Below are 72,089 nucleotides of genomic sequence, written 5' to 3'. Positions count from 1 at the left end.
AAAATGGACTGTGGAGCAGTGGGAGTGGAATGTAACTTTATGCTGGAGAAAAGTTGGTCATTAGGTTAGGGAACAGCTGCAAAAGGCCAACAAAGATCAAATTAATTGGTAAAGCGGGGCAATAAAACCCTGCAGTATTGGAGGCAGAGGGCTAGACACTTAATAGTGCTCATCGGCTTGTTGCCTTGTTAGTTCTACACCTCCTTGCTAGAGGTTGAATAAGACGCAAGTGACCCTTTGCAGCTCAAATTGATGCATTAATGGTTTGGGCTTTGTTTCCTGTTGGTCATTCTGCTCATCCTAGCTGTAATAATACACAACCTGGGACTGTAATGCATCTGTGCCGATCAGTATTTTAATAATCTTGTATTAAATCACCATGGCCCTTTAGTGGCACAGTCTCTCATCATGTTTTACTGATCAAACTTTCATTCTAAACTAATGCACTTGTCTTAGTAACAGTTGTGCAAATGGTATGGTGTTTGATAGTTCAGCGGGGTCAGTGTGGATATTAAAGCTTTCATTCTTGTGGGGGCTTAATATTTTAGCCAAGCCTCTCTGAGCTTGTTGCACTTTTTCTGCACAGCTCCATAGCACACCGTGATCATACTCAGTGATCATTTATGACATTTGAAGTTCCTTTCTCAAAGCTTTGTTGGGGCCATTCTCTACAGTGATCTGTCCAAAGCTTGCCTCTTTGTGTGGTACTTTTATGTTCGTTGAACTCTCACCAGCTGGCCCGCACCCTGGCCAACATCAGCAAACTCAGCACAGACCAGGGGTGGAACCTGGAGCCTTCCTGTTCTCTGTAGCTCAACTCACTGGATGAAGTTGCTGAGCCATTAGAGGAGCTGCAGTAATTAACTTTTTTTAAAAAAACTAATTTCCACCCCCCCACCCCCCACCCTCCCCCAACCCTTCCTGGGTCTTTTTGCCATTATATGACTAATGGGGTAGGCAGCACAACACCAGATTTCAGCTTGTGCCAATGTACCTCTTGCGACTGGTATTTTTGTCCCTGCCTCCCTGTGTGGGGGGGGGGGGAAAACGCATAGCTACATGTTACTGCAGTACAGGGGGGCCATTTTTATATTGCTACTGTGAAGCTTGAGCAAGAACTCGCAACCCCCTGACTGCCACGCTCCCCTTTTTCCATTTGCCAGCCAAGTCCAACGGGGAGGAAGGCACGCATTTTCTGCTGCATCTGATGAGCGTTCTTGAGGCCCAGGAATAGTCGGGTCCAGGCTCTGTTGGTGTTGCAGAGATTATTGAGTAGTAGTAGTTGATGCACTGGGCTCCTCCTGACACTAACATACCATCACCCTAATAGTGCCTTTAAATGCCTAGGTAATGAGCCCGTGTGTAAAAGTATTTATAGCCTCAGAGAAATGGGTGTATCCTTGCTCACTCTCTGGGACCGCCCATGGGATGTAGTGATTTATTTGTTGAGTGTTATGAATGTAGTTGCTTTCACACATGAGCCACATTAAATCCTCAAGTTTTTGAAGTGTGGTAGCAATCTAGGTGTCTTCTCTTAGACTGTCTGCAGCTGCACCGCTGGTAGCTCAGTTAAGTGCGCTGCTCAGTTGATACCGAGCTAGATAGGAAGGTTCCAAGTTCCGTCCATGGTCCCTCAGACAGGGTTACTGTACCTGATTGTTATCCACTGGAAAGTATTAGGATGTGGATGAGAACAGGATCGGGCTTGATTGTGATGCCTCTTCAGTCGATTAACCTGCTGAGAGACACTCATAAAGAACGGTCACTTGACTGCCTGTGGAACCCATTCCCCATCGATGCTTTCAGGGGGTGGATAGGAGAATAACATTTTCAAGCAACAGTGGCCTTGATCAATGAGAAATAGGGGCAGAGGAAACTTGGACACAATCATTCCCACTAGTTTAAATACTGGGATCCTTTGCAAACCCACATGTCAATCAGATTGCTCAGTCCCGATTAAGCAGACTTACTGGGGCACCAACACCTTGAATATCTGCAATTAACTCAGGAAGCAGTGACAACCTGCAGGGTACTCTCCTAATCTGCAGATTTAATTAGCAACTAAATCATCAGCATTCATCTTGTATTTGACCCTGAAATCGATTATTTTATAACCGTGCACGATTGAAATTCGAATAGACATTAACATTTTAAAATTGTCCATTATTTATAACAAGTTTCAAATAAAACTAATTTTTAAAATATATAATTAGATTAATGAGATTATGAAAAACACAGTATCCCATTGTTTGCAAACTTTAAAAGTTTGAAGTTGTAGAATGACCCCAGATAATTCTAAAGGATTTTGGGATCTCTTTTTTTCCATGCTTAAAACTACTTGCAGACTGCAGGTTCCAAATCTCTGCTCTGAAGTGGTTTCTTTTGGATCTGAGGTTGAAGCATAAATTTATCTGCTTGCTGAAATGAAGTGAGTGAGTCACGTGGGTTGCAGGCTGTGGGAGGTGGGTATGGAGAGGAGTGTGTTGGATTTGATCTATACGGTAGAATTTGAGGTGTTATTAGCATTCCAGTGTCACTCGCCCCCCCCTCCCCGATTGACGGGCCCGAGGCCTTCAGTACGTCGTGCTATTAACCAGATTTGAATTTATTTTTTTTTCCTGGGCTCTGCATCAGTTTGACACAATTTTAGTGTAGTTGGTCCACCAGTAATTTCATATCTTGCTTACATCCCTGAACACACTCAGAACTGCTGTGGTATAAACAGGGCAAGCTGCTTTTAAATAGGGGGGGAGTTAACTGATAAACTGGGAACTCTTTGCTTTCATATTTTGCTATATTTGTTTTTTAATTTATTGCAAATTTCAGCAAAATTATTTGAGTGAGATAGTGCTGGTGCCTTGGGTTCTTTCCTGTAATATTTCTTGATTTCACAGTAACCAGTGTTTTAACCTCATTGGGGAAAGGAGAAGCTGATAGCTCCCTCCCCCCAAATCAGTGCTCCGACATTTGTTGTGCGGACCCAAATGGAATTGAACTATTTGTAAATCTATCGTTTTGTATAAAACAATTATCCCAAACGGAATCTATGCAGACACAGTTTGTGTGTCCAGTTCAGAGAAGCAAACCTTTCCCATCTGGTACAAAGGGGCATGCGTTTGTTATGTGACCCAGTTCCTGCACTCGTGACATTTGAAGCATCGTGATATGAGTCGCAGAAATTACAGCACAACAGGAGGCCATTCGGCCCAGAGTGCTCGTACCAGTGCCATGCTGGCTCTTCAGCTGGAGCTATCCACCTTAGTCCCATTTCCTTGCTTTTGACCCTCTCTTTTTATTCTCCCCTTTCAACTTTTCAGATACTTAAAACAATTCCATTTTAAATGATAATCTCTGCCTCACTAGCCACCTGTGGTAAAACAATCGCTGGTGTAAACCCTTGGGGTGGGGAGGGGAATAATTTCCCCTTTTTTGTTTCCGCTCAAGATTAGTTTAAGAACAATTTATCACGGGTGACCTTAAAGCCTTAGAGTTTAGAAAACTCCTTCGATCCTCCCTCTCCCATAACCCCTTCAGTTTTAAAAAAGAGAGCCCATTTTTTTAAGCCTTTTTTCATAACAATGACCTTTCATTTCTGGTATCCTAATGGATCTTCACTGTATCCTGTCTAGGGCTTTAATATCATTCCTTTAATGGTGTACCCAGAATTGCACTCTGTGGCCTAGCCAATGTGTCGCACAAATTCAACATCATTTCTCTCGTCAATGACCTTGTGTATAAAGCTCAGAATCCTAGTTGCCATTTTACCTGCATTCCCATAGTAACAGGAGGAGGCCATTCAGCCCCTAGAGCCTATTCCACCATTCAGTTAGATCATGGCTGATCTGTACCTCAGCTCCATTTACCCACCTTTGCTCCATACCCCTTGAATACCCTTACCCAACAAAAGTCTATCGATCTCAATCTTGAAAATTTCAATCACCCAGCATCCACATCCTACCACTTTTAAAGATTTATATATCTGCCCCTCTAGATCGCTCTGTGCCTCCATTTTATTACTATTTGCTTTCAGTTTTCCCTTCACATTTTTCTACATTAAACCGTGTCTGCTACCTGTCTGCCCATTCCGCTAACCTGTCCGTACCCTCTTTCTCAGTTTATCGTGGCCCTAATTTGGTATTAAAAAAACCTTTAGTTAGTGCCAGTCTAATATTCAACAATTATGTGAATTATGGGATGCAAAAGCCTTGCCTTGTTCTGTCTGATGGCCCGTCACTGCAGGATAGTAAACATACAATGACCAAGATGTTGAGCAAGCAGCCGCTTGCTCCAGATGAATGTTTATTTCTTGGTAACTTTTCTCAGCCACTATATGTGATTTGCACAGTTAATAAAACTAAATGCTTTTTATTTTTGGAAGACATTTTTTTTGTAGACACCAATTGTTATTTTCTAGCTGTGAAATGTTTTTTTAAAAATTATTTTTGAACTCAGCCGTTCCTGGTGTTTTTAACCGTAGGCAGAACCGGACACCCTCCCTTCCTACAGCAGTTGCAGTTTCTGCAGCGTACACTGTGTCCGATGCTCGGGCGGGGAGTAGGGGGCGTTGCTGCTGCTGAAATGAAGACGTGCCACATGCAAATCGCCCTACCCCAATTTTTGCCTGCGTTGCGCAGTAGTCCTACTGGGGCCAATAGGAATTCAGGTCCACATCCCGGGCTGCCTCGACCGCAGTATTCAGGATTCCGACCAGTTGGCATCGGAGGTGCAAAGTTCACCTCTCCCACACCATCGGGCAGTGAGAGACTGTGCGGGTGTAACAGGCAGTAAAACTGCTGGTATTCAGTCAGTCCCTTTTCTATCCAGTTTTAAAACACTACAATTGTCTGACCCATTTGGGGTATTGATGTCTGGCCGCAGTGTTCATGTGCTTTTTTTTTAATGCCGGATATTTCAAAACACTTGTGTTAATTATTGAGCGCCAGTAATGGTTGCTGCACAGGCCTGACCTACCCGGGTCTGTGTAACTTGAGCAAGGACAGAATCGGAACACTTGTGCTGCAAGATGGAAATGTAAAAGCATAATGAGAGAGAGAGACAGAGCGCGTGCAAGGCAGGGGTGATACCATAAGTAAACACTTGAGAGACCAGTGCAACTGTTAGCTCCTGCAGTGTGCAATCTCCTTCCCCCTCCCATCTCTCCATCCCATTTATCGTTAAGATTTACTAGGATTTTTTTTTCTCAATGCTGGAATTACACAGCAGGTCTAATGGCTTCTGAGAGGGAAAGATGGGTTAACGCTTTGGGTGAGACATTCATCCGTACCCAGTTAATTGGAGGGGTGAGGTCTCTGCTTACATTGCCAGGTGTTCTTGGCCATGCGATGCCGCATTGGAGAAATACCCTTGTGATATTGTCGGTTTTCCCCTCCAGTGTATGCTGTAACAACACTTCTCCTGGTGTCTGCACTGAAAATCTGACTTGGTGATCACACTTTGATAACTGAAGCTTCCCAGTGGTGGTCACTTGCACAGAGGCCCATGTTGCAAAACACAGTCCTCCTCCCACCCCCCCCCCCCTCACCCTGCTAGTGAATACTCAATTTGAAAGCAGTTGGCTACTACACAAAGAAGTTACAACACAGAAACAGGCGATTCGGCCCACCCAGTCCGTGCCGGCATTTGCCACTCCGACCGATTGGACTAATGTGCCCTGGTAGGACCATTTCCTTTACTGGGAAATAGGGGTACGACTGCCAGCATGAAAGGGCCCCCGCCCCCTTCCCTCCCTGCAGATTAAGAAATAAACTGGGGGTTTCACCTGATGGCTCAGTGGGTGAATGCATCATCTGTTGAGCCCCACAGACCAGACAGAAGGGCTCCAGGTGCTGATCCTGGTCTGTGTTGAACTGTCTAATCTGTGGGGTGGATGTGTAGAAGCAGCGATCGGACTGGGGAGAAATTGGAAGCGGGGGCGGATGCAGAAATCAGCCAAATTTCTTGCTCCTTCCTGATCGCAGTCCAGTGATCATTTCTAGGAAGTGTGTAGATATTGAGTGAGGATAGGATGAGCCCCCCTCCCCACTCACTTCCCAAATGGTCAAGCAGCCTGCTGGCACACACTGCCTGGGCTCCCACGTGAAGATTGGCCTCACTCGGGTGCAGGATTGAGTGGTGGCCGGGGTCCTGTGTAGCTAATACCCTGCTGAGGGTTCCTGTGCTTTCAGGAGAGGAGGGAAATAGATCGAATTCTGCTTCATCAGTGAGTGGCTGAATTTCTCTGCATTGCAGCAACATGTGGCTTCAGGTCACTTGGCAAAGATGTGGGTGAGGAATGTTTCAGAATTTTATACAAGAGTAAGATCCTGCTGTTAATGTACAAAGAATTGCTGAGGCTGTCTAGCCTGTAAACGGTTTGATTTGATGAGGTTTTGAGCCTGGTGGCTGGAACAAAATTGGATTCTTCACGCTCACTAACTCATTTATATAATGTTCCAGCAGAAGCTCCTGCATCATGAACAGGAGTGTCTCTGGGCACTCGATATAACAGTAAATCAGTTCATCTTGTTGGAGCGCTTCCCAGTGACGTAGAACTGTTCCCGCACACTGTGAAATCTTTTAATTTTCCTGGGGGGGCGGGGGGGGGGGGGAGAGAGTTTGGCCTCTGTGTATAAGTCTCTCACCAGTTTTTAATGATATGTAAATGCAGCGTTACTAATCTGAGATCTTGTCCAGGCAGAAAGGCTCCAAATAAGATGGAGCTGAGGTGTTCTGTTTGAAGCCTGTCTGCATGGAAGTGACCCATCGGTTTATGACAACTTGGTGGGGGGGGTGCAGATGCACTGCTCTGTTGCAGTACTGATCTGCACAGACTAGGGGGGCCCCAGATTCCTGCAACCCCCCCCGCCTCCCCAACCTCTGGTCTGTGTGCTTCATTAACTGATTTCAGCCAGGACAGGATCAGACTTTGCCGTGATGCCCACCCCCCCCCCCCCCCCCCCATGTTTAAATAGCTAGCCGAAGCTTGTTTGGGCCAAGTACCGAGTATGTGCAACCGTACCTCACCCAGCAGTGGAACCAGGGCGGAGCGGGCAAAGAGAGGAGACAGGTGGTGACTTATACTCTGAGTACTTTGTTACAGTATTTTGTGGTGGGCTGGAAAACATGGAAAGGAATAATCCAACCTGTGGATTGGGATGGGTCAGGCGGCACCACACCCGCTCGAGACCTTCTGGTAACTTTACGATTGTGTCTGCCTGGCCCGTCTCCCTGCTGTGGACTGATTTTAAGGGAACAGTCCAAGCATAAAAAGGAGACATTAACTCTCTCATTTCGGTTCTATTCAGAACTAGCCCTGTATTTGGGGGTTTGTTTGGGAAACCATCCCGCATCATCAATCCAAGCATGACTCCAGGATGTTGGAGCAAATTTTAAAAAAAAAACTCATTTCCATCTTGCAATCCACGTGTTTCCGTTCAGGCCCACCGATTGAAAGTGAGGGATTCTGCATATTTGCTGTGGGGGGGGGTGGGAGAGGGAGGAGGGTTGATTTCAGATTGGTTTTGCCCTGTTTTTCTATATATAATGGGAAGGCTGAATCCATACAGACTGTTTAACACTGCTCTCCCTCAGTAAATGTCAGTCAATGTTTAAGATGCTGTTATTTTTGTAATTGTACTGTAGCCTTGTTGACCTGTTGGGAGGGGCAATTCTGGGTTATTACTGTGGAGATCTTAATGCATTGTGTTAATATGAAGAGATGTGCCATCTACAACATTATATCTTCCATGACAATTAAAATCCACCTTTATTTTCTGTAGCATGTACTGTAATGTATGTTTATTATACCTAGCAAATAAAATCACTTGAGAAACGACTGCTGTTTATTGTCTGCCTGCTCCTTTAAAGAGGTCCCAGGGTGAGATAATTCACTTTATGAAGCACTGTGCTTTGTGAGGGAATGCTGCCTTGTCTGAGGTACTGACCTTAAACACAGATCCACGCCTGGCGTTCCAGCTGGGTGTTGTGAAGATCCTATTCGAAGAGGAGCGGGGAGTTCTCGTATCCAGGCCAACTGTCCTTCCTCAACCAACACCCAGAACATAGAAACAGGAGTCGGCCATTCAGCCCCTCCAGATTGTTCCATCATTCACTTAAATCATGGCTGATCTGTACCTGAACTCCATTTACCTGCTTTTGATTCATACCCCTTGATAAAAATCTATCTATCTCAAGTCTCGAAATTTCAGTTGACCCCCGGCATCCACAGCCTTTTTGGGGGAGAGAGTTCCAGATTTCTGCTACTCTTTGTGTGGGAAAAGTGCTTCTTGATGTCACTCCTGAACGGCCTAACTCTAATTTTAAGATTATGCCCTCTTGTTCTGGACTCCCACCAGAGGAAATAGTTTCTCTGTATCTATCTTATCGAATCCCTTTATCATTTTAAATGCCTCCTTCAGATCACCCCTCAACCTTCTAAACTCAGGAACACAAACCAAGTTTATGCAACCAGTCCTCATAATTTAACCCTGTCACTGGTTGTCCACCCATTCGCTGTTTGTGAGATGTTGCTGGAGTGGAGAGCTGCCACATTTGCCTTTGTGTGTCTGCAATTCAAAAAGTAATTCACTGTCAGGCGCTCCGAGATGTTTGGGTGGTGTGATGCGATGCTGTATAACTATTGGATTCCAATTCCCATCACTACATTGTAATTACAAACATGAGTGGGAATGGACTGGACGCTTCTGTTTTCCCAGAGAGTAATGAGACTCTGGAATGAGTTGCCGGCTGGCGTGGTGGGTGCCGACTCTCTGTAACCTTCAAGAGGGAGCTGGACCAGTTCCTGACTGGGACAGAGATCGCATCATATAGAAGGTAAGCGTCTTTATAGGTAACACTTAGTCCATGTGATGATCCAGACTGGTTTCGATCACCTGAGGGGGTCGGAGAGGAATATTGCAGAGTGTTTTTTTCCCCTTATATTAGCTCTGGGATTTTTCTGTTTTTTGCCTCTCTGGAGATTGCATAGATGGTGAGGGGGAGGGGGAGGGAAGGGAAGAAGTGTTTAATCGCGATGCTTCGACCATCAAGGTGTGGGGCAGACTTGATGGACCAGCTGGTTCTTTCCTGCCCATCAATTTTGTATGTTCGTATAAAATGGGTCGGTATAGTTTGGGAGAGGGGTTTAAATCTGAACAATTTTCATTGGTCCGTTTTGGTGCCTGGTTCAGCATGATGTCATGCATAGCGGCAGGGAAGGGGTTGGGGTCAGACCTGATTTAGGTGATCACGCTTACCAATAGTGTCTTTACAATTAACCCCAGCACCCGTGGGCTAGGGAGGGTGGAGGAGAATCAGCCCGAGGTGGCGTTCTGATCACTATCTAGAGAGCCGTATTGGGTGGGGCAGGGTGATGCTCAGCAGTGGGACCCTTGCTGTACGGGCCAACGTGGTGATGAATGGCCGTTCAAGTGAGGTCCCCCATGGCTGGAATTGTACGTCTACACAAGTTAGCAGCTTCTGCGGGTGGGGAGAGTCTTTCCACCAAGATAGAACTTGTGCATTGCTGGACAGAGATTTAAGGTGCAGTCGGAGCTTGATGAGTTCCCGATTTGGAGTTCCTGATGAAGCTCGAGGAATAGCGCCTCGTTTTTCGATGAGGCACTTTACAACCTTCTGGACTCGACATTGATTTCAATAACTCCAGATCATAACCACTGCTCCCATTTTTTTAAGACAGCAGGTGCTGGTAATGGGTTCTGATGTTGCCATTTACAGCTCCTCTAGACCCATCTTTTGTTTATTGTCCCATTCCCACCCTCCTGCGCAATCATTCCTTTTGTCATAGAAAGCTTTCAGCACAGAAGGAGGCCATTCAAGCCTGTCGAGTCCGTGCTGGCTTTCTGCAAGAGCAATCCAGCTAGTCCCACTCCCCTGCCCTTTCCCTGTAGCCCTGCAAATGTTTTTCTTTCAAGTATTAATCCAGTTCCCTTTTGAAAGCCATGATTGAATCTGCCTCCACCACCCTTTCAGGCAGTGCATTCCCGATCATAACCACTCGCTGTGTTTTTTTTAAAAAAGTTTTTCCTCATGTTGCCTTTGGTTCTTTTGCCAATCACCTTAAATCTGTGTCCTCTGGTCTCTGTCTGGTGTCATTTAATCACTCCCGCCCTCCACCCTATCACAGACCTTCCCTTTTGTTCTTTCTACATAAATACTACAAAATTCTGCGGTACAGAGGGATCTGGGTGTCCTCGTACATGAAACACAAAAAGTCAACGTACAGGTGCAGCAGGTAATCAGGGAGGAAAACTGAATATTGGCCTTTATTTCTAGGGGGATGGAGTATAAAAGCAGGGAAGTCATGCTACAATTGTACAGGGTGTTGGTGAGACCACACCTGGAGTCCTGCGTACAGTTCTGGTGCCCTTATTTAAGGAAGGACATACTTGCATTGGAGGCAGTTCAGAGAAGGTTCACTAGGTTGATTCCGGTATTGGAAGGGTTGTCTTACGGGGAAAGATTGAACAGGTTGGGTCTATACTCATTGGAATTTGAAGAATGAGAGGAAATCTTATTGAAACATACAAGATTCTGAGGGGACTCGATAGGGTAGATGCTGAGAGGATGTTACCCCTCATGGGGGAATCTAAAACTAGGGGGCATAGTCTCAGAATAAGGGGTCGCCCGTTTAAGATGGAAAGGAGGAGGAATTTCTTCTCCTAGAGGGTCGTGAATCTTTGGAATTCTTTACCCCAAAAAGCTGTGGAGGCTGAATCATTGAATACATTCAAGGCTGAGTTCGACAAATTTTTGATCAACAAGGGAGTCAAAGGATATGGGGAAAGGGTGGGAAAGTGGAGTTGAGGTAAAAATCAGATCAGCCATGATCTCATTAAATGGCGGAGCAGGTTTGAGGGGCCGAATGGCCTGCTCCTGCTCATATCTCTTATGGTCTTTCCTCCCCTTTCCCTGGCTCTGTACTTGGTTAAAAACTGTTAAATCTTTAACTTCTTCCAGTTCTGACGTTTCAGGTCGATGACCTTTCGTTAACTCTGTTTCTTTCTCTGCAGATGCTGCCTGACTTGCTGAGTATTTCCAGCATTTTCTGTTCTTATTCCTGATTTGGATTGGGTTGGTTTGGGGCTGAGTTGAGGCCATGCGCTTCCTCGTGGAGATAGGTGGTAAATATACATGTCGACTTGCCCTGGATCTGCCCCCACTTCATAGTGACTTTTTAAAATTGTTCCTGGGATGTGAGCATCACTGGCATTTATTGCTCATCCCTCGTTACCTTAAGAAGGTGGTGGTCGGCTGCCTGTAGTGATTTGATACAACTGAGTGACTCGCTAGGCCACTTCAGAGGGCATTTAAAAGTCAACCGCAATGGTGTTGGACTGGAGTCACATATCGGCCCAGACCGGGTAAGGACGGCAGGTTTCCTTCCCTAAAGGGTGGTTAGAATGTGGAACTTGCTACCACAAGGAGTAGTTGAGACGAATAAAATAGATGCATTTAAGGGGAAGCTAGATAAGCACATGAGGGAGAAAGGAATAGAAGGAGGTGCTGATAGGGTGAGATGAAGAAGGGAGGGAGGAGGCTCGTGTGGAGCATAAACACGTTGGGCCAAATGGCCTGTTTCTCTGCTGCACATTCTATGTAAGGACATTAGTGAACCAGTGAAGTATTTACAACGACTTGCGTTTATGGAACGTCTTTAATGTAGTAAAATGTCCTAAAGGTGCTTCACGGGAGTGTAAATCAGACACTGAGCCAAAGAAGGAGACATTAGGACAGGTGACTAAAAGCTCCGTCAAAGAGGGTCTTACAGGAGGAAAGTGAGGTTTAGGGAGGGAATTCCAGAACATAGGGCCTAGGCAGCTGCGGGCTCGGCTGCCAATGGTGGGGCGATGCACAAGACGACAATCCAACAGCTTCATGGTCACTTTCACCGAGACCAGCTTCTTATTTCCGTATTTTTTTAAACAATTCAAATTTTCAAACAGCCCACGGTGGGATTTGAATTCGTGTCCTCTAGATTACTAGTCCAGTAACATTCCCAATACATCGCCGTCCCCTATTTCACGAACTGGCAGCTTCTCGGGGAAATTGTGTGGGCCTCTTAATGAAAAGGTTTCCAAAACATAAAAAGTGCATTTCTTCCTTTTCTCCCTCCTATTGGAAATGCTGACTCAAAGTGGAAAAACCTCCCCAAAGTGGCCATTCATGTGAGATCCTGGACAGTTGAGGGGTCGGCCGTGACTCAGTGGGTCGCACTCTCACCTCCTGAGTCAGAAATTCGTGGATTCAATGAGATTTGAGCCCATAATCCAGGCTGACACTCCCAGTGCAGTACTGAGGGAGTGCTACACTGTCAGAGGTTAAACCGAGGCCCAGTCTGCCCTCCCATGTGGATGTAAAAGATTCCACGGCCACTATTTCAAAGAAGAGCAGGGGAGTTCCCCCCCGCCCCGGTGTTCTGGCCACTATTTATTCCTCAACCAACATCACTAAAGCAGATTACCTGGTCGTAAATCTCATTGCTGTTTCTGGGATCTTGCTGTGTGCAAATTGGCTGCCACGTTTCCTACATTACCAGTGACTGCACTTTGAAAATACTTGATTGGCTGTGAAGTGCTTTGGGACATCCTGAGGGCTTGAAAGGCGCTGTATAAAATGCATTTGAAGGGATGCAGGGTCACTGAGGGTTTCCTGTCCTCACCTGGCGTTCGCAGGCGAGCTGTTCAGCGTGCGTCACCAGGCAGCACTGGGGAGCAGGGACACTGGCTCAGTTCCTCCTCCTCCTCCCTCCCCAACGAGGCTGAGGGCGATCGTCCGACCCCTTCCGCTATCCCAGCCAAAACTAGTGAACACAGCGCAGGTCAGGGTTTGAACCTGTTACCTTGTGGTCTGTATTTCTTAGCACACACACACAGCGCGATGTTTCCCCACTGTGTTCTCAGCAGAGCTGGATTCTTGATGAATCATGTTAGTGGAGCTGTTTCTCCCGTGTCTGGAGACATTCTTGTCGCTGGTGCTTGTTTCAATGTTGTTTGGATTGCTGAAACAGTCCCTGTGCTGCAGCGTTCGTGGACTGCAGTGACCTCTGGTGGCACGAGATTCAGAATTTTGTACTTTAAAAAGCTCATTTTTCTTAAACAAACTCGAGCCTTTTTTTTAAACACTGTGAGCACAGCTGACCTCAGGGTGGCCTGAGCTGTGTTAGGTGTGAAAGGCTCCATGCTGAATACTGATTTGTCTCTTTTATCCTCAACCAGAAGGAATAAGTGTTGTTGTCTCAGCTAAACATGGGGGAATATCAAACCCCACAGACTCCGTACCCTCCCCACTTACTCCATCACCTCCTCGGCCACTGTCTCAGGCTAAACTAGACTGTTTGCAACCTGCCGTCCTTACCCGGTCTGGGCCTATATGTGACTCTAGTCCTCACACCACTGTGGTTGACTCTTGACTGCCCTTTTTTGTATGTTTTGTTCAGTGGTTTGAGAATTATTACATAGAATGTACAGCATGGAAACAGGCCACTTGGCCCAACAGGTCTGTGCTGGTGTTTATGCTCCACACGAGCCTCCTCCCTCCCTACCTCAGAAGGCCCAGCACCACCATCTCAGGGCAGCGAGAGGATGGGCAAGAAATGCCGGCCTTGCCAGCGATGCCCATATCCGCAGAATGGAAAATAAACACTCCGCTGGGTTCCTGGCATTGTGCTGTGGCTTGTGGAGGGGGGAGAAAGAGACTCTGCCCACCCCCAGACAAGACCACTGATGAGGGGGTGGGGACCTCCTGCCTGTGTAGTTCCCGAGTCCTTGGCCTTGCAGGGACCTAGAGTGAGCCTGGAGGCCAGTACGCCAGGTGAGCAGGGTGGAAGTGGGCCCCACCCGGGGGGGGTGGGTTCGAGGGCTGGGACCCCTGAAGGATGATATAAAGGGGGCATTTTGTAAACTCTTTCAGAGCAGCCTATTTGGCACTGGGGGCATTTCTGGAGGAGGGGGCCCCCCCTCACAGCCCCAGCTGCCCCCGCCCTTCCCCAGGGACAGATGTGAGTCAGCCCGCCCCAGGCTAACAGGGTGATCTCCCACTGACCTGGGTCAGAGGTCAGCGGTGAGTACAATCCCGAATTAAATGCCAGTTTGCAGCCCCGAGTGCTCGCTCACTCCGTCTCTGACCGGTTCCAACAGTTTCCTATTAACGTTGGACTCGCTGGTCTGGGTGGCTCTTGCTTCCCTTTTTTGACTTTGGAAGATTAAAACCAGAACTTCCTCCCCTCTTAATTTTCACGCCTCTGGCTGTGGAGATAAAGGCATCAATTACATTATTTTATCCGTTGCCTTATTTGCTGTTCTGATAATGCCTGCGAGTTCCTGCCACTGATCTCTGCTAACGTGTTTCACTGTGAAGCCTGAAGGAAAGTCTTCATTTGACATTTATTTTAATGTCTGTCTCAAAACTGAAGGAGGGGCCCGTGGGTGGGATGATTAGTCCCTGAGCAGGGTGTCCAGATGGAGTGGGGGGGTTGAAGGTCAGAAGAAGAGGGCAAGGGGGGGGTCAGACAGGAGTTCTCATCACCCCAACTCTTTATCTCGATGGCAACATCGTCTGCAGGCAGAGGCAGCTTTCGTATCTGTGCGCTGAGGATACCCTTTGCATCGACCTCTCCTCCACTTCTCTCGGCCCCGCCTCTGTGCTTGACGGACCTCCGGTGTTGGGTGAATCACAAGTTCCTCCAGCTCATCAGCGGCCCTAACCAAAGTCACAACCGACATTCTCTGTGACTGTGACCGTGGTGAATATCCCTCCTCGAACAGTCTGTATTCTCTGACACGGTCGACCACACCATTCACCTCCAACGCCTCGCCTTCATTGTGCAGCTCAGTGGGACTGCCCTCGCCTGGTTCCACTCTTACCTGCCTGATTGTAGCCCACCTCAGGACTCCCCCAAATATTCACCTTTGACCCTCCTCCTCCTCCTCTCCACCCCTCCTCCTCCTCCTCCTCTCCACCCCTCCTCCTCCTCCTCCTCTCCACCCCTCCTCCTCCTCCTCCTCCTCTCCACCCCTCCTCCTCCTCCTCTCCACTCCTCCTCCTCCTCCTCTCCACCCCTCCTCCTCCGCCTCCTCTCCACCCCTCCTCCTCCTCCTCCTCTCCACCCCTCCTCCTCCTCCTCCTCTCCACTCCTCCTCCTCCTCCTCCTCCACTCCTCCTCCTCCTCCTCTCCACCCCTCCTCCTCCTCCTCCTCTCCACCCCTCCTCCTCCTCCTCCTCTCCACCCCTCCTCCTCCTCCTCCTCTCCACTCCTCCTCCTCCTCCTCCTCTCCACTCCTCCTCCTCCTCCTCCTCCTCCTCCTCCTCTCCACCCCTCCTCCTCCTCCTCCCCTCCACCCCTCCTCCTCCTCCTCCCCTCCACCCCTCCTCCTCCTCCTCCCCTCCACTCCTCCTCCCCTCCACCCCTCCTCCTCCTCTCCACTCCTCCTCCTCCTCTCCACCCCTCCTCCTCCTCCTCCTCCTCCTCCTCCTCTCCACCCCTCCTCCTCCTCTCCACCCCTCCTCCTCCTCCTCCTCCTCCTCTCCACCCCTCCTCCTCCTCCTCCTCCTCCTCTCCACCCCTCCTCCTCCTTCTCCTCCTCTCCACCCCTCCTCCTCCTTCTCTTCCTCTCCACCCCTCCTCCTCCTCCTCCTCCTCCTCTCCACCCCTCCTCCTCCTCCTCCTCCTCCTCTCCACCCCTCCTCCTCCTTCTCTTCCTCTCCACCCCTCCTCCTCCTTCTCTTCCTCTCCACCCCTCCTCCTCCTCCTCCTCCTCTCCACCCCTCCTCCTCCTCTCCACCCCTCCTCCTCCTCCTCCTCCTCCTCTCCACCCCTCCTCCTCCTTCTCTTCCTCTCCACCCCTCCTCCTCCTCCTCCTCCTCTCCACCCCTCCTCCTCCTCCTCCTCTCCACCCCTCCTCCTCCTCCTCCTCCTCTCCACCCCTCCTCCTCCTCCTCCTCTCCACCCCTCCTCCTCCTCCTTCTCTTCCTCTCCACCCCTCCTCCTCCTTCTCTTCCTCTCCACCCCTCCTCCTCCTCCTCCTCCTCTCCACCCCTCCTCCTCCTCCTCCTCTCCACCCCTCCTCCTCCTCCTCCTCCTCTCCACCCCTCCTCCTCCTCCTCCTCTCCACCCCTCCTCCTCCTCCTCCTCTCCACCCCTCCTCCTCCTCCTCCTCTCCACCCCTCCTCCTCCTCCTCCTCTCCACCCCTCCTCCTCCTCCTCCTCTCCACCCCTCCTCCTCCTCCTCCTCTCCACCCCTCCTCCTCCTCCTCCTCTCCACCCCTCCTCCTCCTCCTCCTCTCCACCCCTCCTCCTCCTCCTCCTCCTCTCCACCCCTCCTCCTCCTCCTCCTCCTCTCCACCCCTCCAGCATCCAGTCTTGGATGTTGGACAAACGATTTCCTCCAGCTAAGCGCTAGGAAGGCCAAAGCCATCGTTTTCGGCCCCTGCCCTTGTCATTGACTCCATTCCCCTCCCCAGCCACTGTCTCAGGCTGAACCAGACTGTTCACAGCCTCGGTGTCCTATTCAACCCTGAGCTGAGCTTCCAACCCCATATCTGCTCTATCGCAAAGACCAATGATTTCCACCTCTGTAACCTCACCCGTCTCCACCCCTGCCTCAGCTCATCTGGAATCAGTGGCGAGGGAACGGAATTTGTGGCAGGGGCCGAAGATAATGGCTTTGGTCTTCCCAATGATTAATCGGAGGAAATTTCAGTAGAGCTGGGTGTCGTCAGCGTACATGTAGAATCTGACGCGTGTTTTGGGATGATGTCGCCGTGGGGCAGCATGTAGATGAGAAATAGGAGGGGGCCAAGCACAGAGCCTTGGGGGACTCCAGAGGTAATGGTGCGGGAGCGGGAAGAGAAGCCAGTGCAGGTGATTCTCTGGCTACGACTGGATCGATAGGAGTGGAACCAGGCGAGGACAGTCCCACCCAGCTGGACGATGGAGGAGAGGCGGTGGAGGAGGATGGTGTGGTCAACCGTGTCAAAGACTGCAGAGAGGTCGAGAGGGATGAGGAGGGATAGTTTACCGTCGTCACAGTCATATAGGATGTCAGTTGTGACCTTGACGGGCCATTTTAGTACTGGGGCAGGGGCGGAAACCTGATTGGAAGGATTCAAACAGGGAGTTGCGAGAAAGATGGGCACGGATTTGGGAGTGACAACACATTCAGGGACTTCGCAGAGGAAAGGGAGGTTGGAGATGAGGCGATAGTTTGCAAGGACAGAGGGGTTAAGGGTGGGTTTTTTGAGGAGGGGGGTGATGATGGCAGCTTTGAAGGGGAGGGACCTGAGTATCTGAGGAGAGGGAACCGTTAACAATATCAGCTGACGTGGGGGCCAGGAAGGGAAGTTGGGTGGTCAGCAGGGTGGTGGGAATAGGGTTGAGGGAGCAAGAGGTGGGTCTCATGGTCAAGGTGAGCTCGGAGAGGGCATTAGGGGCGATAGGAGAGAAACTAGAGAAAGATGTGAGTTCAGGGCTAGGGCAGGGTGGAACCATGGGGGAAGTTTGGCCCTGTGGGCTAGGGGAAGGGAAGGACGGGGCAGAGGCAGCTGAACGATTGTCTCAACCTTAGTGACAAAGTCCATGGGCTCCTCGCACTTGTTGGAGGTGAGGGGGCAGGGGAAAGAGGTTCAGTCAGACGGTTTGTCATGGAGAAGAGAAGCTGGGGGATATCTTTGAATCCCAGGATGTTTCTGGAATAGTGAGCAGTTTTGGCAGAGGAGGGCAGGTCCCGATATAAAGTGCTTTATGTGGTCCAGCCAAATCTAGTGATGAACATCTAAACCCAGTTGTTCACCATAAATGTTCAATTCTGCATCCCTCGGACTTAAAGGAGCGGAGTTGGAGGAAGGACCAGGATGGGAGAGAGTAAAGGTTTTGCTCGGGGCAAAGTCATCGAAGGCGGAGCTAAAGTCCCTCTGAATCTGGCCTCTTGAGCATCCTTCATCTCACCATTGGTGGCCAAGGGCTTATGCTCTAGAATTCCCACCCTAAATTCAAGTGCCTTCTAGTCACCAACACACACCAGGGACAGGTATACACTAATGAACCATTCACCAACACACCCCCAGGGGGTAGAGTACACACTAGTGTACCATTCACCAACACACCCCCAGGGTCAGTGTACACCCTAATGAACTATTCATCAACACACCCCCAGGGGGGTAGGATACACACGAATGTACCATTCATCAACACATCTAGGGGGCAGAGTACACACGAATGTACCATTTACCAATGTAAGGATTTAGCTGCCAACACAGCAAGTGCTCTGTAATTTACACTCTGGTGATCATTTTAACCCTACAGCTCTGTACCAAACTGAATCTGGCTGTTCAGCGTTGAACAGATCAGAATGCCTGGGTGAACAGCAGTTATCACAAACCTGATTAAAACCTGTAAAACAGATGTGAATATTGGGGCTGACACAGACCATCAGAGAGAAGAACAAAGAATCTGCAGCAAATGTTGGGATAAACGCTGGGAGGGTTTGAAAAGTTAGCATCAGATGTTTCTCCCTGTCCTTGCCTTACCCGACCCAGAGCCAATATTATCCACATGGAACGCATGTGAAACACACTTACTTTTATCTCCCACCAGTTCTGTCAAAACATCGCAAAGGTCTTCACAAACAATAACTTACTTTGAAGTACGGGGTCTGTTCCCCAGGTGAATGCAGCAATTCTGCATCCAGCAGAATCCCACAAACAGGACTGAGTCAAACCGCCAGTTAATCTGTGTGTTTTTGTGGTGTCGTCAATGGTTGAGTCCAAAGATTACATTTCACTGTGAAAATCAGCAACAACAACAACAAGAAGAACGTGCATTTTTACAGCGCCCTTAAGGTAGAAAAACGTCCCAAGGCACTTCACTGACGCATAATCAAAAAAAAGGAACAGACGCAGGGTCAAATCAGGAGATATTAGGAGGTGACCAAAAGCTTGGCCAAGAGGTGGGTTTTTTTGAGGAGGGTCTTAAAGTAGGAGAGGGAGGTGGAGAGATGGAGGGGTTTTGGGAGCATAGAGCTGCCAATGGTGGGGTGAAGAGAAGGAGGGAAGCACAAGAGGCCAGAGTCGAAAGAAAGGAGAGTTTGGTTGGGTGGGGAGAGGACGGTTGTTGGGCTGGAGGAGGTTACAGAGGTAGGGAGGGGTGAGGCCATGGAGGGATATAAAGATGAGGATGAGAATTATAAATTTGAGGCATTGGGGAACTGGGAGCCAATGTAGGTCAGCAAGGACGAGGGTGATGGCTGAACGGGACTTGGTGCGAGTTAGGATACAGGCAGTAGGGTTCGCTGTTCCTTCATCGTCACTGGGTCAAAATCCTGGAACTCCCTACCTAACAGCACTGTGGGAGAACCTTCACCACATGGAATGCAGCGGTTCAAGAAGGCGGCTCACCACCACCTTCTCGAGGGCAATTAGGGATGGGCAATAAATGCCGGCCTCGCCAGCGACGCCCACATCCCATAAACAAATAAAAATAAAATCTCACTCCAATCAGACAGTGATGTATCCCTCTTAACTCGACATCAGAATATTCAGTAGTAGGATTGAGGCAATCGGTTTGGTTGGACAGTGGCAGCCATGGCAGAGCTGGAGCAGGGGCAGTAATGACTCTGAGCCAACATTATCCACATGGAACGCATGTGAAACACACTTTTATCTCCCACCAGTTCTTTCAAAAGATCACAAAGATCTTCACAAACAATAACTTACTTTGAAGTACAGGGTCTGTTCCCCAGGTGAATGCAGCAATTCTGCATCCAGGAGAATCCCACGAACAGGACTGAGTCAAACTGCCAGTTAATCTGTGTTTTTTTGTCTTGTCAGTGGTCGAGTTCAAAAATTACATTTCAATGTGAAAATCAGCAATAAGAACAACAGGACTCACCCACCACCCCTGAGCTCGCTGACCTGCACTGACTCCCAGTTCCCCCAACACCTCAAATTTGAAATTCTCTGCCTCGTGTTTAAATCCCTCCATGGCCTCTCCCCTCCCTACCTCTGTAACTTCCTCCAGCCCTACCACCCCCCACCACCTGAACTCTCCGTTCCTTTGACCCTGATTCAAATTAGGGGCAGAATGACTGGGCATTTGGACAAATCTGAGCTGATCGGAGAGAGCCAGCATGGATTTGTAACGGGTAAGTCATGTCTAATGAACCCAGTTGAATTTTTTGAGGAGGTAACAAAAGTGGTAAATAAGGGAGCATCTATGGACGTAGTTTAAAGGACTTCCAGAAGGCATTTGATAAAGTTCCACGTAAGAAACTGTTCGGAAAAGTGGGAGCGGATGGTTGGAGGCAACCTATTGGCTTGGATAGGGAATTGGTTAGGAGGTAGGAGGCAGAGTAGGGATAATGGGTATGTACTCAAATTGGCAGGATGTGACTTGTGGTGTCCCCCAGGGATCTGTACTGTGGCCTCAGCTTTTTACTATATTTATAAATGACTTGGATGAAGGAATAGACAGTTGTATATCTAAGTTTGCTGACAACACTAAGTTAGGTGGCACAGTAAATAGTGTAGATGGGAGCAGAAAGTTGCAAAGGGGCATTGATAGATTAAGTGAGTAGGCAAAACTGTGGCAGATGGAGTTCAATGTGGGAAAGTGTGAGGTCATCCACTCTGGAGCTAAGGTAGATCAGAGTATTTTCTAAATGGCGAGAAGCTCGGAACTGTGGATGAGCAGAGATTTAGGGATCAAAGTACTGAAATCACCAAAAGCTAGTGGACAGGTACAAAAATAATTAGAAAGGCTAATGGAATGTTGGCCTTTATCTCAAGGAGGCTGGAATACAAAGTGGTAAAAGTTATGCTACAGTTTTAAAAAGCTCTGATTAGACTCCATCTGGAGACTGCATTCAGTCCTGGGCATCGGTCCTCAGGAAGGATATATTGGCCTTGGAGGGGGTGCAGTGCAGATTCACCAGAATGATACCGGGGCTAAAAGGGTTAAATTATGAAGCCAGGTCACATAACGAAAACAACAGCAGCTTGCATTTATATAGCGCCTTTAACATAGTAAAACGTCCCAAGACGCTTCACAGGAACAATTATCAAACAAAATTTGACGCCGAGCCACATGAGATACTAGGACGGGTGACCAAAAGCTTGGTCAAAGAGATAGGTTTTAAGGAGCGTCTTAAAAGAAGGAGAGAGAGGTAGAAAGGCAGAGAGGTTTAAGGAGGGAATTCCAGAGCTTGGGGCCTAGGCAATTGAAGGGACGGCCGCCAATGGTGGAGCGATTAAAATCGGGGATGCGCAAGAGGCCAGAATTGGAGGAGCGCCGAGATCTGGGAGGGTTGTAGGGCTGGAGGAGGTTACAGAGATAGGGAGGAGGCTATGGAGGGATTTGAAAACAAGAATGAGAATTTTAAAATCGAGGAGTTCCCAGACCAGGAGCCAATGTGGGTCAGTGAGCACAGGGGATGATGGGTGAACGGGACTTGGTGCGAGTTAGGATACGGGCAGCAGAGTTTTGGATGAGCTCAAGTTTTCGGAGGGTGGAAGATGGGAGGCCGGCCAGGAGAGCATTGGAATGGTTAAGTCTGGAGGTAACAAAGGCAGGGATGAGGGTTTCAGCAGCAGGTGAGCTTGTATTCCCTTGAGTATAGAAGATTAAGGGGTGATCTAATTGAGGTGTTTAAGATGATTAAAGGATTTGACAGGGTAGATAGAGAGAAACTATTTCCTCTGGTGGGAGAGTCCAGAACAAGGGGGCAGAACCTTAAAATTAGAGCCAGGCCGTTCAGGGGTGATGTCAGGAAGCACTTCTTCACACAGAGGGGAGTGGAAATCTGGAACTCTCTCCCCCCAAAAATCTGTTGAGGCTGGGGGTCAATTGAAAATTTCAAAACTGAGATTGATAGATTTTTGTTGGGTGAGGGTGTTAAGAGATATGGAACCAAGGCGGATAAATGGAGTTAAGATACAGATCAGCCATGATCTAATTAAATGGCGGAACAGGCTCAAGAGGCTGAATGGCCTCCTCCTGTTCCAATGTAAATTGCACCATAGAGCATTGAATGGAAGACACTCCGCCAAGAGTACGGTGTGTCCCAGGATGGCATTGGTACAGAAGAACATAAGAAATAGGAGCAGGAGTAGGCCATATGGCCCCTCGAGCCTGCTTCGCCATCCAGTAAGATCATGATGTGGAGATGCCGGTGATGGACTGGGGTTGACAATTGTAAACAATTTTACAACACCAAGTTATAGTCCAGCAATTTTATTTTAAATTCACAAGCTTTCGGAGACTTTCTCCTTCCTGAGGAAGGAGGAAGTCTCCGAAAGCTTGTGAATTTAAAATAAAATTGCTGGACTATAACTTGGTGTTGTAAAATTGTTTACAGTAAGATCATGGCTGATCTTCGACCTCAACTCCACTTTCCCGCCCGATCCCCATATCCCTTGATTCCCCTAGTCCAAAAATCTATCGATCTCAGCCTTGAATATACTCAATGACTCAGCATCCACAGCCCTCTGGGGTAGAGAATTCCAAAGATTCATAACCCTCTGAGTGAAGAAATTCCTCCTCATCTTGATCCTAAATGTCTGACCTCTTATCCTGAGACTATGCCCCCTAGTTCTAGACTCTCCAGCCAGGGGAAACAACCTCTCAGCATCTACCCTGTCAAGCCCTCTCAGAATCTTATATGTTTCAATGAGATCACCTCTCATTCTTCTAAACTCCAGAGAGTATAGGCCCATTCTACTCAATCTCTCCTCATAGGACAACCCTCTCATCCCAGGAATTAATCTGGTGAACCTTCGTTGCACCCCCTCTAAGGCAAGTATATCCTTCCTTAGATAAGGAGACCAAAACTGTACACAGTACTCCAGATGTGGTCTCACCAAAGCCCTGTACAATTGTAGTAAGACTTCCTTACTCTTGTACTCCAACCCCCTTGCAATAAAGGCCAACATGCCACTTGCTTTCCTAATTGCTTGCTGTACCTGCATGCTAACTTTTTGTGTTTCTTGTACGAGGACACCCAAATCTCTCTGAACACCAACATTTATTAGTTTCTCACCATTTAAAAAATATTCTGTTTTTCTATTCTTTCTACCAAAGTGAATAACCTCACATTTCCCCACATTATACTCCATCTGCCACCTTCTTGCCCACTCACTTAACCCGTCTATATCCCTTTGCAGACTCTTGGTACAAAGGCTGGAGAGTAACAAGGGCTCATGCCCCCCTCCCCCCCCAAATTCTTTTGTCATGGGTCATGTAGCCCACTTCCCCCAAAAATTGCATCAGGTGGAATTGCCCAACTCAGACCTCTGCCACCCACTGGCGCCAGTGGCTATTTGAACCTTCTGACCGCTTCCCGCCACTAGGCGAACAAAGGCAGCACTGTTTAAAAACAAAAATCTTGGAGTGTTCCAGAAATCTCCGCCAAACCCAGGAGCAACAATCTATTGCATCGCTGACGCTCGGAAGGGGTGGTGATCAAATTAATGATGTGCCCTTTCATCACACAACCACAAACCCTGACGATGCGATGGCAGCATTACACCAGGAGTGGGGAAAATCGGAGGAGAGATTTGCGGTTGGTTGGTCCCAGAAATAAAGAACTTGCATTTTTATAGATCCTTTCATAACCTCACAGCGTCCAAAAGCGGATTCTTTTAAAAAATTCATTCTCGGGATGTGGGCGTCGCTGGCAAGGCCGGCATTTATTGCCTGTCCCTAATTGACCTGAGAAGGCGGTGGCGGGCCTTTTTGAAAGCGGTTTAATACAATTGAGGGGCTCGCTAGGCCACTTCAGAGGGCAGTTAAGAGTCAGTCACATTGGTGTGGGACTGGAGTCACGTATAGGCCCAGACCGGGTAAGGACGGCAGGTTTCCTTCCCTAAAGGACATTAATGAACCAGTTTTTACGACAATCCGGCAGCTTCCAGGTCCAGGTTGTTTTAAAGTGAATTCAAATTCACGGTGGGATTTAAACTCACGTCCCTGCTGGATTATTAATCCAGTCTAGTAACATAACCACTATGCTACCAATCCTTGGCGGAGCAGGCTCGGTGTGGCGGGGGGGACCCATATGGTCTACTCCTGCTCCCATTTCTTGTGTCCGTCCAGTCCCTGCAGAAATTCTCTTCATTGTCTCCTTGGGTTGTTGAGTGACAATTCCCCACCTTCCGAGGCATCCCATCAACAACACAGAGAGGGGCTGAAAACCCCAACAACTTACTTCCAAAAAGATATTTAAAAATCCACACCGTGCAGTCTTACAATTGTCAATCGGTTCCTATAATCTCATAACAGTGTAGAATGTGGAACTCGCTACCACAAGGAGTGGTTGAGGTGAATAGTGTAGATGCATTTAAGGGGAAGCTCGATAAACACATGAGGGAGAAAGGAATAGAAGGATATGCTGATAGGGTGAGATGAAGTAGGGAGGGAGGAGGCTCGTGAGGAGCATTAACACCGGCATTGGGCCGAATGGCCTGTTTCTGTGCTGTAAAATCAGTGTAATATAATCTATTGACCACCTTCCTCTCAATGCCCTCCTTCTTGAGAATAGCCTTGATGATGATGTGGCCTCTTGGTTGCCATGGATCTTACACCCAATCAGATGCATTTACATCCTTTCTTTTTCTCTCAACACGCTCTCCTCTTCTGACTGATGCTGGGATACATTCTGGAGGACCGAGTGCTCTTTAAAAACCCGCCTAAGTGGACACTCTTTGTGTGAGCCTAGTCAGTGAGGATTGGGAGGGTGTTGGATCACGTGGTTAGAAGCTCCATCGTATCTGTACACATGTTCCTTCCAGCAAGAGCTACTGGATGGCGATCAGGGCCAGGAACCCAGGCTCAGTCTCCTCTCCTCAATCCAGGTATCCTGAAGAATGTCATTATACGACACCTTTCACGTCAGGACACCCCAAAGCACTTTACAGTCAATTAGGTACTTTTGAAGTGCAGTCACTGTTGTAATGTGGGCAATGCGGCAGCCAATTTGCACACAGCAAGATCCCACAAACAACAATGTGATACTGACCACATAATTACTGTTATTTTAGTGATGTTGGTTGAGTGATAAATATCGGCCAGGACACCGGGGAGAACTCCCCCCTGCTCTTCTTCCAATAGCGGCCGTGGGATCTTTTACATCCACCCGAGAGGGCCGATGGGACCTCGGTTTAACGTCTCATCCGAAAGACGGCACCTCTGACAATGCGGCACTCCCTCAGTACTGGCACCGGGAGTGTCGGCCTGGCTTACGTAGACCCCCTAGTTGGAAGATTAGTTGGATCATATCTGTGATGTGGGTCTGTGCAAGGGTCAATGCCCCACTGGGCAGGGGAAAGAATGTCCTTTAACAGCTAAGGAACTGAGCACCAAATGGGTTAAGGAAAAATGTCTTCCTTTTAGGTGGAGTGCAGGAGCCAAATTCTTTTCTCTATATATATATATATATATATTTATATAAAATGCATTTATCTAATAATGATGGTTGCAATTTTTCACATCTAGCGAAAGTGACTGGTCCTATTTTTCCAGCGTGGCGCCACACACTGGCCTTCGCCTCTCTTTGTCTCTGCGCTCCGCTGCGCCGCTTCACCCGCGGAGTGAGGGGCGCGGGGTGCCCGGCACTTTGCTTTGTGCCCTTCTTTTTTTGTGTGGAGGCGTGGGGGGAGGGGGGGTTGTTCGGCCGCCGCCGCCGCGGCGCGCGCGCGCGCGCTCCGTATCCTTCCGCCTCCCACCCTCGCTCCTTTTTTTTTGTCCTCCTCCGCCCTCTCTGTCTCGCGCGCGCGCGCGCCCGCGGCGGGAACTAGCGCGAGGTGATGAAGAGGAAAGAATATAGTGCGCGGACCTCATCACCGCCGAGCGGCGAGGAGTTTTTTTTAAAACAGCCGAGGGAGGGGGCGCGCAAGCGTTTGTGAGCCCGGCACTATATTCGGTCCGTCCGCCATTTTGGCAGCTGCTCGGCGGCGGGTCTTGTGTGTCGGCGGCTCAGCTGCTTCCTGAGGACGGCGGTCGCTGCATCGGTCCCTCTCGCTCCTTTTCTCCGCCTTCCTCTCACCCGCAGCGAGGATATATATATATTAAAAAAACCTCTTAGCGGTTTTTAAAAAAAACATATATATATATATATAAAATTCCCTCCCCTCCCCCCTTCCCCATCTCTCCATTATATAAAACCAAAATCCCCCCACCGAGCGCCTCTGCCGCCGCCGGAGACATGGAGGACCGCGAGGACCTCGTTTACCAAGCCAAGCTGGCCGAGCAGGCCGAGCGTTATGACGGTAAGTGAGATGGGGATTGATGTTTGGGCCTGGGGGGTGGAGGTGATGGCGGGAGGGGGGTATTTCCCCGGGGTGAGGAGGGGGTTTTCTCCGCCCCTCCCCCCCCCCCCCCATCCCCCCCCATCCTCCCTGTCTCCCGGCCGCCGGCTTCCTCTCGCTTCACAAAATGGCGCCCGGCGGCCGCTCGGTGCCCGCGCTCCCCCCCCTCCCCCCTACCGCCTCAATCACCGGCGGTCCTCACCCCCCACCCACCCCCCCCCCCCAAAAAACCCTTAACCCCAATTACCCCCCCCCCCCTTTGTGTGTATGTGGAGGCAAGTCCCGGGGAGAGAGGGGGGAGAATCCCCCGACCGCCTCCCTCTTTTATTCACACCGACCCCTCCCTTTTACATCATGGAGCGAGGGAGAGGCGCATCGGCTGATAGATTCCCTCCATCTCTCCCTCTCTCATTTTACATTTAATTTTTCTTAAAATTTCTTCTCTCCCGCCCCCCCCCCCCCCCGCGCCTCAAAATCTGTTCCAAGTGGATTCCTTTCCCACCCCCTATACAGAAAGGCATTGGATTGCTCCCTGCATCCAAGGGGAATTTGGGGTTTAATGAAGAGGGATTTTATTCCTTCCCCCCCCCGTCCCCCATGCATAGTTTTAATTTGAGATCTGATTTTTGTTTTCTTTATAAAGGATGATTTTAATGGGGTTTGTCTTTTTAGCGACCCCCCCTGAAATGGCTACGCCTCTTTTTTAATTTATATATATATTTGCAGATAGAAATACAGGGGTTGGAATATTTTAAATCTGTGTCTCTTATTTAGTGTGTGGGTTTTTTTGGTTATCTGCACAATGTGGGATTGAGGGTGATTTTTTTTCTTTCATTCTGCTGAGGCGGAAGTTACAGGTCACCCTTAGCGCACACATGCTGAGAAATGAGGCAGGGTGGAGGCAAGGAATTTCTCCTCACAAGCCCAGCAAAACGTTCATTTTGCTTCACATTAAGGTTTTTTCCTGCCTCCTTTGGCTCATCCTGTGTCGGATGGATTTTTATCGGTCTGTCTTTGTGAAGGTTTTGGTGGGCTATTTGCTTTTTATTTTGTGATTTCTTAACCTAATTTTAAGAGTTGGTAGTTCAGCTACCATCCCTGACACATACATCTTTGGGATAGAGTTGTGACAAGAAAATTCAATCCTTTAATATTAAGAGAACGATTTCAAGTTATTTGAGTCTGGAACATCTGTGATCATGTTATTTTTTGATGCTACTCTTCAATATCTCTCCCTCCCCCATCCAAAAAAACTAACTATCTTGCTTACCTAATCAGTTATCTGTTCATGAATTCTGTTGTTAATTGAGAAAAATAATGATTACTGTTGTTGATATTTTAAATCTTAAAATCAGTTCCCTAAAGCTAGATAGTCAAATTATTCATTAAAATACTGTTATGAATCTAGCAATGTCATGCTACTGTTGCAGTATATTCATTTGTGTTTGTGTGACACATGGCGATTTTGTGGGGGGAAGAGAAGAGGGCTGTTCCTGTTAACAGGTAGGGAGATTGTAACAGATTTACTGTGATTTATTGCACTTGTGATGTGACATGTTTTCAACTGTTAAGTGATAACGGCCATGGCATATTGTAATGTTCCAAAATCAGCTGTGAAAGGATCACATTTTTAATCGTGACAGGGACTTATGTCTTGTAACTCTGTTTTTCCAAAGTGAGACTCCCTAGTTGCTGGCCTGCAGTTGTACATTTAAAAATCTTAAAAGGCTGAGACTGGCCGCAGTAGAGTATTGGGGTTTGGTTTCAAGTATTTAGACAGCGCTGAGCGATTTGTAATGTCTTCAAAATTTTAGCTATTTCAGTTGGTTTCACTAAAATTTTCTTGCATACATTTTGTTCCTTAATTGTGCATTGTTGGTAGAATTGCACTATAATCTTTGCCAGTGCTACCATTATTCTGCTATGTGGGCAGGATAAGTAGAGTACAGATGGATCTACCAGGCCACTGTTTCCCAGGCAGCGTGTGGTACAATGGCCAGGAAATGGGATTGGTTGAAGATTCTTCAAAGATGTGCTGCTGAAGGAATTTGGATACCTGAACAGTTAAGTCCTGCCCATCCTGGTGCATTATGCTGACCAGACTAATAAGATTGCAGTGCTTCAGACATGATCTCATTGAGCACTCAGTGGCTGAAGGAAATCTTGCGCTGTAAATGTGGTTTAATTAAGGTCTTTTTAATGAAAGGAATGCTAGCATTTTTCAGTAGGACCCATCTGTGTGTTAAAACTATCCAACCTGGGGGCATTTTAGCACTACCACTCTGTTGAGATGCCAAGCTAAACTCAGGCCCCACCCTAGCCTGAAGTTTCTGTTTCTGAAACTACAAATCTCTGTGCCCTGTTAACGCATGTTACTGGTACTTTGGTGTTGTAGATTTAGGTTGAATAACCTGCATGAAATGATGGGGGAAGGAGAATTCCAGAACATGTGTGGTAAACCCATTTTTGCAACAAATAAAACTGATTTGTAAACAAGTCTCCCATGTGTTTTTTTTAAACCTATAGTAGCAATAAAGCTGTAACTCGGGCATTTCTGTTAACCTGCTTTTGGACATTGTTCAACATTAAACAATCAGTGGCTCAAGTTATTAAATGTACTGCATGGTATGGCACTGAGTCATACAGACCAGGAAGGTGCAGTATTTGATCTCTGGTGTCTGATTAACCCAGCTGTTAATTAGCCCACCAACCAACTGTTGCTTCAACCATCTACCGCAGTGTGAGGGAGAACGTGGAGTCGGAGGTTGAATTGTTGTGGAAGAATTTCTTGGATACTTCCAATCTTTGGACCAGTCAGAATAGATATTCCTAATCTGTTTGCATAGACTCTTGTTTCTATTCTGTCATTTCTGCAGTTTCAGCCCTATTTGCTTACTCATTTTCTCTCCTGATCAAGCATGCCCCACACTCTTTACCCTTCCAGCTCTCAACACTGGGCCATTTAGCAGGTGTAACCGTTGCTAGGAGCTGGCAGGTCGTGACAGCTCATCAGATTAAAACATGCCACTAGATGTGTGACTAAGGCATCCTCAGCTGCTGCCCACTAGTCATGTGGGTGGGACTTCTGCATTTTTGTTTCAGTCATTGACTCAGTTACTCAGGAGTACAGGATTTCTTTGAAACATTTGACTTCTTGGTGTGTTTCAAGGATGGCATGGACCCTCAACTGTAGAGGTTTAAACAAAATTTTAAAAACTTGATTCCAATTTTCCTTCAGATGCCAGCTGCCCCTCTTGGTACACTGGTCAAATGGCCTAATCCTGTCTCATTTAAGTCCACATAGTGTACTTTCCAGCAGGGGCATCAGACAGTGATCAGAATCAGGAGACCTGGCTGTGTTTTTGCCCTATAGGGCAATTGTAGCGCCCCGACTTCTGCCGTAACTAGGATCATCTAATTACTTATGGACTGGGAATTGCACGTGGCACCTTCTGTCTGTGTGATTTAGTGAAGGATGAATGAACTATCATTCATGTGGTGTAGTAGTATTACATTCTCAGAACATCCTGAAGTGCTTTATAACCAATGACTTTTTGAAGTGCAGCCTCTTAATGTCAGTGAGTGGGGCAGCCAATTTGTGTACAACAAAGTCCCACAACCAACAAATAGATGAATGACCAGTTAATTTGTTTTTGGTGGTATTGGTTGAGGGAGGAATGCGGGACCAGACACCCAGAGAACTTCGTGCTCTAATAGTGCCATGGGATGTTTCATGTCCACCTGAACAAGCAGATGGAGCCTTGGTTTAGGTCTCATCCCAATGCTGGCATCGCCTAGATCAGGTGTTCAGATCTGTAGTGAGGTGTAAACTGACAACCTTCTGACTGCTTTAGTTCTACCAACTGAACCAAGCTGACACTGGGGATGTCTTTACCAAGTAAGCCATCAGGGGAGCTAAAAATCTGCTGTTTTAATAGAAATTTGGTATAATGCAGATGAAGAACAAATCTGTAGTAGTGATCAATTAAAGTTTGTTCTGAGGTTCTTAAATAAAACTACAAATGCATTTTCAGTTTGGAAGGGTTGCCTATGTAGTTTAGGAGACTCAGATGGGAGTAATTCCTAGGGCTTAATTATAACAGGCATATAACAAGCGAATGACCCAAGCCATTTATTTCAAATATATTCTCTGCTGCAATAGTTTGTGATCATGCTGGAATTTGCCGGTTAAATGGCTAAGTGACTGTTATCCACTTACTGCTGATGTTTTTGTGTGTACATAAACCTTAGTGCTGTGCCTTGCTAAGTTTCTAAATCACCATAGAGTTTGGGTCATTTTGATCCTGATTATAAAACACCAGTTTCTGTACTCTGTAACTGCTTGACCTAATGTGAGAATCTAGTCCTAGGTACAGCACAGGAGGAGGCCATTCAGCCCATCATGCCTGTGCTGACTCTTTGAAAAAGCTATCCAATTAGTCCCATTCCCCTGCTCTTTCTCCATAGCCCTGTAATTTTATTCCCTTCCCTTCACCTGTGTACTTTCTAGTTAAATATGACACGAAAATATCTACCTGAATAGTTTTGAGTTTTCACTACCAGTTTTAAGTTGATACAGGGAATATAGTAATCAAAGCTCTTGTGATTATTAAAAGTACAATGTTGTCAATAGATTGGCACCAGAGGTGCTTGGATCTGGCCTCTTTAAGTTCCAGCAATCCATGATTTTTGAGTAACCGAGGTGAGCGCCAAAGCTCGTAGTGCAGGACGTTAAGGTTGAAAGGGAATAATTTTTGTTAGGCAAGGGTATTGAGGATTATGGAACCAAGGTTGGTCGTTGAGTTAAGCTGCAGGTCAGCCATGATCTAATTGAATGGCGGAACAGGCTCGAGGAGCTGAATGGCCTACTCTTCCTCTGAATGAGGTAAATTAGGAAATGAGTGATTAAGTGACTCTTAAGGTTTTAAAGGTTTGAAGATTGTAGGAGTGAGGAGGGACTGAGCTCGATAAGTTGTTTCTCAATTTTGAAGTCCTGAGAGAGAAGGGAGTTGGTTTCTGCTTGAGGTCAGGAGATAATGAAGTCATAAATGGTGATCAAGGGAGATCAGCGATAGTCATCAAAGGTAAGAGGTGGGAGCTGTTAGACTGGTGAGAGGCATGAAGAAACTGACCTTAGAGAATCAAAAGAATATGGATTTTCACTGCTTATTTAAGGCCATTGAGGAGATGAAGATGGTGTGATTCAACCATTGCAAGATTGTAGGTTGAGTACTGAGTACGTGCAATCTGAAGAAAGCTGATGAATGTAGTGTTAATTCATCAAAATGCTTCATAGGATTTAATGATGGACAGGGATGTTCAAATAAAGTGGGAACAAGGTTGGGGAGATCAGAGCCCTTGTGGAAAAAGACACAAATTGATAATGTAGAAGTAAGATCAAAGATTATATAGGGCAGGGATACGTTTTGGGACAATTGGAGGGATTTGATCAGGGCCAGTGACCTTGGAGTTCAGACAGATGATCTGACAGACCTGGGGGTCATGGCTGAACAGATGGAACAATGGAGGTAGGTTAGTGCTGGGAGGTGAAAAGTGACCTAAAGAGAGAGCTTGATTTTTTTTGGGGGGGAGAGAACGACTACTGTTAGGGTGGCAGATGGGTGTGGAGTTCCAGAACCAGAATTGTGCAAAAGCAGTCCATTTGACCCATCGTACATATGCCAGAGCTCAACTGTATCTCCGAACCCTTTTCACATTATTAAATTTTGCTCTCCATTATTTATGCTCTTCCCTTTTATCCATTATGGATTCTGCTTCCACCACTGTTGGCTGGGTAGTCTCAGTAACAACTGAGTTTATAGTTTAAAAAAAAATTCTATCCACTCCCATCTGTTGTGGTAAATCTATGCTCTGCATTTACCAACTCGTGCAAATAGCTTTTCCTGACCTTATCAAAACTCCATAATTCTTCCTTCTAGCCTTCTCTGCTATAACATCCTAGCTTTTATCATCTTTTCTATCTGAACTGTCATTCCCCGTATTGTAGTGAATCTCTTCACCCTCTCCATGGCATTAATATCCTTCCTAAACTAAGACACCCACAACTGGACACAATAGTATAACTGCAACCCAACTGATTTGTATAAGGTTAGCGTTCTCTTTTTTACGGTATGCCCCTATTTATAGAAGATAGGTCCCAGTGCTTTTTTTAACAACTTTATCAATTTCTGCTCCCACTCATAAAAATGAGTGTCTGAACCCCTAAGTTTTGCAATTTAGTATATATGTCCCCTGCTCATTCTTCCCAAAATATAACATCTCGGCCTTCTACACACTGGGCAAAAAGATGACAGGCTAAGTTCAATGTATCAACTTGTCCATGTCCTCCTAAAGTTGGTTACAAGGACTCCTAGATGAAAGGTGGTTAATATACTAATTGGAAATTTGTTTTTCCCCCAGAGACTAAACAAGCAATTTGTTAGCTCATTTACGTAAATGGAAACATAAAAAACCTTTTGATTTCTGAGGTGAGGGATTTAAAAAACAAAGGGAGAAAAAGGGCCCTTTTGGGTAATGGAATGCTACACAGTACAGTCAGGGAGAGGATGTTCTACCCTGGGCTGTAATCTGGAGGAGTTATTCTGTTTTAAGTTAGTCGACCCACTGCAGTGGGGTAGGGTGCTCACTTTTTCTATCATAAGAGGTAAGTTTTAATGACTGAACGAAGTGAATCTGATCATAAGTTGCTCTGTTATAGTTAAAAATAAAGCCTTGCTTTGTCTAGTGATAACTTGGTCTGCCATTGGATAGATCGCAGTAGTATATGTACAAAAGGCGCAAGTATCCGGTCCAGATCACCGGGAGTGACCGTTACATTGTCCAAGTAGATACAAGGTAGTGAGAGTCAACTTCTGTAAAAGATAGGTGCCCTATTCATGTTGTCAGTTACATCATTGGTGCCTGGACAGCTGCTTGGTGAATAGTTGGTGCAGCTATATGATTTTCACACTTGATTGGGCAATTTCCCAAAGAGCTGCCAGTGGTTTCAGGCCCCTAACAGTTAGCTAGTCATGCTGTGAACCATGCTTTGGACCACAATATCTCCAATGGGAGCAAATCTTCTAATGCCTCTTAGTGGGATAGAGTGGAGGAGGAAAATTTGAGGAACCAAAGGGGTATTGGGATAGAAGTGAGGTTTGTGTGGCTAATGGGGAAGAGGGAGAGCTGCCGTGCATGTAACCACCTCAGGATACTGGAACATCCTTGAGGGACTTTAGTCGTCGTGGGAGCTGTTTTTTTATTCGTTCATGGGATGTGGGCGTCGCTGGCATTTATTGCCCATCCCTAATTGCCCTTGAGAAGGTGATGGTGAGCCGCCTTCTTGAACCGCTGCAGTCCGTGTGGTGAAGGTTCTCCCACAGTGCTGTTAGGTAGGGAGTTCCAGGATTTTGACCCAACGACGATGAAGGAGCGGCAATATATTTCCAAGTCAGGATGGTGTGAGACTTGGAGGGGAACGTGCAGGTGGTGGTGTTCCCACTTGCCTGCTGCCCTTGTCCTTCTAGGTGGTAGAGGTCGCAGGTTTGGCTGTCGAAGAAGCCTTGGCGAGTTGCTGCAGTACGTCCTGTGGATGGTACACACTGCAGCCAAGGTGCGCTGGTGATGAATGGAGTGAATGTTTAGGGTGGTGGATAGGGTGCCAATCAAGCGGGTTGCTTTGTCCTGGATGGTGTTGAACTTCTTGTGTTGTTGGAACTGCACTCGTTCAGGCAAGTGGAGAGTATTCCATCACACTCCTGACTTGTGCCTTGTAGATGGTGGAAAGGCCTTGTGGAGTAAGGAGGTGAGTCACTCGCCACAGAATACCCAGCCTCTGACCTGCTCTTCTAGCCACAGTATTTATGTGGATGGTCCAGTTAAGTTTCTGGACAGTGGTGACCCCCAGGATGTTGATGTGGGGGATTTGGCGATGGTACTGCCGTTGAATGTCATGGGGAGGTGGTTAGACTCTCTTGTTGGAGATGGTCATTGCCTGGCACTTGTCTGGCGCGAATGTTAGTTGCCACTTATCTGCCCAAGCCTGGATGTTGTCCAGATCTTGCTGCATGTGGGCACGGACTGCTTCATTATCTGAGGGGTTGCGAATGGAACTGAACACTGTGCAATCATCAGCGAACATCCCCATTTCTGAACTTATGATTGAGGGAAGGTCATTGATGAAGCAGCTGAAGATGGTAGTAGTACACCCGACAGTCCAAGAGAATCTACCACTTACCAAAAAAGATGATGGGTGAGTGTTTCATTGCGTCTGTTGCCTAATGAGGAATGCTGTTTATTGGCTGCATCATTGCAGCTAACCTTTTACATTTTTAAAAAAGGTTTCCTGTTCCTTTTATGCCAGTTTCTCCCATGCTCGCAAGGGTGATTCTTACTGAAAGGTGGTCCCACAGTTGCCAATCGCCCTCCAGTGTTCATTCTTCATACCAGTCTAGATATTGGGGTTTGGGAAGCCTTTTGATTACTGCAGGCATCACAACTGAGCCTGGCTGTGTGCTCTTTCTATCAGAAATTGCTGGATGATTATCAGGAGTAGGAATCCTGGCTGACTTTCCTCCTACCTCCCTCTCTTCCTCCACTGCCACCACAACCCTTCCTTTCCTAGGGAAGCCGAGGCTAATTATAGTGCCCCTTCCCCAGGGACTGAAATTGGCTAACTGAGCAAAGCACAAATAAACTTGGACTGTGTGGTTCTGTTGCATGCTGATTTGACCATTTAGGAAGCCTCCCATCCAAGCTAATCCCTGCTTTTTTACTAGCTTATGAAAAAGAAATGATAGTTGATTTGGAAACTCCATTCAGTTTAGCAGTTGTCTTATTGAAGCTAATCATTCAGGAAGGAGAGACTTGGGTATGACACCCCCCCCCCCCCCCCCACACCACCACCGGCCCGGATCAAATTGTTATTAGTGAAGGGAGAAGTGAGAGGATGAGAATTGAGGCTAACATTTCCTGCTAAAATGCATCCTTCAGAATCTGTTGTAGTCAAATTGGGTAAGTAAGTATATTTCCCAGTAGAGGTTCTGCTACTCCTTTTTAAAATTCTCCTACCTACAGATGTAGGCAGCAACATTATTTATATACTGCATTTGGGGAGTAAGTTTCAAAGTTACAGGCAACGCTGATCTGCCTGTATGCAGTGTTGGAAGCAGGGTGGTGCTACATCAAAACCATTTTGAAATTTAATGTTGTGTAACAGTGCTCGAGTTTTTTTGATGTAGTTACTAATCCAGAATTGTAATAGCTGAAAGTTTTAAGTCTAGAAATCAATTTGGAATTGTTCTATTTTGAATTATCGTTCCTCAACATTACTTTGAAAGGCACACCCATCTTGTTAAATGCTTCTGGGGGGCAGCGGTTTCTGAGCTGCGTTGGCGCATTAATATTGGCAATAAATGTATACTTAATGCTTAGTCTTTTGTACCTGTGGCCACCACAGCATACCATGTTCTTGGCCATTGCTAATCCCAGTCTAAACTGGCTACTGAATTGTACAAAAACAACCAACTTGCTGTAATTTCTTCCATCCCAATATTAGGAGTCCTTTAACCTGAGATCAGGAGCTTTGTGTGGTATCTGGTATAAAACCAGTGACCTACTGTTCCCTGATGCAAACGTTTAATTCTGCCACATAATGTGTACAATTAGGATTAAGTAGACAAGTCTGTTAAAAATTTCAGCTGTTAATTGTCAGTATTGATGCATAATTAAAATAGTAAATTATTCTTAATTGCTATTTTTCATATTCCGAGATCATCAACTTGAGCCTTTTTTGGCTCTAAATACCCCAATAATAGTTTCTGTGTAACTTGAACTACAATATTACATATTCTGACATTTTTGTGCCTCATACTTCAAGCAGTTTCCTTTCCTCTGGCAATTGCTAATGACTATGCAAATTGTTTTTCAATTTGAAGGAAACTCCTAATAATGTGGGCCTCGTGAGAAGTAATAGTTGTACTTTCAGATAATTACAAAGGGCGGGGAGGGTGAAAAAAAGTATGAGGGCAGAACATCAAGTACATTTTCGTGCAACAGGTAAACTGAGAGGCGGCCACTTGCTCCAGCAAGCCCGCTCCCTTTTAACTGATCTCAGCTGTTCTATCCCTGGGAAGTCAAATTATTCAGCTATTGTAGTTTCTAACCTCTTGGTAAAGTGGGCTAATGGATTAACGTGGAGATGGTAGGAAAAGGCAATGTTTTGAGATTTGAACCCAAGGCGGGGATTAGGAAATGGGTACCTTTTACAGAAGCGGCTAAACTTTTTGTTCATTTGGTTAAAGGCATTTTTTGAAAATTCCAACCACACACAATCTGAAAATGCTTGGAGATAAGATTGTAGAAAGGAGTGCAAGATTTGAGGCTAAATAACTGAGGCTCTTTCAAAATTATATATGATTGAGATGTTGCAATTCGATAGCGATTTTTTTCGAGATTTGTTTGTAATTATCTCCTCGCTGTTCTAGGTTTCCATGCATCATTCAAATGCTGCCATCGTCCCTCGTTTTGAAACTTTACAAATGGGATCCTAGTCGAATTAAATTTACTCTTGGATCCTATACACTACTGATATTTAAAATGCGAATTTATTTATTTTAATGTACAATACATACCCCTGAGTGATTCTGCTTCAATTAATGTCCACCTTTTGCAAATGCGCTGATTATGAATATTGCAGTGATATACCAAAAGAAAAATGTATGCACAAAGAGCAATTAGACAACATTAAGGAAATCCATTAACAGCCTAATTGAAATGGTGTTGGGAACTGTGGAATTGAGCTTTTAAGCATTAACCTCTTTATAAATGTGTCTGCTAAGCATGTCTTTGCATTTGAAATGAGTGGTGCATGTCACTAGATGCAGCCTTTGAGTGGCAGGATCACACAAGTTGGAATGTTCATCAGGGAGTGATCAATTATCAAATGCGGGCCTGATTTGCTTTTCAGTTTTGCTATTTAGTATATAAATCTGCCAAGTTACTGTTAAAACGTTATTTTACCGTAAGCTTTTCTGTGGCCCCACTGTGATCCAAATCCTTGATGTACACAAACACATCTTTAATCAATTTAGCATGCTTTTTTAAAAAAAAAGTTACCAGTGTTGATGCTCACTCTTCCAGTTTCTGAATTCAAACACCAGGTGCTTCAGAAACTCTTGTTGCTGTGTTCAAAAGTTTGCTTTAATACAAGCCTTAGAACCCCACTACCTGTGTAATTCATTTTCCAGATGAGCATCTGTACAATGTCAACAACCCTTACAGCCAGCAGAAATAAACCTAGTTGATCAGTCTGAGCTGGATTCAAAGAGTTCCCAGAGGTGAAGAGCCTTTCTATTCCAACCAGTCCCAATGTGTTTTTAATCCTTGCTGTGTTCTAAAACAGTTTCAATGGTGCCATCTTCTATACAAATGAATATGTGTGGTAAAATCCTGCGCATTTAAAACCAGTTCAGTGAATTGGATGTGCTGTTGTAAGTTTGTCTATGAAAAGGATGCACAGTGGTGTAATTGTAAATTTAGTCTTGCACGGTAAATGGACTATTCAAAAATCATTTTTTAAAATAAAAAGCCCATTTCTAGCTGTAAAACCCAGTGCTAATACATCTGGATATTTGTCATTCAGCAGTCATGACACACTTACTTGTAATTGTATCCAAACATCTTGCGGTTATACGTTCAAACCAACTACAATCACTTGAAACCAGCTGCAATGGCCCTACAGGTAAGTTATTTGTCATTGTTACTAGGCTATTTTTTAATGGCAGAAATCACATTTAAGCCAATATATTTCAAAGCTGTGCGTTACTCTTAATTTATCACCAAATTGCTCACACCAATACTTAAGTAGCGTTGAATTGATCAAAATATTCTCTCCAGAATTAACCCAATCCTCAATGTTCATTTTGTCCATTTTGTTTTTCTGTTATAAAGTTACAAAAGTTCTGAGACCATGTTCTCTTTAGGATTTCAACAAAGCATAATGGGTCTGAGATTTTTGGAGGTATCCATAAAAGCTGTGAAGAGTACATTTGACCATACAAATTTAGTATGCCTGGAGAGAACATCTTGAACTTTGTAACATTAGTGAAGTATTGTCTGCTCATGATGAGAGCCAGTGTAGTGTCAGATCATTGGCACAATTAAAGGGGAGGGTCATGTCTTGGCAGTTCCTGGTGCTCGGCCACAGATGTTTGAGAGCAGGCTTTGTGTCTACCAGGGTATCTGGATGGACAAAGGGAGTGGAACTTTTATGGGCAGGGGTGGGAACATGTAAACTTAAAACCAAAAATACACTCAAAACAGTTTTAAGAATTGTGTTGTGAAACTCAGCAGCTGGTAACAATGGTAATTGTAAGTTTTGATCTCAGGAAAGGCTTGTAAACAAAATAGCGGACTCATTTCTGTAAAACCTATTAACTTGTGGACTAAATATATTCATTTTATTACCCACTAGTAAAAATAGATTTAATGACGTGATTTGATCTTTTTAATTTTTAATCCAACATTTGTTAAATTTAAAATTTTTTGTAGCATAGACCCAGATGGCTAAGAATATTTCAAGGGGGTGGAAATTTTTTTTTAAATTAAGGAAATACACAGCAAGTCAGATCGTTCCTTCATCGTCGCTGAGTCAAAATCCTGGAACTCCCTACCTAAGACCACTGAGAGCACCTTCATATGGACTGCACTGGTTCAAGAAGGCCTATCACCTAATGATGCCCATATCCCAAGAGTGATTTTTTTTTAAAAGTTCATGTTTTGGCTGCATATCCTTCAGTGTATTTTTTTTCTTGATCTTTCAAGGATGTGTTAATTTGAAAGCTTTGAAACTCTTCTGTTTTCATCCCAAAGATCAATCATCACAGAAGCCATTATTGTAGTGATAGGCCAATAAAGTCAAAAGGAACCGCACTTCCAGTTGTGACCGATTAATATCATAGTGTGGTTATAGAGTGTCACCGCTGAGCCTGATATTAACATGGGTGCGTTTTCCAGCGATAGTAACTGGATACCAATTAGGAACAGGAACTCTCTAATTGTTTCCCCTCCCTAGCCTCGGGGCACTGAGGTCGATTGTAGAGCTCTCAATATTGCTTCAGTTGAAATCAACTAACTCAGCACTGTCTACACATTGAAAATTAAACTTTCTAGTTTGTGTGGCGTAGCGCTACACCAGGCAGTGTCTATTCACTGCTGGGCTATGAGGAGCTATGAAGCATATTAGGGAGTGTAAGAGTTCTGTTTGCTATTGCTCTCTGCAGCAGTGCACATTATTTGGGAAGGAGCAGTCACTGCACATGTTGCTGATGAAAACCACTCCCTAACTCTGTGCGGTACTAGCAGCTGTTGGGCAGGCAGATATTTGTGCTGTACTTCATTTTTCTCAGTGACTAACAGATCTTTCTGACATTCTTCAGAGTGTGCGCTGTTTTTTAAGTGAGGTGTTAGCTGTGTTACAGGAAGTAAGTGTGCACTGTGTGCAAGGACTTTTTAATCTATATTAATAGACTTAAATGATTCTTTGTATTGCTTTTACCCACCTACACTTCCAGAAATTGAGCGTGTTGAATAAACCATCACTGCCTTTTGAGTCTCCCTCTGCTAATTCAATCCCATTCATTTTATACTTGGGTCCATTCTTTTGATCAATGTGCAAAAGCCAATCATTGCATTTTAACTGTCCAGTTGAGTAGCCTGTCTGAATCATTCGACAACGCTTCTACGTCCTCCATTTCTCCTAGTCTCCCTATTATAGTCTTGACCTGCTTGTGTTTAGTTTTGATAACCATTAATGCAGATATAATGGTGACTGTTTCCTTTTTTACATTATATAAAACCATTTTTTGGGAGACAGTTTTGCTGCTTACTATGATCCTGTTTCTTTGGGGTGAAAACACTGAATTAACAGCTGTTCCAATTTCAGGCTCATTAATTGCTGGGAAACATTTGGATAGCTGAAGTCTCCAGGGGGGAGGGGGCAGCATCAAATGATAACCAGTTATTCCTGAATTTCAGCCTGCTTAGGGATTAAGTTTATATTTTCCTTGTATCTTCAATTGCTTTGCTACGAGACTGAACAACAAACATAAGTTTAACTCAACCTAGATAGGTTGGACCTCTGTACAGCATGTAGAAGTTCTGATTTATCAGGCTTAACCCCACTGCAACAATGCCAGAAATGTTCTGCAGAAGGCCAAATGTCGCTATGGTAGTCTGCCAGAGCATACTGGCTTCATGACCAGTTGGTACAAGTTTGGTTAGTCACTGTACCAAGTAGTCGGACGACAGTGGAGACATTCTCTTCTAACCTCTCTCCGAAACTGGCACTGTTAAGGAAAAGCTGTGACCCAGCTTTGCGTGCAGCTCAGTTATGACTGTTAATTTTGTAATAAATGTGAATTTACATTGGGACATGTAAATCCTCATAGTTTGTGCAGCCAGCAAGGGACTTGATTGAACTCTGAAGGCACTAGCATATCCTCATTTGTCTGAATAGCAAAAATAAAATTGGCATTTATGTGGAGGTTTTTCTCAATATCCAATATCAAATTTTAGAAACTGCCCACAGGGTCCCCTAGTGGCTCGGAGAATGTTTCCATGAGGGTAAGGAGGTTCCCAGGTTTGAGTTAACTGATCTTAACCAGGACAGCAGTAGTGGTACCATTAGCCTTTGGGCCCTTGGTGAGGCCTTCCCACTTTCGACCGGTACCTCACTGAAAGTGTACCTGTCATTAGTGTCCCTGCCTATAGTTAAATAGCCTTTGTTGAGGTTCATACTTGGAACAGTGGCCACTTGGGAGAAGTACTGGAGTTGCCCATCCTAGCAAGGACACTCTGCCTTTAAAAGGGATGAGAATGGGGAGAAAATAGAGAAAGAAATGCATACATAGTATGGTGTTCCTTTTGAAAGTAAACACTTTCCCCTTTGTCGAAATGGGAGTGCTAATGCAAAAGTGACAAGTTTTCATCATATGCTAGTCAAATGAAATTTGCTGAGAATGTAAATTTGATTTTCACTTGCCAAGAATTACTGCAGTTATCTTGCTGGTTGTCAGTTGGGGAAGTTGAGCCTATCCCAGGCAGTTTGCATTTGCTAGAGGCAAGTGAGCGCCTGGGAATTAAACACTTATTTTCAACGGTCATTTCCTTCCTTCGTCTGAGCAGTGCAGTGTTGCAAGAAATACTAGTATGGTGTCAGCCTGTACTTTGTGCTGGTTTGGAGAAAGGGTGTGTGGACTGCTCTCTTTAGGGTCTTTCAAAAGTTAGGTTCCCAATTTGGGACCAGGAATGTTGTAAATTGTGTTGAGGATGAGGAAGCAGGAAGGGTGCTTTTTTTTATTCATTCATGGGATGTGGGTGTCGCTGGCGAGGCCGGCATTTATTGCCCATCCCCAATTGCCCTTGAGAAGGTGGTGGTGAGCCGCCGCCTTGAACCGCTGCAGTCCGTGTGGTGAAGGTTCTCCCACAGTGCTGTTGGGAAGGGAGTTCCAGGATTTTGACCCAGCGACGATGAAGGAACAGCGATATATTTCCAAGTCTGGATGGTGTGTGACTTGGAGGGGAACGTGCAGGTGGTGTTCCCATGTGCCTGCTGCCCTTGTCCTTCTAGGTGGTAGAGGCCGCGGGTTTGGGAGGTGCTGTCGAAGAAGCCTTGGCGAGTTGCTGCAGTGCATCCTGTGGATGGTACACACTGCAGCCACTGCGCCGGTGGTGAAGGGAGTGAATGTTTAGGGTGGTGGATGGGGTGCCAATCATGCGGGCTGCTTTGTCCTTACTGTAGTGTGCAAGATGGGAGCATAACATATCCCTGCATCAAACTGAAGATGTATTTTTGTGATCGAATCCCTAATTTTGCCATTCCACTGCTAATTACCAAATGTGTGTGTGTATATAATATAAATATAAAGTAATATATACACACATACAAAGAAATGTAGAGTAATATGCTTGGCTGCAGCTACAGGAACCATTTTAAGTATGGATGGGTTGAGAGCTGCTGTTGAGTTGTAACCAGCTGTAGCCTGACCACCTATTTTGCCAGAGCATATGGTAATCTGAAGTTCACCTGATGCAGAAACTGGGTGGCAGGAGATGGGTCTCACAGGTTTGATGGGTTTTAACAAACCTTCCTGGATGTGGGTACAGAAAAAACATGCTGGTATTTAAAAAGAGGGAGATTGGATTTAGGTGGGAGGAGATTTATGTTCAGATTAAATTTTCTAATTCATATTACTAATAACTGCTAGCAGAATTCAAACAACTGTTCATAGTTCAAAAATGTTTATTTTAAATACTTCAGATAATAAATTCAACCCTGTGAGTGGAAATCACCAAACTCTTCATAAATTACTGAGACATTGTCTCTGCAGTGAATTAATTTGGCTGTATCTCCAAACTGTTGCAGGTCTTTATGTTGCTAGGTTTTTAAAAATGTGCTGAAATCGCCTTTAATGCTTATGGTGATATGACTGTTATAACTGAAGTTGGTTCATTGACAGATATACTGTAGGAAATGGTGAGTTTCTCTTTTTTTTTCCCTTGCAGTGTGATAGGTGAAATTTCTAGAGGCTCAGATTTGAGGCTTCTGGTTACACCTATACTAAGCCCAAAAGCAACATGCTATTTCCTTGACACTCCACAATGCATTCTTTTACATTTTCTCTCCTTGGAGTTCAAAGCCAAATTGAATTTGGAATAAGTTTTCTGTGAGGACTATTAAGGCAGCTTGTTGAAATGAATAGTTTACAGGGTGGTTTCTGAATGTGGTATTCCAGCTTTGCTGTTCCAGGGAGTGGTAAGAAACAGGTTTGGAACTGCATTTATGCGGATGACTGGCTTTGTTGTCAGAGAGAGGCTGCTTTCTAGCCTTAGGCTAGGAAAGGAGATAATTCAGCAGGGTTCTGGCTCCTGATCACTACACAGTGATTCCTGGTGCTAAGTGTGTGTGGGTGGATATGGAGTGAGAAGATTGAGATTTCTCTTCCCACTTAGTGGATTTAGGAATGCAAATTTCAGCTGTTATCACGTGACTCAATAGCCTTCAGTTAAAAGGTAATGTCCCTGGATCAAGTTTTGTAGCTGGGGTCTTTTTTTAAGGTTACAAATCTTCCTTAACAGCATGAGACTAATCAAATTGAATGAGTTCTGCATTTTGGGCTTGGCTATGTTGAGGTTGAATATCCTGCCAATACTCAGTCAGTATATAGGCTCATACCTAGATAATGGACATTTGGACTGGAGGACAACTAGCACCTGTGGAATTATATTGCAGCAAGCAGTCAAATCTTTCACAGGGGTGGGAGAGAGGGGGTTGATTGGCATAAAATGGAAGGGGAACATTTTTTTAAACTAACATGATTTTGTGCTTGATGCCCTGAACTGCAGCTTTAATAGTTCTGTTCATTACAACACAAGAAGTAGAAGTAGGCCATAAGGCCCCTCGAGCCTGCTCCGCCATTCAATAAGATCATGGCTTATCTTCTACCTCAACTCCACTTTCACAATGATTCATATCTTCTAATCTAATATCAGTTATGGTTCACAGTGTAGGAAGTTGAGGATTAAAATGAAGGCTGCATTGTATTCTACTACAGAGAATCGGGACAGGAAATAGTGCTGCTTTAGCAATAGAATTAATGTCTGGGCAATTTGGGGATTACAGTGCAGTAAAATGAGGAAGCAGCCTGGACTGTTGGATTACTTTAATTCTGCCGTTTAGCACTTAGTCATAGGGCGGGGCATCCACAGACAGCAATGAGTGGTTACGAATCAGCTATGCAGATCTCTTGTGACTTTTGTTTCTATAGAATGCACTAATAAACTCGGGTGTAGTTATATTTGTGTTTCAGTTGACTATTTGGTCTCTTTCTGTGACTGCGCAATCTTATCTTACAGTTGTCACAAATTTTGCCTCTGATCAGATACTGCACTACAAGGAAAATAACACCCATTGAATTTCCCCATAACCTCGTTGCCTATACATTTTAATGTGGCTGTTCCCCCTTGATGTCCTTTTCAAGCACATTTAGAAACAGTTTGGGAGCAGACAGTTTATATAGAAATGTCCCTTATGTACCAATATGAATGGGAAGTGATTGTGGACAGCGCACTCTCAAGGTTATGGTTATCGTGGAATCATAGAAAGTTACGGCACAGAAGGAGGCCATTCGGCCCATTGTATCCATGCCTGCGGAAAAAGAGCTAGCCAGCTTAATCCCACCTTCCAGCACTTGGCCTGTAGCCCTGTAGGTTATGGCACTTCAGGTGCACATCCAAGCACTTTTTAAATGAGTTGAGGGTTTCTGCCTCTACCATCGTTTCAGGCAGTGAGTTCCAGACCCCCATCACCCTCTGGGTGAAAAAAATTCTCCTCAGCTCCCCTCTAATCCTTCTACCAATTACTTTAAATCTATGCCCCCTGATCACTGACCCCTCAAAGGGAAATAGGTCCTCCCTATCCACTCTATCTAGTCCCATCATAATTTTATATGCCTCAATTAAATCTCTACTCAGCCTCCTTTGTTCCAAAGAAAACAACCCTAGCCTATCCAATCTTTTCTCATTGCTGAAATTCTCCAGCCCTGGCAACATCCTTGTAAATCTCCTCTGTACCCTCTCTAGTGCAATCACATCTTTCCTGTAATGTGACCAGAAGCGTACGCAGTTCTCAAGCTGTGGCCTAACCAATGTTTTATACAGTTCTTGCCTAACCTCCCTGCTCTTATATTCTGTGCCTTGGATAATAAAGTATCCCATATGCCTTTTTAACCACCTTATCTACCTGTCGTGCTACCTTCAGGGATCTGTGGACATGTATTCCAAGGTCCCTTTGTTCCTCTACACCTCTCAGTATCCTTCCATTTATTGTGTACTCCCTTGCCTTGTTTGCCCTCTCCAAATGCATTACCTCACACTCCTCTGGATTGAATTCCGTTTGCCACTTTTCTGCCCACCTGACCAGTCCATTGATATCTTCCTGCAGTCTACAGCTCTTCTCACTATCGACCACATGGCTAATTTTTGTATCATCTGCAAACTTCTTGATCAAGCCCCCCACATTCAAGTCCAAATCATTAATACATACCACAAAAAGCAAGGGACCCAATACTGAGCCTTGCGGAATCCAGTCACAAAAACACCCATCGACCATTACCCTTTGCTTCCTGCCACTGAGCCAATTTTGGATCCAACTAGCCACTTTCCCTTGGATCCCATGGGCTTTTACTTTTTTGACCAGTCTGCCACGTGGGACCTTGTCAAAAGCCTTGCTAAAATCCACGTACACTACATCAAAAGTGTTGCCCTCGTCGACCCTCCTTGTTACCTGCTCAAAAAATTCAACCAAGTTAGTCAGACCCTCCTTTAACAAATCCATGCTGACAGTCCTTGATTAACCCGTGCCTTTCTAAGTGACGATTTATGCTGCCACTCAGAATTGATTCCAATAATTTGCCCACCACCGAGGTTAGACTGACTGGCCTATAATTACTCGGTCTATCTCTTTCTACCTTAAACAACAGTACAACGCCAGCAGTCCTCCAATCCTCTGGCACCACGCCTGTAGCCAGGGAGGATCGGAAAATGATGGTCAGAGCCTCTGCTATTTCCTCCCTTGCTTCTCTTTGCATTTAGGAACGTAGGAACAGGAGTAGGCCATTCAGCCCCTCGTGCCCGCTTCGCCATTTGATAAGATCATGGCTGATCTGTGATCTAACTCCATATACCTGCCTTTGGCCCATATCCCTTAATACCTTTCATCTGGGCTTGGAGATTTATCTACTTTCAAAGATGCTAAACCCCTTAATACTTCCTCTCACTGTTTATCTCATCCAATATTTCACACTCCTCCTCCTTAACTACAATCTCGCCATTGTCCCCCTCTTTTGTGAAGACAGATGCAAAGTATTCATTAACAAACCCGCATCTTTTGCCTCTGCACATAGGTTACCTTTTTGGTCTCTAATAGGCCCTACTCTTAGTTATCCTCTTGCTCTTTATGTATTTATAAAACTTCGTTCAACAACATGTATTGTGTCCAGTAATTTTTAAGGATGCATTCAAAATAAGTAATACAAGTGACTAGCATAGTTGTTTTTGTATTTTCGCACTCTTCCCTTGGAGAACAGTGTGAAGTAGTGGAAGGATTTGAAGGCTGATTAACAGTCTGACAGGCCGTTTGTGAACGCTTCTGCCGTGGCCATAACCATCGTTCTACCAGCCGATGGGATGTCCTACACGATGAGAGGATTTTATAAGCTCCTACAACTGATGCAATGAGGGAAGGAGGCACTCCCACCCACCGGACACAAGTTTCCCACTGGATATCAACCCAGAATTTAGATGCAGATCTCCAGTGCCAGGACTGCCGGGAGTGGGGTTCGAACTCTGCACCTTCTGATTCAGGGGCGGGAATGCTACTGTTAAGCCAAAGGCATACTGATTCAGCTGTATCCAGAATATAACACTCCTCCTTGGGCCTGCCATTTTGGAGTCGTGAATTGATAGGATTTCCTACCCATTCTTGTGCGCTGCTGAGTAATGTTGAATATTTTCTCATTCAGCTTTGGCTAAAATGTGTTTGCATTTAGAACTAACTAGGTTTCCAGGTGGCCTGACTAATTCTTACTACATGTCTGTTGGTGATAGTTTGGTCTTGTGTGTTTGGAAGCAAGCCAGCTCTTCTTTGTTTAGCCGTCCTGTATATGAACCCAATAGAACTTCAGTTAACGTCTCTGGCTCAAATGCAGTTATTTTTAGCCACATTTTCTTGGTATTTAGTTACACACAGCCACCTTGGGTTCTGATGCAGTACCGGATTCATGCCTTGTAAATACTGAACTCTTAAAATATTTGAAAAGTGTGCGGGTGACACCAATTGGTAATTAAAGCCTGTTGCATAAAATTGCAACCGTGTTACTGCCCCCTCAGCAGCTTTGAACCAAATCGCTTTCTTCCTGACTTAGATTACATACTTAGTTGCATGCTACACTGCTAATGCTGCAGTAATTTGAGGTGGGATTTATTGAAGTGGGCAATATTTTTCCTTTAACTTTTGCCCAAACAGTTGAGGTTTCATGTCTTCTAGAAGATGTAACTAGCTGTGTCCCATGTAAAATGCTTGCCCGATAAGTAATGTTAGAAATGATAAGACGAGAAAAACGTCAAGTGGACGTATGCACTGCATTGTACGATGTTGAGCTGGAGACCAGGATGATCGCAGGTTGCATCTCTGGACCCTGCTGGGCCAGACTTGGTGTCCAATCAGCTTGCGGAAGGGGGAGAGAGAGAGTAAAGCATCCAGAATTCACTTTCCTGATTACTGTGGGAAATGGCCATTGAGAGGGTACAGATCAGATTCACTGCTACCAGGGATAAGGTGGGGCTTCAGTTATGAGGAGCGGCTAGGAAAACTGGGACTCTTTTTATTCATGCAGAGGGAGTTAAGAGGAGACCTGATAATTGTGAAGATTTTTGATAAAGTAAACCAGGAAAAACTTTCCACTTGTGAGTCAGTAATTAGAAGGCATATATTTAGCATTAAAAGGAAAGAGGTTAGGGAGGAATTCTTTTTCATAGAATCATAGGTAACAGCATGGAAGGAGGCCATTCGGCCCATCGAGTCCGTGCCGGCTCGAGCAAGAGCAGACCAGCTAGTCCCATTCCCCTGCTCTTTCCCCACAGCCCTGCAAATTTTTTCCCTTCAAGTATTTACCCAATCCCTTATTAAATCTGCTTCCACCATCCTTTCAGGCATTGCATTCCACATCACAACTTGCTGTGTAAAACCATTTTTTCCTCATGTCGCCTCTGGTTCTTTTGCCAAACATCTTAAGTCTGTGTCCTCTGGTTACTGACCCGTCTACCATTGGAAACAGTTTCTCCTTATTTACTCTATCAAAACAGTTCATGATTTTGAGCACCTCTATCAAATATCTCCTTAACCTCTGCTTTAAGGAGAACAACCCCAGCTTCTCCAGATAGCTGTTAAGTATAAGATTGGGCTAGCCTGCGATGTCCCCTCCACAATTGATTAGCTTGCTGACACTAATGCCAAAGTTCATACATGAAGATTGTCCATTTGGATGGGATACTGAATGGTTACTGGGACCCAGAGACATATCTCAGCATATATTTGCACCATCAGGAGGGGAAAAGTTGGAGACTTAATATTTCAGTTTACTATATTTGCATGTGCAAACTTTTTTAGTGAGGGTAGGGTATGTGGAGCATTGCACTGATTGTCACTAGAATTTCAATAAAGCAAAATAGTGGCTGTTACTACCTGGTCTGTGAAATACTTACCCGATTTCTGCTACCAATGTAGGTTGAGTGTCTTGTTTTATCCTAAAGGAGGTAGTTTACCTGCACTTAACATTAGCAAGAGTGAAACTGTTCTATTATCACTAAATTGTCTTGCCAAGAGAAATAGTGTAATATGGTAGGTCATTGTTAGATTGGACTTGGGCCCAGTAATGGCTCTTCATTAGTCACCTTTCTGCTGTCCTTAGTTATAATAACTTGAATGGCTATCTTCCCTGATGATTAATTGTGGCTGGCACATAGAGGTGTACTGCTTACTTTCCTGGTGTGTATATTTGAATGTTAAGATTTTTACATTGCTTGAGACCTGTGCAGTAGGAGGTGGTGCTACTAGCATGGGTTTTTATACAATATAGAAGCAGAAAACTGCAGGAGCTACACTTTTTTGGGCAGGTTGGTGATTGTGGATGCCAGGATATCGATCAGCTAGGCCAATATGCCTGGTTCTGGCAGAGAGTTTGAATTTATCCCTTCTAGTGTGTGTTTTTCGCTGGCTATCATAAAATATCATTGCAGGGAGTTCACTCAGCCTGCTTCCATTTTGCCTTTGACACAAATGGATAACCCGAGACTTGCCTCTAGTTTAGCACACTATAATACATTGGTGCTAGGAACAGCACTTACTCCGAATTCTAATCTTGTGCTTTTTTTTTTGTTCTGAATTGGCTGTGCTTATACTGTGGAATGGATTTCACCACAGTGGGACATTTTGCTGAGGGCTTTCCCCAACGTTTGATGGAATGTCAACAGTGGTAACAAAGTATGTTTCTGGTCTGTATAGGTGGACTGAGAACTCAGGCCTCATGTAGACAGAATCAAGATAGTAAACCCATCAGACCATTTGCAGAAGGACTACTGCCTATCCAAAACCAGAATCACTGTGACTTTGATGCACTTCTTTACCAAAATATCATCAGTAAAGACTGGTAATACTGAAGCCACTGATTTAGGACTTTCACAGACAGACATGAAATTCTATCTTCAGAACATTGGGAAAAGTCCCAGAATTCCATGTAATATGGAATTCGGCCATTATAAACCAATTGATCCAATTATTAACTGATGGAATGCAATCCGCAAAGCATTACTAAAAATCCATGCCAAGGAATTTGATTGATTTAGTCACCGTAAAGCAGTGGCCCTAATTACAACTTTGAAGTGTCTTTCAGCATCCCTTCCTTGGCTGTATGCCAGGCTGACAGGTAGCCCACTCCAGGCTTCTTCCAAGCTCCTACTCGATGCTGTGGAGCCAGCTGGGGTTGTGGGAAGTTGAGAGTGTGACCTTTTTGCCTGGAAGATTTTGGGAGTGATTATTTTTGCTCACTTCAGTTCTCAAACTCCACTTAATGGATTTTTTAAAAGTGGTTTGCAGCAGGGATAAGATCTGTTGCTGTGTGTTTTATGTGGATGGTCTAGCCCATCCAGCTGCATTTGCTGTGTGGGAATATTACTGTGTAAATGTGGTCTGGGGTGGAGATTTGGGGAGGAATGGGTGGAAGTTGAAATCTTATTCCCTGAAGCAGGAGGAGCTTGTTCAAAGTTTGTAATAGTGGAGCTGTTCTGTGTGCTGAAGCATAGTAGCTGCAGGAACTTGACCAGTATGGGTGTGGTGCACTCGGCAGCTTTTTATGCGTTGCCAATTGTGCAAATGCCTGTCCGGTGTGGAACTAATAAATTGCAGGCAAAGATTGGACATGCTGCTTAAAATACACAGGGTATGATATTGAGTGTTCTGTACTATGGGAAGCAATCAATTTCAAATGGGTTGAAAGTCAGGTACAAACTAGTACCTGCGGATTTTGTATGCATTTGGTTTAGTAGGATTTGTGGCAAATTTTCCTTTGTCCATCTTGCTTCCACCAATAGTATTTTTTTTAAAAGCTCAAGTCAATGCAACTTGAAAGTTTCTAATTAGTGTTGTACAATAGTTGTTAAATGCAACAAAAATGTAGGGGTTGGATTAAATTTTTTGCATTTACAATTGAATAGCAGCTGTACTGTAGACTGCATGGGTTACTAAAATGGTACATCAGAAAAATAAATGAAATTTGAGCTGACTAGCAACTAATGAATTGGTTGGTAGATTTGAGTTTAGGAGTTCCTCAGAACAGAGTTCGGTGTATGGTGCATTAGTCTAAACCTGCTTTCTGTTACCCCTGTAACAGGATGTCAGAAGTTGGGGCTCCAATACCATTTGTGCTTTGGTTCTATTAACTCTTTACTCCCTCCCAAAATAATGAAACCACAAACTTTGAAAAACTTAAGCATTGTCTCTTATTGCATTGACCATTACTAGTTACAATGCTGATTTATATTTATTTCCTGTGACACAGAAATGGTGGAATCAATGAAGAAGGTAGCTGGTATGGACGTGGAGTTGACGGTTGAGGAAAGGAACTTACTGTCTGTGGCCTATAAAAATGTGATTGGAGCACGGAGAGCGTCCTGGAGGATAATCAGCAGTATTGAGCAGAAGGAGGAAAACAAAGGTGGAGAAGACAAACTAAAAATGATCCGTGAATACAGACAAACGGTAAGGCCAAATGGTTTTCTATCCCAAACAAGGTGTGTGTGTGTGTCAGTTTCCAGGTAATAATTCAGTCGTGTTTCTTGGCAGTGGGATGATTTCTGAGCCTCCCAACAGATTGGCAGTGAGTTTAAAGCTGTAATTTTGTTTCATATTTCAATGTATTTTTTTAAAAATCCTGTTCTACGTTGCTATCACCGTACCACAAAAACATGCATTGGAGAGAGTGCAGAGACATGAAACAGTAATCTGCCAAGTATCGTAGTAGGTACAGCACAGGAGGCGGCCATTCAGCCCATCATGCCTGCGCCGGTGATAGAGGGAGCCTCCCACCCCTGCCTGGTCTGGCCTACATGGGGCTACTGTCCCACACTACTTGATTGCCTCTTACTGCCCTAGGCCACCATTCAGTTGTCCAGGCAACTGGAGGTGGTAATAAAAGCAGTCCTGTGTCCACAAGGCTGAGAATTTTTTTTAAAAAGCAAGGAAGAGCAATAGACTAGCCTTTTCTTAACCTTGAATTATGTTCTATTCTGTTCATAGAAGTGTTATATTAGAGTTTAATAACCAAATATATAGAATCTAAAGTCTGGACTGCTATAATTGGGGCATATTACTGAAACATACACCACAGTAATAAATGCTTGAGTGAATGACAAGGCAGTAATATCTTTGAGGAGTTCAGCGCAACCTATAAATGGAGCATTGAAACTCAATTTATTTATCAAGTATTCCTTGAATCTAGTGATTGAATTGGTGCTCTTAAAATGGTTGTGCCAACTTAATCTACCGCTCCTGCGTGCATTTTGAGTTTTCCCAGTGCGGTTTGACTGTGGGAGGCGGCATGCATTACTGGTTTAACCAATTTTGTTGTAGGACCTATCATATGGGGTTACTTTTTAAAGCAATCAGAGAAATGAATCCATTCATATGAGCATTACATGGAAAAGCTGAGACATCTAATGCCAAAAAATTCAATTAATGATGTCTGTGGAAATCTGTGTTCTTTCTTGTGTTCTTGGAATCTTGGATGAAGCAGTGCTGTTTCTACATCACAAAGGAGTCCACTTATAACTAAAGAATAACAATTTTCTCATTTCAAACAAATGTTGCTGATTTGTAATTTATTTAATCCATTCCCAGCCCCTCTCAATTGGAACACTCAACATTTCATTCACCAAATTTAAGTTAGTGTCTGAACTTCACTTGAATAGTGGGTTCCATTTTTTTTTAACCCCTGACTTTTCTCCCTTAGGTCACTGCACCTTTTTCCAGCCATGGGGACAGCACTGATCCCGAGTGTGTCTCAATGCCACTATTGAATGCCTTGCATTGTCAGAGCCGTTTTCTCATCCTACAATGAAACTGGTTGCTTCTACTCTGCACCATCCCTACTACCTGACCAAGATCAGAATCTTGGTATGTAAGGATTGAGTCAGCCAGAATGCTAGAAACTAGCTGATGTCTGGGATTATGGGTATGAGACTGATTCCTATGTTTGTAATACAGACTGCCAAGGAGTTCATTCATTCAACACCAGTGACTTGTGAATCGTTTGTGTTTTATACAGGCTTCAGTTTAAATTGAGAGAGGAAGAAGTCACTTGTTCATTCAGGAAATTAATTGGATCGTAATAAGTGAATAACGGAGAGCTAGCAAAGGTGTGATGGCAAACGCCTCTCGTGCTATAAAATTCTGTCATTCTACATGGCGAGTGAATCTTTACAAACCAGTTTTGCTCATCTGTGGCTCCCCAATTTAATTTCCATTAAGATCCCTACACAATGTAGGGGGTCCTTTGTATGTGGTTAAATAGCAGTGCTGTATGAATGCTTTGGTTCAATGCTAATTCCTACACATTTTTTACTTAGACAAAAATACAGAGCACTGTTCTGTTGAGGGAGTTTTCTTTCTTTTTCCCTCAAAAACGTTGCTGTGAAATTTTTCCAAAGACTTGCTTTTTACATCCAGATTGTTCCTTTACAATTTCTCAGTCTTAACATGTCTTAGAGAGCACAGCGTGGCCAAGTAGCCTGAAGGACTAATCTGTGTACAGCCCCTGGGTTTCATCATGGCACAGAGCATGATGGCACTTTGTTGCAAACCATTTTTTGTCGAAAGTTTGCTTTGAGTTGGTAAATTTCTACAGTATTCATACCCACATCGTGCATCAAAATGTCCTAGAAGCCAGTGAGTGGTAAAATGGCTGCCCACCTTCAAAAAGTTGTCATTACTGGAGCAGCATATGAACAAAAAAAATACACCTTTTCTCATTTAAAAGGAGACGTGATTTGAAGTGGCTGAGAAAAGGCTGCAATTCATGCTATTTTGGTCCATTTTGTTGCCTCAATAGCTTGCTCCATTCCCTTCCACTGGCATCTCACTTAAAAACCCAGTACACTTGTTTCCATGGACACAGTTTTGCTCGTTGCTATAAATGTGCACAACACAATTTCTCTTCAGCTTGTGAACCTAATCCAAATCAAAACCTGATGAACCAGGATAATAAAAAAGTGATCCTGAGAAGTGGAGCGACCCCTAACTGTTTTCCTTGTGGTTTGAATGCTGAATAGCGAAGCTGAAAATAGAGACTGTCGGATGGATTGATGGATGCATGCACTACCTGGTGTGGGACTGAGACATACAGGCCAGGAATGTCGTTGTAGTAAGCTGCTGCTCTGGAAATCTGAAGTTAAATTTTCAATGGATTTTATTCCCAAATTCTTTGTGTATGATCTGTTCCACTTGCTGATCTAATTGGAATGGTATTTGAGGAGCTCGGCTGCAAGTCAATTCATGACATCAGTGAAACTCCATGTAGAACGGGGAAGGGAGAATTAATTTGATTAGCCGCAGACTTCAATTTTGGAGATGATTTTCACTTGTCAGGGTTTGTTTGCCTTTAGGAATGCAGCTTGTGAATTTTGCTTCAATTCCCTGTCCAGTAAATGTGAAAATGCCTAAAGGATTTGGATCAATCTAAATCCAGCTTGAGGCCCCTTAGACTCCTGGAAATCTGAGGGGACCGTTTAACTCCCTTCGCCTGGCGGAAATTGGGTGGAACGGAAGTTCCAAATCGGACAGTTTTTTTTCCTCCACTCCGATAACTTCCCATGGCAATTGAGTCCACCTGAATCAGCCAGGTACCTCATTAATACGTTCGAATTGACGTCCTATCGCTCAGACAGGACCCTTGTGCGATTTTACCGGCCTATTGGCTGAAGCGACTGCAGTGCTAACTCCAACTAATGAAACCTGCTGGACACCTGGCGGAGGCACCTATAGGTAAGTTTTTTTAAAAATCTTGATTGTTAAAGCAGGAGTATTCTTCCAGGACCCACAAGGAAAGTGCAGCCCCTGCTCCTGTCGCCGCCGCCACCCCCCCTCCACCCCAAACCCAAAGAGCACTGCCAGCATCCACTTACACGCGCACCCTGCAACTTACCCGAGTGCTGGAGGGCGGCCTCTAGGCTAGAAAATGAGACCCGGCTGTTAAAATCGACTAGGCCTCCCATGGCACATCCCTGCTTTCCGCCTGGAAGTTAAAATCCCTGCTCTGGTGTCTGGGGTACACACTAAACGGTCTGTCCCAGGGGTTATACTGTACTGAAAATGCTGCTAACGTACCTTTCAGAAAAGCACCAAGCTGTACATTTGTAATCTGAAGTAGTTCTGTAAATGTGCTTTGAGTTGTACACGGAGGAGTAAATGTGAGCAATGAACTGGCTGTAATGAAACCCATCAGGTACACTTCTAAACACAAGTGGCTTGTGTTGGTAAAACTGCAGTTGAAGTACTCCATCTTAGCTTTTAATGACTGGCAGGCTCTTATTCCAGCTAGTTTTGAGTTTTCAGCTTGTGCTCAAATCAAACAGTTGTTTGAATCAAACAAATAGTATTTTCTGGGATTTCTCTAGGGTTGCACTATTCTTGGGAAGTGGAAGCAAAATTGATCTGAGATTGAAAGCTGGCTTCCTGGACTGATTTTTCTGTCAATCAAAGCTCAAGACTTGAAACTTTGCCTGGTGGTATCATCAAAGTGGCCAGTTCAACATTTTGCACATAGGAATGTGACACATGGTGCATCAGGCATTCTGTGGAACATTTGGACCAGGAAACTTTTATGCTGCTGGGAAAAAGTTCCTTATGCCTCAGAGTACTTTTAAAAATAAGTTTTACTACTAATACCAAGCTATTCAATATATTTTTTTCTCTTCAGTCCAAAAAATACACATGGTGAGTTTTGATCTCCACCATGACAGCTTGGACAGCTCAGGTGTTTGCCCACATTGGATGGGGATGAGAAGGGAAAAATCTGCAGGAACTGCTCTGGGATGCTCTTTATAACCCCTAAAAATGGAATACAGTAATGCTGATCAAGCATGTAGAACAGTTCGTCAGCCAGTGATGACTGCACGTGAGCAAAAATCAACTGACCGCACTTTCTATCTCAAAAGCAAAATATTGCGGATGCTGGAAATCTGAATAAAAACAGAAAATGCTGGACAAGCTCAGCAAGTCAGGCAGCATCTGTGGAGAAAGAAACAGTTAACGTTTCAGGCCGAAGACCTTTCGTTAGAACTGGAAGATGTTAAGAGTTAAAGTTTTTGCGCTAGTACAGAGGGAGGAGAGGAAAGAACAAAAGGGAAGGTCTCTGATGGGGTGGAGGGCACGAGTGATTAAATGACAAGGGATGAAGGTGCAAGGCAAGTAAGATGGTAATAGGACAAGGACAAGTTAAGTGGCTGAGAAAGCAAGTTTTAGAAGAAGCCTTATCAGACACGAAAAGGGAAACAAAGCAATGAAGGTGAACAAGGTAAGAGAGACAAACGGAAATCCTGTTGGAGAGAGAAGCAGAACTTTTTCAAGGTGGGCACTTCCTATCTACTGTGTCCTTGCTGAAGTGATGAGTCCGTGTTCCATGATTCATGTTGCTCTCCCTTCAGGCTTTCTATACATCGATATTTACAAGTACAGTATGTAACTCGACATTTGAGGTCCGTGTTCCTCCACGTACACTTTTGTCAACTCTTGTATCTGGGTGAAGAGTGGTGTTGATATCATTTGAATTCATGTGTCACTAATTTATGCTGCCACTAGAGGGTGGCCATCCTGATAGTAAGTCTGTAGTTACAACCTTGGACTGTTCTGTGTGTTTGCTTTCTGATTTGTGATTTTAAATGCTGTTGTCATTTCAGGTTGAGAACGAGCTGAAATCAATTTGTAATGACATTCTGGATGTACTGGATAAACACCTCATTCCTGCCGCCAACTCCGGAGAGTCAAAGGTTTTCTACTATAAAATGTACGTACCGGGTATTTGAGAGTGCTGGGCTCGGATTCCACATTAGGGTACAGTTCCATGCTAAGGTTTGGTGACCTCTAACTCATACTGGGGAACAGTTCCATGGGCAGTGGTAGTTGCTCTTTGTGTGCCACCGTTATTCCCCTGTGGGCGGAGGTGCTATTATACTATAACAGGGGTTATGGGCAGGGACTTTGACTTTTTCTCTGCCAGCCAAAGAAGAGTTGACTGAGAAAATAACAGTGGATGCTCCCAGGATGGCCTAGTAGATAAAAGTCACTGCCTAGTGCAGTAGTGACCCATACTGACCATAAAGTCCCAGGTTGGATTCCTGGTTGGTGCTGAGTTAGCTGACCTCAGTCAGAGCAGCATTTGGGGTACTGCAGTTAACTAAGTGCCCTGGTTGAGAGAGGGGAAAGAATGTCAGCCAAGAGTCCTGCTTCTGATCATTATCCAGTGACCCCTGATAGAAAGAGCCTATGTGTGGATCTCTGGGAAATAAAATATCAATCAGCTGGGATTTTATTTCCTGCCATCCCTCGTCAAACTATACCCCAGTGAAGAGTTACGGGTAGGAGGGGGGAAGAAAGATAATGTTAGTACTATGTAAATACAAGTTCTTTCTTTACAGTGGGTCATAAATGTTCCTCATGAGTATCAGCAGGTTTCTTGATACTTTTGCGTTTATTTTTTTCGGGGTGGGGGGTAGAAGGCAAGAGAGGGAATGGATAACCGGTTAGCTGAATCCTTGTTTTACATCCTTTTAAAATTCCACCTGTATTCAGAAGTGAATGTGTTGCTGATGGACCACCTCCTTGCTCTGTTTTGAGTAAGTCTGGTTTTATTGCTCTCTTGCAATGAAGAAGCCATGTGTTATTTAAAACCATTACAGTGACCTGGCCAGGGATTACTGTTTGTCCTTTGTCGTGATTACAGGAAAGGTGATTACCACAGGTATCTGGCAGAGTTTGCAACAGGGAACGACAGAAAGGAGGCAGCAGAGAACAGCCTGGTCGCATACAAGGCGGCTAGTGATATTGCAATGACAGAACTTCCGCCGACGCACCCCATCCGCTTAGGCCTTGCTTTGAATTTCTCCGTATTCTACTATGAAATCCTCAACTCCCCTGACCGTGCCTGCAGGTATGTACAGGCTACGCAAACTAGAATAGCAGGTAGTTATTTTTTGTATGAGCGAGAAGCAGGAATTTAGACTGAAGGTTGTAGCTTTCTCTCCTAAAGTTGCTGACCCACATTAGCGACACAATTCCACAGGTCCCAGGAGCCCTCTGGTATCCCATCTCAATGGCCCCTCGTGTGTGAACCTGGACAGTGCGTCAGCCTGTGTTTCAGCTGCAGAAGGCAAAGTGTCAGGTGGGCTCAGTTGAGTACATTCAGTCCCACGTCAGAAGCTTGAGCGTTTAAGCCGCTCTCTAGGCTGATGGTCCAGTGGATCACTGAGGGACTGTTGCAAAGGACAGCCTCTACCACCACACGAGATGTTAAACTGAGGTCCTGTCTACCTATTCCTGTGGTTCAGGTGGACGTTAAAAATCCCACAGCACATTTTGAAGGGACTTCCCAGTCCTGGCCAACGTTCTTCCTCACCCAATGTCGTCTAAACAGATCAACTGGCCATCCGCCTCCTTGCTGATTGTGGGAGTTTGGTGCCGAATGGCTGCTGCTTTTACCCAGTAAGCCACTCTGCTGAAAGCAGTAGACTGAATGTCAACTGTTGAGATTGAGGTGCTGAGTGCCAATCTTGGCCATCAAATCTTACATTAAGTTGACTGAAGCAACAAAACGAGAATCTTTTTCACCCCACAGATTGGCGAAGGCAGCATTTGATGATGCAATTGCAGAACTGGACACCTTGAGTGAAGAAAGCTACAAGGACTCTACACTCATTATGCAGTTGTTACGTGACAACTTGACACTATGGACTTCAGACATGCAGGGAGATGGTATGTAACAAGCAAAAGTTATTGATTTGCAGAGATCCGTGTCTTATTTTTGTGTACTGAAGGCAGTAGATGCCCTATTTCCTCCCCCCACTGAAACCAAAAAGTTGGCGAGGGCTGGTTGTGTTGGTTTGAGGTGTTTTAAATCCATGCCCCAGTACCTCCTGGGGGACACCTTCAGTACAAATATTGCACGGATCCATTGTGCCCAATTGTCTATACTCTGCTTTCTCAGTGTTAGCTTAACTTTTTTCACATTTAAGGGTGGGTTGCAGTGAATTCCTGCTCACTGGGTCAATGAGCAAACTACTGCAGTCAAAGTGATGGAGGAAGCTTTTTTGTATTTGAGCTGTTTTATTTGTGGGTCTATTCAAAAGTTGAGGTGTGGGGGGTGGGGGGGGGGCGGGCGGGGAGGGAATGAAAAAGACACTATCGGGCTCTTCTATGGTAAGCTTTAACTTTCTGCATTAGCCCTCTCCCACACCAAACAACTTTTCAACTAATAATCCCAGTTCACTTGCGAGGAATTGTGCTAGAGTCTGCACAAAGGACCACATGCCAGCTGAAATTGACACAACTTTAGAGGAGGCCTAACTCAACTAATGTTTTTTAATGTTTACCGGGGTTGAAATTTCCACTGGGTCTGGGACCCACTTAAGCTGCTTTTAAGGAAAAGCTCCAGCTTTTAATCCCTTCCCCAACCATGCACCTCATCCCGATGGAGTTTGCCCCTCTTGATGTTGCTTTGTCTGGCTGTTTGGGAGCTGCACAAGACTTCCTCCCCAGGAAGTTTCCTCACTGTGATGTCACATTACACCACTCTGGTGCCATGCACTGGTTTCCTGCATCAGGATTTTGTGGGTCCAGACCAGCAGGGGAAAAACCTTGTTGGTTGACCAACATGGAGTTGATGGTGCACTCAGCTTCATTTGCTGGATATCACTATGTGGAGTTCCCAGCATCGCTTCATGTTTTCTGCCCAGTGTCATCTATAGCTAGATCTGAGTATTTACCAAAATAGGATGCTGGCTCTAGCTGTACCTAGCAGCAACAATTCTAACGCTCCATGCAGCTTACTGTCCAGACTAAAACGTTTAAAAAGCCAAAAAATACTAAAGCAGCAAACCACAATTCATCTCTGCCTCTTCTGGGATAACTCAAGTTAAGGTAGTTTTCACTGCACATCAATTATGGGACCAATTTAACTTATAACAAAAACCATTCCTCTGTTTTTGATCTGTGATTGAACTCTTAAATTCAACCTTCAGATGTGATTTCACTCGCAAGATGACTAGGAGTTGATATATAGATCTGAGTCTTAATGTGCAACTGTAAATCGTGTGCTTTTTCTGACCCAATACACCAGGCATTGCTGGTAGTTTTAATTGTGTCCCGTACTCTTCTCTTTCCCCTCTTCCCCCCCCCCCCCCCCCTTCCCTGTACCTAATATTGTGACAGCCTGGTCTGTTGGGAATATAACACTGGGTATAGCCTTAATGGCAAGCTGGCTACGAAACAGAAAACAGAGACTGGCAAAAGGTGGGAAGTGGTCCAAAAGGATCGATGCTGGGACCACTGTTCACCATTTACATAAAGGATTTAGACTCAGAAATTCAAAGTACAATTTCAAAATTTGTGGACGACACAAAATTGGGTATAGTTAATACCGAGGAGGACTGCGACAAAATACAGGAAGACATTAATAAACTTACAGAATGGTTGTGTAATTGGCAAATGAATTTCAGTACAGATAAGTGTGAGGTGTTACATTTTGATGAGAATAAGGGGGCCATGTACTGCTTGGATAATAGTCTAAAAGGGTTGGAGGCGCAGAGGGATCTGGGGGTACAGATACACCAATCACTAAAGGTTAATAAGACCATAAAAAAAGCAAACCAAGCACAGGGGTTCATTTCTAGAGGGATAGAATTGAAAAGCAGAAGTTACGTTAAACTTGAAGAGAACCTTGGTTAGGCCACACTGAGTGCTGTGCACAGTTCTTGTTTCCATATTATAAAAAGGATATAGAGGCATTGGAGAAGGTGCAAAAAAGATTTACTAGGATGATACCAGAACTGAGGTTACACATCAGGAAAGATTGAACTGGCTTGGGGCTCTTTTCTCTGGAAAAGAGAAGACTAAGGGGTGACCTGATAGAGGCCTTAAAGGTTATGAAAGGGTTTGATAGGGAAGACGTAGAGCAGGTGTTCCCACTCGTGGGGGAGACCAGGACTAGGGACCATAAATATAAAGGAGAAATTTCTTTACCCAGAGACTGGTTAGAATCTGGAACTTGCTACCACAAAGAGTAGTTGAGGTGAATAGTGTAGATACATTTAAGGGGAAGTTGGATAAACACTTGAGGGAGAAAGGAATAGAAGGATAGGCTGATAGGATGAGATGAAGCGGGAAGGGAGGAGCCTCGTTCGGGGCGGGTGGGGGAAGGAGGAGGCTCGTATGGAGCATAAACACCGGCATGGACCTGTTGGACCAAATAGCCTGTTTCTGTGTTGTACATTCTATGTTTTAAAAAAAACTGTCTGCACTCAACAGTTTCTCCAGTGTTGGCTGCTGGGTGACTGATCACTTTCTAATCCCATATGGCACTAATTGGTGCTGCGAAATAACCAGGCTCTCTTGGTATAACCATTAATCTCTCCATTTCATTGACGAATCTCTTGCTATTATTTATGTGCCCTTGTTATATACTATTAAATTTCCCTCTGTGATTCTACATTCACTCTTCCTGTTTTTTTTTCCATTCCTTTCTCCTTCCTGAATAGATTCCTAAAGGATATGAACCATTCATTCCCCCTGTAATCTGTACTTTGTAAGTCATTCAAAATGCCAAGCAGTTGTCACATCTCATAAAGATGTCACAATACTGTTTTAAAACTGTTTTTTATTGATGCATTGTTGGGGCTTCTGGCTTGCAAGCAGTAAATTATGTTAAACTGGATGATTTGGACCCATTTTGTGATTCTTGCTGTAAACTGCATGCACATGAAGTTTACAGATTAACTGCTGTATTGGGGAGTCAGGGCTTGGCCTCCGGGTCCACTGGCTTTTGTCTCCCACATTATACTGATCTCACCAAACTGGAGGTGGCAGGTGAAGGTCAGATATCTGTGCTAGTGCCCTGGCAGCTACTTTGAATGGCACAGCCAGAGGGCTGGGGGAGGAGGCGGCAAGTGCTCGCTTGCCTTTGGCTATTGGTGGCACATCAGAGATTTGGGAGGGAATGAAAGCATTAATAACTTCACAAAATTACACCAAAAAATCAGCTGTACTCAGTCCCTAACTTGTTGCTGTTTACAGGGCTTTTTAAGGTTTGCAAGCCGGTAATACTGGGTCTTTAAAGATGATCTGTTAAGAAATGCTGTCATAAAAAATCACTCCTAGAAATGTGAGCCACCTCCTTGTGACTGAGTTTTAACTGTAATGATTGGCATTTATTCAATATATGGTCCATAAAACTTTAATGAAAGTCCAGAGAAACCTTTTGGGCCAGTAAGGGGATGGAAATTGCTATTTTAAAATTGGGCTGAAAATTGGATTTGTGGTTTTCATACCTGTCTGGTATTGTGACATCTGCCCTGTCCTTGCATTAACTTCCGTGTGGCTCTTCTCACAGCTGGGCCTGTCTCAGCCGCTCTGTTAGAATTAGACGTACTTGGAGAAGCTGCATTTCAACCTGTTGGCATGCTTGGACTTCTTTCTGTCTGATGTGGTTTTAGCCACTCGTGTATTTCTGCTGTAGTGTGTAGTCCCTTCTGGTCATGATCAGGGCAAGCGGTTTGGAATATCTGTAGCCCTGCATCAGGGGCAACTGTCTTCATTTGGGGTTCCTGAACTTTCACTGTTGCAGGAAGGATAGTTTTGCATCCTGAATCTGGGCATGCTCAAGATGAGCAGTTCTGTTTTTTATTTAATCCGCTTGTTCCTTGCCTTGACTTGTTGGTGTGCTTGGTGTTCTTAAAGCTGTAGTGTCTCTACAAGCTAGTTTTGTGTTTATCCTATTTTATACAGACCATTTTGAGAGATTGGTTGAAGCATCTGAGGTAGGTCTAATCCCACCAGAACTATTGCAATTGTCTCATCCCTCAAAAGGAGGCCACCGCATATCCAATGAAACGGATGGTCTAAAAAAAAATCCTGTGCTAAAATCAATACTGATTAATTGCAAATGATTGTATTTGCATCAATGACACTCCAGCCTGAGCAATTCACATTGCTCGCAAAAGCATCTGATGAGCACTTGTCATACTCCATGGTCATCCAGGTGTGTACAAGAACTATAAAACTGGGGGCATGTAGTCTGACATCTGTGTCAATGTTAGGAATTACAGCCCTCCCATTACTTGAGAGTAACTCCTGGTCTGGTGCAGCATGGATTAGAGCAGGCTGCCTCTACACAGCATCAACTACATGCCCAAACTCATCAACCTGACAGCACCCTTATTGTACCAATTTGACACTTAGCTTATGAATGGCTGGTGTGGAAAGTATCAGGTTAGCCTGAAATTGTGGGGAGTCTTGTGCTTTTGCATTTATCACCGTTGAGGCTGCCACTAACTAGTTTCATGTGCAAGGCCTATTTCCACCATTGTTTTGTATTAGATTTTAGCCCAGGTCCCAGCGGTGAGCTAGTGATGCTAACCCACTGTTCCAGCCAGAACCACTGCTACATGAGTGCGTAGACCAATTGAATCAGCTGTACCCAAGCTTGTAGATTCTGAAAATGGGCTGCTTGGTCTTCCCCTACATCACTTCCCTTTCTTTCCAATACAAATTGGAAGCAATTCCAGTCCACGCACTGCCCACGATTGACAACTGATTGGCATCGGATTTGGCTATCGATGGACCTGATATAGTACAAGAGGTGGTGCAGTATACTGCTATGCATAATGTCTACTTTAAAGCTACAGTGCTTGCAGTTGCTATGATCTTTGATACCTCCGACCTATTTTTAAGCTATTTTCACTTTTTAGCTAAAGATATGTATTCTATGAAACACTGCAGAAACTATTTCCTTGAAGCTATGTAGTGCAGCAGCACTGGAGTTAAACCACAGAAATGGTCCATGTAGCACAGAAATCCATTGCTCTTAACCCAAGGAACAAAATGATGTTCACAACTCTGACTTACATTCGCATGCTGGTTTTTTTGCCAGGTGTGGAATTGGGCAACAGATTTATCAACCTCAGGACTTCCTGCATCTTTAAGTGGCATTGGTGCATACTACAGAATCGTGTGATCTCCAACTAATCCAGGAATAATGCTCAATAGCCTGCTAATTCCAGCAACCATAGCTGTTCATTATTGTCATACAGGTGCTAGATGGTTAATTGGTGAAAACACGGTGCATATCTGCAGTTTGAATTTTTGATGCAAGTAATATTTTCCCCCTCCTGCTGCAGGGAGCTTGCCTTTATTGTTTTTGAACCAATCACCTGTTTTTGCTCCAGGATCAGACTTCCCAACAGTATTTAAACTGAAGTCAGACAGCTCCGAGTGAGCTGCTCATCCACTGCAGTCAAATAAATTCTTTGAGTGAGCTATTCTTCCTCGATAATAATTCTGATAATGTCCCCAGATAAAGTTTATAGAATGGAACGGTTGACTGGAATCTAGGTCATGGTGTTGAGTTGTGAACAGTTTGAGGAACTGCTATTCCAGTTGTCCTTCCATATGTACATCTTTGGCTGGAATAATCAAGAATGGGATTTGAGTCAGTGGGAAACGCTTAATGTAAATTGTTACAAAGTGAAACCCTTGCAAAATAACCTGCTTTCATGATGAGGGACACCAGTGTAGTGTTCATATAAAATTCCTTCCTGTTATTTTAACTGCCATTAATCCATTCTAAAGTAAGCCAGCTAACACCCATGTTAAAATATCCCATGGGTGTGTTAAACATTTATATGCTAGTATTTTGAGGCCTCTAGTCACATTGTATCTTGCAGTTGCTTACGTCACAATACTTGGAAGTGTAGCATTCACCAAATGCTCCATCCACATGGTCTGTTACAAGTCTGAACACTGGCATGGTGCCAGCAGATTATAACCGATCAATTCCTTTGTCTCTCCCTTTACGCTTTCTTGTGGTGTTGCTGAATATATATTCTGCAAAACTTGCTATCGAATACAGATTTTTAATCGAATTTAAAATATTTTTAGTTTGAGGGTAATTTAACCTTAATCAGGCCCTATTCATTTTCAGTGCTCTTCCAACTGAAGGCTTTAATGTCAAATGTTTGTTTCTGCAGCCTAAGCAGAACTGCCTGTTATTCCGTGACCAGGCCCTGCATGCAGATGTTCCAGCTTCCTCTTGGGTTTTTGTAGTTGTGGGTAGGGGGAAGACGTCAATTGTTTGATTTTTTTTTTAAAAAGACGATAGCTTGCTTGTCGGCTGAGCAGAGTTGGAATCTGGCTCGTTTCTCACAATTGAACAATGAGGCCATGAACGGAGGATGGATGTGGGGCAGATTGCCCGTGGCTTCAGTGACTGGAATGCGACAGCTAATCTTTAGTAAGCTGCATGTATCTCTGAAAACTGCTGCTGTGAGCCTGTGGCCAGTGTGTTTAGATGTCTGCTGGTGTGTAAATTGATTTTTTTTTCTTGCCTCGTTCTTTTCTGCGCAGGTGAAGAACCGAGTAAAGATGTGGTGCAAGATGTTGATGACGACAATCAGTGAGAAGACATGGCGAATGAGAAGACCCTGTCTGCCCCTCTCCTGTCCCTCCCCGCAGTCCTAGTCCAAGCTGAGAACCAGTGAATTTGATGTTGGTACTGGACCTCAGAATTAGCTATGTGCCCATTTGGGTTCCGAGGATTATTTTTGTTTTTTTATTTTTATTTTTTACTTGTTTAAAAAAAAATCTAAAGGCAATGCTGGCTCTCTATGGATGTTTAACTGGGACCTGCTTTCTTTGACCAGAATTCTTTGGAAATCCTTTTTGAATAAACTGTTCAATTCTACTTAATACAGTTTTGTGAATAATTCACGTCTCCACCTTCTTTCCAATCGAGATCTGAGCAGTGAATCGGATTTGGTGGTCAGTCATGAATCGCAATGATTGACAACCGAGCCCAGCTCGTTTGTGTGCGGAGAAACCCTCGACCCTTTAAACGTGTTATGCTTTACAACCCACCAAACCGTCTTAACCACCTTCGTTACTGCATGCTCTTGGTTTGCTTTTTTTTTCAAAAAAATGTACACATTGACCAGTGTGGCTAAACAAATAAAACTGTGTTCTTTTGTGAACAGTTAAATAGCTTGCTCTAAAAGTCTTTGAGCCTGGTGTGCACGGTGTTTTCCTTCAGTATGCTAACCCTGAAGATAGCAGATTACAGTTACAATCCATGGATAGTCCTTTGCTGTTATTTTTTGTCCATCCTGGCAGAGCAGGTCGTGTTTGAGCTGCTGTCAAAGCCTGCATGCTTTGTTAAAACAAGTTTTTTTTTTTGTTTTTTTTTTTCTTATCCACTCCTCCTCTTTCCCCTTCCCCTTCTCTTTCTCTCTTTGTTCAGTATGTGTAACTTGAAGCTAATTTGTACTACTGGATATATCTGACTGGAGCCACCGATACAGATCTGTATCCTTCTTACTGAAACACAGCATGGATTAATATTAAACTTAAATAAAAGAACCTAAATTAAGATCTGTGTTGCTGTTTATCCTGTCTGTGACTGTGTGTCGCCTGTTTGTTTCGCAGACATCTTGAGAGAGAGAAAGAGAGAGAGCACAGTGAAGAGACAGATTCATTGAGGGGTGGCGGGGGGAGAGGGAGAAGAAGAAGAGAGAGAAGTATGTTGCTGTTCAGTATCCTGCATGTGGAGTTGTCAGCCTTTTGGTGCCAGAGATTGAGGCAAGATTGGGGGAGTGAGAAAAGTTAGAGAACCTGGGGGTGGTGCCAGAGGATTGGAGAATTGCAAGTGTTACACCCTTTTTTGAACAAAGGTGTAAGGATAAACCCAGCAACTACAGGCCAGTCAGTTTAACCTCAGTGGTGGGGAAACTTTTAGAAACGATAATCCGGGACAGAATTAAATCACTTGGTTGATTGTGGGTTGATTAGGGAAAGCCAGCACGGATTTGTTAAAGGCAAATTGTGTTTAACTAACCTGATGGAGTTTTTTGATGAGGTAACAGAGGGTAGATGAGGGCAATGCAGTTATGTGTATATGGACTTTCAAAAGGCATTTAATAAAGTGCCACATAATAGGTTTATCATCAAGATTGTGGTCCATGGAATAAAGGGGGCAGTAGCAACATGGATACAGAATTGGCTTATGGGACAGGAAACAGTAGTGGTAAACATTTTTTTTAATCGAACTGGAGGGAGGTAAACAGCTGTGTTCCCCAGGGGTCGTTGCTGGGACCACTGATTTTCTTGATATATAAATGACTTGGGTGTACAAGGCACAATTTCAAAATTTGCAGATGACGAAACTTGGTGAGGATAGTGATAGACTTCAAGAGGATATAGACAGGGTTGGTGGAATGGGCGGACAAGTGGCAGATGAAATTTAATGCAGAAAAATGCGACGTGATACATTTCGGTAGGAAGAACGAGGGGAGGCAATATAAACTAGAGGACACAACTCTAAAAGGGGTGCAGGAACAGAGATCTGGGGTAAATGTGCCCAAATCAATGAAGGTGGCAGGGCAGGTTAGGTTGAGAATGGTTAAAAAAGCATATGGGATCCTGGGCTTTATAAATAGAGGCATAGAGTACAAAAGTATGGAAGTCATGTTGAACGTTCATAAAACACTGGTTCGGCCACAACTGGAGTATTGTATCCAGTTCTGGGCACCGCACTTTAGGAAGGATGTGAAGGCCTTAGAGAGGGTGCAGAAGAGATTTACTAGAATGATTCCAGGGATGAGGGACTTTAGTTATGTGGATAGACTGGAGAAGCTGGGGTTGTTCTCCTTGGAACAGACTGTGCAAGGAGATTTGATCGAGGTATTCAAAATCATGAAGGGTCTGGACAGAGTAGATAGAGAGAAACTGTTCCCATTGGTGGAAGGGTCAAGAACTAGAGGACACAGATTTAAGGTGATTGGCAAAAGAACCAAAGGACATGAGGAAAAACTTTTTTACACAGTGAGTGGTTATGACCTGGAGAGGGGGTGGAGGCAGATTCAATCATGGCCTTCAAAAGAACTGTGCTGTAACCTATGATTTTAACCTTGGCGTTCTTACAGAATCTGTTAATTAAACTGACTTCCAGCACATTATTCTGCTGGAAAACTAGTACTTTATTACATGACAATTTTGGATATTGGCACAATACAGAATCATAGAATGGTTACAGCAAATAAGGCAGCCATTCGGCCTATCGAGTCCATGCCAGTTCTCCAAGAGCAATCCAGCTAGTCCCACTCCCCTGCCCTTTCCTCGTGGCCCTGCAAATTTTTTCCCTTCAAGTACTTATCCAATTCCCTTTTGAAGGCCATGATTGAATCTGCCTCCACCACCCCCTCGGGCAGTGCATTCCAGATCTAACCACTTGCTGTGTAAAAGATTTTCATGTCTCCTTTGGTTCTTTTGCCAATCACCTTAAATCTCTGCCCTCTGGTTCTTAACCCCCCCTGCCAATGGGAACAGATTCAATCTACTCCGTCTAGACCCCTCATGATTTTGAACTCCTCTATTAAATCTCCCTAACCTCTTCTAAGGAGAACAAACCCAGCTTCTCCAGTCTATCCACTTAACTACATAAGAACATAAGAAATTGGAGCAGGAGTAGGCCAATCGGCCCCTCGAGCCTGCTCCGCCATTCAATAAGATCATGGCTGATCTGATCCCAACCACAAATCGAAAGAACACAAGTAGTAGGAGCAGGACCCGGCCACACAGCCCCTGGGCCCTCTCCGCCACCCACAGGGCATTGACCGATCCGAACTCAGCTTCATGTCCAATTTCCTGCCCGCTCCCCATAACCCCTAATTCCCTTTACTTCTAGGAAACTGTCTATTTCTGTTTTAAATTTATCTAATGATGTAGCTTCCACAGCTTCCTGGGGCAGCAAATTCCACAGACCTACCACTCTGAGTGAAGAAGTTTCTCCTCATCTCAGTTTTGAAAGAGCAGCCCCTTATTCTAAGATTATGCCCCCTAGTTCTAGTTTCACCCATCTTTGGGAACATCCTTACCGCATCCACCCGATCAAGCCCCTTCACAATCTTATATGTTTCAATAAGATCGCCTCTCATTCTTCTGAACTCCAATGAGTAGAGTCCCAATCTACTCAACCTCTCCTCATATGTCCGCCCCCTCATCCCCGGGATTAACCGAGTGAACCTTCTTTGTACTGCCTCGAGAGCAAGTATGTCTTTTCTAAAGTATGGACACCAAAACTGTATGCAGTATTCCAGGTGCGGTCTCACCAATACCCTATATAACTGCAGCAATACCTCCCTGTTTTTATATTCTATCCCCCTAGCAATAAAAGCCAACATTCCGTTGGCCTTCTTGATCACCTGCTGCACCTGCATACCAACTTTTTGATTTTCTTGCATGAGGACCCCCAGATCCCTTTGTACTGCAGTACTTTCCAGTCTCTCGCCATTAAGAAAATAACTTGCTCTCTGATTTTTCCTGCCAAAGTGCATAACCTCACATTTTCCAATATTATATTGCATCTGCCAAATCTCCGCCCACTCACCCAGCCTGTCTATATCCCCTTGCAGGTTTTTTATGTCCTCCTCACTCTCTACTTTCCCTCCCATCTTTGTATCATCTGCAAATTTTGATATGTTGCACTCGGTCCCCTCCTCCAAATCGTTAATATAGATTGTAAAGAGTTGGGGACCCAGCACCGACCCCTGTGGAACACCACTGGTTACTGGTTGCCAGTCCGAAAATGAACCATTTATTCCAACTCTCTGCTTCCTGTTCGATAACCAATCCTCCACCCATGCCAGAATATTACCCCCAATCCCGTGATTTTTTATCTTAAGTAATAATCTTTTATGTGGCACCTTGTCGAAAGTCCTTCAACCCAGGAACCATTCTAGAAAATCTTTTCTGCACCCTTGACATCCTTCCTAAAGTGTGGTACCCAGAATTGGACACAATACTCCAGTTGTGGTCAAATCAGTGTTTTAAAAGGTTCATCATAACTTCCTTACTTTTGTACTCCGCCACTTTATAAAGCCCAGGATCCCATATGTTTTCTCAACCTATCCTGCCACCTTCAACAATTTGTGCACATGTACCCCCAGATCTTTCTGTTCCTGCACCGATTTTAGAATTGTACCTTTTAGTTTATATTGCCTCTCCTCGTTCTTTATACCGAAATGCATCACTCTGCATTTCTCAGTGTTAAATTCCATCTGCCAAGTGTCCGCCCATTCCACCAGCCTGTCTGTCCTTTTGAAGTCTACCACTATCCTCCTCATTGTTCACTACACTTCCAAGTTTTGTGTCATTGCCAAATTTTGAAATTGTACCCTGTCCAAGTCATTAATATATATCAAGAAAAGCAGTGGTCCTAGTACTGACCCCTGGGGAACACTGCCATATTATCTCCCTGTCCAAAAAACACTGTTAACCACTACTCTTGTTTCCTGTCACTTAGCCAGTTTCATGTCCATCCTCCCACTGCCCTTTTTATTCCAGTACAGCCTACTATCCCCACATTACATCCTAGCTTTTGTACAAGGTTGATTTTTATGGTGTTAAAAAAAAATGAAGCAAGCGCATTCAACCCAGACTGGAGAACAAACTGGAGACTGTCCCTTTGCCCAGTAGAGTTTTCTAAACTTGCAAATGAGACTGGTCGGTGAAATGCATGGATGTAGTTTTACGGATGGGCGGGAATCAAGGACCATGTTGGGTGGGGGTTTGGGTGAATTGCAGAGATGAGGAAAAGTAGATTTGAAGCAAACCCAGAGTGTTAATATTTGGAATTCTCCATCCCAGAGTGCTGTGGATGCTCAGTCGTTGAGTATATTCAAGGCTGAGATCGATAGATTTTTGGACTCGAGGGGAATCAAGGGATATGGGGATCGGGCAGGAAAGTGGCGTTGAGGTAGATGATCAGCCATGATCTTATTGAAGGGCGGAGCAGGCTCGAGGAGCCATATGGCCTACTCCTGCTCCTATTATGTTAAGACTCCTGAGAACCTTCTACCTAATGAGTTCAATATAAGTAGTGAATAAATAGTAAACTGAGGTATTGGTCCACTTAAGCTCAAACGGTTATAAATACTATTCAAGAAGTGCCGGAAACGGTGCCTAAGTTGGATATTGATTTCCAGGAAGAGTTCAGTTATAAATCATCTGATTGCATATCCTGGAAAGACTCTGGTACTCTTACAATTAATCTGCATTTTTGAAAGAAGGGAATTGAAATTGAAGGTTTGCGAAATATGCTGGAGAATTGGGAAGTGGTTGGTGTGACCCTGTTATTTTAAGGGTTGAACTGTGTCTGGAAACTATAGACCAGTAAGTTAAACATCAAACAATTTTAAAATGACATTCAAGGGATCCATTTGGGGAAAAGCAAGGCTTGAAATGGGCAGCTATTCAGGAAAGAAGAGGCCACATTTAAGCTGTTACTATTTGAAGATATTCATGATATGGTAGACCAGGGGAGTGCAGACGAGATGCTTAAGTTTTAAGAGCTTGACAGGCTTCCAAGTGATTAATGGCCAAGATGATGTGGTAGATTAGGGAGGTAAAGTATAAATGGGAACTTTTCCAGCAGCGAACCCAGGGTTTGATCTCGAGACTCTCTCTGCTAGCGATGAATATTTTATTTCTGTAAAGCATGCTGATTGGCTCTGATTTCCCAAGAACTTTAAAGACTTACTTGCTTCACTATCTTCGAACACATCTGTGAAATTATTTCCCCCAGGTCCTTCCAACTGGTGTAGAATTTTACAGCACAGAAGGAGCCCATTGTGCCTGTGCCAGCTCTCAGTTATCCAACTAGTTCTCTTTCCCCAGTTCTTTAGACCATCAACCACTTGTATTATTATTCCCTACCTGAACTCCTGTGCCATTTCCGTGTTTTTCCACCTGGATTGTTTCGGATTAACATTTCTTTTTCTGGCATAGCCTGTTGATGTTTTTGTTCACAGCCTCAGCCTTTTCTATAGTTTTTAAAAATTCTTTGTGGGCCCTGGCCGCAAAAGGCCTCCACCAGCATATTGCAGGCATAGCCCAATCTCTGCAGCTCCATGAACTATGCCACTGGAGATCCACTGTAGTAAGTTATGTAACACTTATGCAATTAAACAGCACATCCTCCAACTTCCTGTGAATATTGCTGAGATTACTGTATGTGTATGTATATGATACTGTAAATAAGTTTAGATGCCAAAATAATGAACAACAAGGCAATGAGATTAAGAAAGATTTATTTTTTTAGGTTGCTGGGCTAACAGGTGGCAGACACAGTTTAATTACAAAATAAAGGAGCAAGAAAAACCTGCAGTGCATGTTAAATGAAATGTTCTGACCAGGAAGGGGATCTAAGAGTTTGTGGTAAATCAGAGTATGTTAATCAGCTAGATTGAGGCTGTACCATACAAAATCAAGGCAAATAAAACATTTGCAGTGGGGGTAGGTTGAGAGAGGTTACATTGCTGCTGTATGAAGGGTTTCACCCACTGTGAATACCATG

The 72,089-nt window shown here is 44.7% G+C and overlaps 1 protein-coding gene across 2 annotated transcripts; it reads left to right on the top strand.

Moving 5' to 3' along the window:
* Window positions 1-25,885: 25,885 nt before the first annotated feature.
* Window positions 25,886-66,107, top strand: ywhae1 (tyrosine 3-monooxygenase/tryptophan 5-monooxygenase activation protein, epsilon polypeptide 1). 2 transcript variants are annotated; one of them, XM_068008563.1, is made up of 7 exons: window positions 25,886-26,274; window positions 50,985-51,184; window positions 56,377-56,483; window positions 57,420-57,626; window positions 58,311-58,447; window positions 61,228-61,274; window positions 65,090-66,107. In XM_068008563.1, exons 1-6 carry the CDS (start codon window positions 26,211-26,213, stop codon window positions 61,233-61,235), a joined length of 723 nt encoding a protein of 240 aa, XP_067864664.1. In that variant the 5' UTR covers window positions 25,886-26,210; the 3' UTR covers window positions 61,236-61,274; window positions 65,090-66,107. The 2 variants fall into 2 exon arrangements, with proteins under 2 accessions (XP_067864664.1, XP_067864663.1); XM_068008562.1 differs by lacking the exon at window positions 61,228-61,274 and having other exon boundaries at window positions 25,896-26,274.
* Window positions 66,108-72,089: the final 5,982 nt, after the last annotated feature.

Source organism: Heptranchias perlo, chromosome 28, assembly GCF_035084215.1.
Source record: "Heptranchias perlo isolate sHepPer1 chromosome 28, sHepPer1.hap1, whole genome shotgun sequence".
In the NCBI taxonomy this organism is placed as follows: Eukaryota; Metazoa; Chordata; class Chondrichthyes; order Hexanchiformes; family Hexanchidae; genus Heptranchias; species Heptranchias perlo.
Note: the sequence above shows the minus strand (reverse complement) of the source record. Positions and strands in the feature narration are given on the sequence as shown.

Bases quoted from the DNA above. Each gene is read 5' to 3' on its own strand.
- ywhae1 (XM_068008562.1), top strand. From the start codon at position 26,211: ATGGAGGACCGCGAGGACCTCGTTTACCAAGCCAAGCTGGCCGAGCAG. The intron at 26,275-50,984 runs GTAAGTGAGATG...CCTGTGACACAG, and splicing joins GCAGGCCGAGCGTTATGACG to AAATGGTGGAATCAATGAAG. The intron at 51,185-56,376 runs GTAAGGCCAAAT...TTGTCATTTCAG, and splicing joins TCCGTGAATACAGACAAACG to GTTGAGAACGAGCTGAAATC.